Source organism: Ahaetulla prasina, chromosome 8, assembly GCF_028640845.1.
Source record: "Ahaetulla prasina isolate Xishuangbanna chromosome 8, ASM2864084v1, whole genome shotgun sequence".
Classification (NCBI taxonomy): domain Eukaryota; kingdom Metazoa; phylum Chordata; class Lepidosauria; order Squamata; family Colubridae; genus Ahaetulla; species Ahaetulla prasina.
Genome location: NC_080546.1, coordinates 37,876,714 through 37,948,802, shown reverse-complemented (window position 1 = coordinate 37,948,802; position 72,089 = coordinate 37,876,714). Strand labels below are relative to the sequence as shown.

Here is a 72,089-nt window from a genome sequence, read left to right as displayed (position 1 = left end):
AAATAAAATAATTATCATTCTATTTGGCGCTTTGGCATTTTTTTAAAAAAATAAATACAATTATTTACCATTTTAAAAATCCCTGAAGTCCTGGGACTGAATGTTCCTCTCTACTCATCTATGTTTCGTTCATAACTCTATTATCTTTCTCATTCTTGAGAGAAGCATGTGTTAGAACTGTTTTGTTATTTGTTCTTTTTTAAAGAATAAATAGGCCCATTAGAAGCCTCACAAACTCTTGGAAATATAAGCAAATGTTCTGATGCAATCCAAGACAATTAACCAGAGAGAAAGACAATAGACACAACAGTCCAATAGGAGATGAGCAGATCTCATCCCGGCCATATCAACAACCATAACTTTGATGAGGCCTGCTAGAGTTTAACTATGTTTTTAAAAAAATGGTAGAAAATGGAAAACATTGTGTTAAAATGGAACTGATGGCAAATATTTTAGCTGCCACAATGATCATCTTTGGATAAAATAAAGAAAACATAATAAAGGTGTGACCAAAAAAAAGACCAATTACTGGCAATTTTCATAACACACATGATGATGCGCTCTTAGTTCCTCATAGTATTCATCTTCTTCATTTGGGACTGGACTCCTCAGATTTAACTTCAACAAGATCTGTGCCAGAAATGCTTTAATACTTTTTTCCCACTAAGTATTAATTATTATTATTAAGTAAATTTAAATATCAGTAAAACTCTAATCTTAACATTTGAAGGGTTTTATTATTTATTGTTAATGTTAATGAATTTTGCTTTAAACTTTGCTGGATGAGACTTCTTAGAAATCTAAATAAATCAAGGAAGAAATCATGTTAAGGTTTTTAAACTAATTTTAAAAAGGAAGTAATGTCTGGGAAGAGTTTTCATATAAGCTTACTACTCCAGGCAATATGAAAATGCCATCAGCATATAGCCATGTGACTGGCAAATGAATGACCAAACACAGAGTGAGGGCATAATTTTAACCAACAAACCTTCAAAGAATATGAATGTACTGTAAATGCCTGTTGGTGCTTTGCTTCCAGGAATTTAAGGATTTGGATTACAATATAATTGTCCCAACATGCTTTACTGACCTACTTTACAGCTTTCCTTAAGCAAGCCTTAGGAGATTGGTGATCTCTTTTGTATGTTTTAACATTAATTCAGCTTGGCAAGCCCAGAATAAGAAAGAAAGTATGAAAGTCACACCATGGACATATTTTTAAAACTACATTTGTTTTTAGGATAGGAAAACAGAAAGCTTCACTACAGTAATAAAATCAAACTTGAAAGGGAAGGTTTTCTTATTTGTCTACTCTGTAAAGTTTGGAAAATGCTAGTTTTTATATATAAGTGTTTCTAAAAACCTGGTAAACAAATGGTTTTGGCAATAGAATTTGGTGTGACCACTTTTACATTTTTAATATGGTAACCTAGAAAACTATGTTTATATTTACAAACCATTGGTACCTTGAAATATGAGTGGCAAATAAATAAATAGCTACTTGCCAAATTCCATATGCATGCATCAGTGGTGAAATTCAAATTTTTACTATGGGTTCTCTGGGCATGGCTTGGTGGGCGTGTGCCTTGGTGGACATGGCTTGGTGGGCGTGGCAGGGGAAGGATACTGCAAAATCTCTATTCCCATCCCACTCCAAGGGAAGGATATTGCAAAATCCCCATTCCCTCCTCACTCCTGGGGGAAGGATAGTGCAAAATCTCAATTCTCACCCCACTCTGGGGCCAGCCAGAGGTGGTATTTGCCGGTTCTCTGAACTACAAAATTTCTGCTACTGGTTCTCCGAACTACTCAAAATTTCCACTACTGGTTCTCCAGAACCTGCTGGATTTCACTCCTGGCATGCATCCTATTAGCCATAATTGTAATTAACCCAGAATTTAGAAAGTGCTGGATAATGCACATCCCAGAAATGTAGATTTATCAAAGAGAAGTAGCTTAATCAGAATTTTCCAGAATTAGCAATGAACTGTCTATTGGGCCTAAGCAAGTGTTAACTACTGGTTATAGAAAAACACATGACAACATAATAAGCATTTTCTATTTGCTATGTAACATGGGGAAAAAAATGTAGGAAAACCAATGTTATTTTTAATTATTTCCCATTATATGAAACATATAGCTCCAGTTATTCTATTGTTCAGATTAAACTCATGCCACTTGTTCAATTTTAATTACTATTTTTCATATACTCAATCTTTTTTTTTGGTGGCCTAAAGGGAATTTTTATTAGGAATATCAATATCTGCTTCTTTGATTTCTTGCAAGCCCCTGTTTATGTCTTCAGTGACAATATCTAGGCACCTTGATTTCAGTTGGCCTCTTTTTCAATTACCTTCAGTTTTTCCAGAAAATCTAAATCACACTCAGTGATGTTTACATTCATATTATGTGACCCAAATGTTTAAATTTTAGCTTCATTATTACTGTTTTCAGTGAACAGTCTGGTTTTACTTCATCTAATATTGAATTATTTATTATTTTGTGATCCAAGATATTATCAACAATTTTCTTCATTCTATAATATAAAATGTACGTGATCTTAGAGACCCAGTTTGATGTAATGATTAAAGTGCTGGCTTAGAAACCAGGAGACTATGAGTTCCTTAGGCACGAAAACCAATCGCTTGAACTTGAACACATTACTCTCTGTCTCAACTCAAATCACCCCAAAGGATCACAGTTATGAGCAAAATAGAAGGACAAAGAAATGTTATAAATGTTTTCTGCCATGGATCACTTATAAAGCAGTGAAGGCAATAAAATAAATAAATAAATACATACAATAGCACTTACAGTTATATACTACTCCATGGTGCTTTACAGTAGTTTCTGAGTGGTTTACAGTGTCAGCCTATTGCCCCCAGCAATCTGGGTCTTGATTTTACGATCTCAAAAGAATGGAAGACTGAGTCAACCTTTAGGATCGAACATGGGAAGGATCGAACTCTTATCTACATCCTCTCCTCCCTCCACCCTACACCTTCCTTCTCCCTCTTCTACCCCTCTTCCTTCCTCTTCTCCTCTTTCCTACCTCCTACTCTCTCTTTTCTCCCTCCCCACCGTTCTAAAATGGTAACTGGGCAGACCCGACCCTACATTAATTATATTTATACATCTTCAATAATCCCTGTACATTCACCATCACTCCATCTCTAGCCTCAACCCCCCAATTCCCCTCCCCCATACCCCCCGCCCCCCACCCCGACTTCCCAGAACAAAATGCAGGGTATCAAAACTAACAATCATAATCTAAAATAATTCCTAAATTATAATCTCTAGTCTCTCCACACTTAATCACACTCTCAATTCCCCTCTCCTTCAGAAATATATCTAATACAAAATATTTCCTAAATTTACTCATATGCTATTCGATATTGTTTTATCTGATACTTATTTTGAATATAATCAATCCACATTTTCCATTCTAAAATATATTTTTCTTGTGTATAGTCTTTCAAATAAGCAGAGATTTTTGCCATTTCTGCCAGATTTGATACTTTAAGTGTCCATTCTTCAATTGTAGGTAATTCTTCTTTCTTCCAATATTGAGCAATCAAAAGTCTTGCGGCTGTTATTAAGTTCAAAATCAATTTAGTCTCTATAACTGTACAGTCCATAATTATTCCTAGTAAAAAGAACTGCGGAGTAAACTTAATCTTCTTTTCCAAAATATTCTGCATGATCCACCATACTTTAATCCAAAATGCTTTAACTTTTTACAACAAACAAACAAAAAAATACATTATTACACCCTTGTGCTATACATAAAAGGAAGATTTGGGTCTTGGATATATCCTCATGATTGCCAAAATCCACGTTCTCGAGGTACAGGTACTGAAGCGTCCAATGTTCCAAGCGCAAAGTCCACAAATGGTTTCCAAGTCTTCCAGAAAATATCTTCTTTATACACACCACTTCTAATTTTAATATCACATGTCATTTTATCATTTAAAGCTAATTTCCACATTTCAGAATTCCACTCTTCTATTCTAAAAATCACATCTAGTTTCCAATATCTAGCTATTATAATTCTACCTATTATAATCATAATTCTAATCAATTCTTTTCATATTTTGTTAATTCTATTTCCTTAATTACCAACAATAATATAGTTTCCACTCTCAATGTTATTACTTTCCCCATCATTTCAAAATATCATTTTCTCCAATTGTTGCCAAAACTTTTAACCTTATCACAATTATACCACATATGTTCATAAGTCCCCAATTCCATCTCACATCTCCAACATTTTTACTAGTTTTTTATCCATTTGTGACAATCTTACTGGAGTCAAATACCATTTCCAAACAACTTTATAATTGTGCTCTTTAATCCTTATAGATAAAGTTCTCATAATTCTACTCTTCCAATTCACATTCCAATCTGATTCTGGTATTTCAATATTAAGATCTTTTTCCCAATTTGTCCTCATCACTCTTTGTAATTTTTCATCAGAATTTATAATCTTATAAACCCTACTAACGAGTCCCTTTAGCCCAATTTCATCTTTCATAATCCGAGATACTAAATATTCAAATTCAGTTTCACATCTATTTATTGAATAATTTTCCTTTAGTTTTTTTGTCCATTTTCTATCTGTATTTTTCAAACCAACTTAACCCTAATTTTTCAATAATTTCTTTATTCCTCCTTTCATTTCCCATAACTTTTATCCAATCTCTAATAATTTCTATATTTTCCTCTTTAATCACTTCATTACGTTTTATATTATTTTTAATTGGCCAAATTCAGTTGTCTCCCCAAAAGATTATATCCGAATTAAAATTTTAACAAATTTGTTCCATTTTACTTAATCCCTTTAACCAATAACTTCTACTTACACATTTTAAATTTGCTTTATCTAAAACCACCTTGATCCAAATTTCTATATCCCTTAACTCTAAATCTCTCCAATAATTATCTTCACCTTTAAGTATTTTTACCACTATCCGGATACCATACGCACAGTAATAATTAAGTAATTTGGGGATTCCTAATCCACCTTCCTTTTGATTTTGATACCACATTTTCTTCACTAATCTGGGTCTTTTGCCACCATTGCAAAATTTATCCAGTTTTTTCTGATATCCTTCAATATCTTTCTCTGTCAAATTTAGTGGTAGCATCTCGAATAAAAAGTTGAACTTGGGCAGCAACATCATCTTACACATTGCAATTCTACCAAACCAAGACAACTTTAAAATTTTATATTTATCTATCTTCTTCTCAATTTCGTTAATCACCACATCATAATTAAGTTTTTTCAATTCTTTAACCTTAAGTGAAAGCACTATACCCAAATATTTCAATGTGTTTTTAATCCTTATCCCAAATTGCTCTTGCATATTCTCAGACTCATTACCATTACTATCCATCAATAATTCTGACTTTGACCAATTTACTTTCAATCCTGTCATTTCTTCAAATTCTATCAAATGCTTATATATCTTTTTCAAATCTTTCTCTACATTTTTCAAAATAATTAAAGTATCATCCGCATACAAATTTATCTTATACCCCTTATATCCTTCTAATTCTTCATCTTTTTCTATCATTTTTGTCAATATTTCCATAGCCAATAAAAATAATGTTGGGGACAGGGGACATCCTTGTCTCGTACCAGCTTCTAATTTTATCTCTTCAGTTAATATTCCATTCACCTTCACTCTTGCACTGCTCTTTTGGTATAATTTTGAAATAACATGTATAAACTTATTACCAAAGCCTAAAGCCTCCACAATTACTTTAATTGTTTCCCATTGTACAGAATCAAAAGCTTTAAAAATATCCAATGATACTATACCAATTTTATCACCATTATATTCAGCTACATCTATAATATTTAATACTCTTCTAACAATATCACTCATGTATCTACCCTTCACAAAGCCTACTTGATTATAACTTATATATCTATCTATAAATCTATTTAATCTATTACTTATAATAGCAGTAAATATCTTTGCATCCTGATTAATTAAAGAAATGGGCCGATAGGACTCAATCCTTTCTAAATCTTTATCTGGTTTAGGAATTAGGATATCACCGTACTATTCCATGACGAAGGTACTTCCCCACCATGTAATATTCCATTAAATAATTTTTGCAATCTTGGTATTATTAATTCTTTAAATTCTTTATAAAACTCAATAGGTAATCCATCCTCACCTGGAGCTTTCCCTAATTTTAATTTTGTATTATTCCATTAATCTCATCTTGTGTTATATCTTCTTCCATCAATTCCTTATATGTTTGATCAATTTTCACCACATACTTTTCTAAATAGCTTTGCAATTTTCCCGATTAATTGGTTTCTTTGAATATAGATTCTGAAAAAATTTCTAACCACTTCACATTTCTCTAATTTTATAACATCTCGATCTTCCTTGGTATTAACGAAATAAAGGCTGTCCTCCATGAAGGGGAACATCTCCTCCCATTTGAATTTTATTAAATAACTCTTTAAGTGGTTCAACCATCTCATTTTGTAAATTTTATAATAAACAGCTGTTAAACCATCTGTACCTGGTGCTTTACCGATTTTAAGTTGCTTAATTGCTAACAAAATTTCCTCTGAAGTAATTAATTGATTCAGTTCTTCTCTTTGATTTTCTGTAAGCTCACAAATATTTTGTTGTTGTAAATATCTTTCTATCTCTGTATCATCAATCATATCCCTAGAATATAACTTACTATAATACTCTAAAATGCTTTTTAATCAAGTTCTTTTGATAAACTTCCTTACCCTATATTCTATTTTATCAATCATTCGTGATTTCTGTTTTTTCCTTATTAAATAGGCAAGCCATCTTCCTGGCTTATTGGCATTATTAAATTTATTATGTTTTACATATTGTAAATTAATTGCTACTTGATCTGCCATCAACATATTAAACTGACCTCTTAATCATACAATCCTTAACCAATTCAGTCTCTGAGTCTATTTCTACTAATACATTATACAACCTCTTAATATGCTGTTGGCCTTGATCTCTCATTTGTTTTAACAAATTATCCTCAATTTGCCTAACACCTATTTTTTATCTGATACTTATTTTGAATATAATCAATCCACATTTTCCATTCTAAAATATATTTTTCTTGTGTATAGTCTTTCAAATAAGCAGAGATTTTGCCATTTCTGCCAGATTTGATACTTTAAGTGTCTATTCTTCAATTGTAGGTAATTCTTCTTTCTTCCAATATTGAGCAATCAAAAGTCTTGCGGCTGTTATTAAGTTCAAAATCAATTTAGTCTCTATAACTGTACAGTCCATAATTATTCCTAGTAAAAGAACTGCGGAGTAAACTTAATCTTCTTTTCAAAATATTCTGCATGATCCACCATACTTTAATCCAAAATGCTTTAACTTTTTACAAGTCCACCATAACTTCTGCATGATCCACCATACTTTAATCCAAAATGCTTTAACTTTTTACAAGTCCACCATAACTTCTGCATGATCCACCATACTTTAATCCAAAATGCTTTAACTTTTTACAAGTCCACCATATATGGTAATAAGTGGCATCTTCACAATCGCATCTCCAACATTTAGCCTGTACATTAGGATACATACATGACAATTTTTGGGGTCTAAATGCCATCTATAAAACATCTTATAAAATTTTCTCTCATATTTTGCGCTTGTGTAAATTTAACATTCCTCACCCAAATTCTTTCCCAAGTTTCCAACATTATTGGTTGCTGAAAATTTTGTGCCCACTTAATCATACAATCCTTAACCAATTCAGTCTCTGAGTCTATTTCTACTAATACATTATACAACCTCTTAATATGCTGTTGGCCTTGATCTCTCATTTGTTTTAACAAATTATCCTCAATTTGCCTAACACCTATTTTTGATCTAATTTCCATCTAGCTTGTAATTGTCCATATTGGAACCATGTATAATTTTCCCCTTCTTCCCCCATCTTTTCTCTAGATTTTAATTGTAATTCCCCCTTTTCCATACAAAGAAGTTCTTTATAGGTAACTACCTCCATCTTTTGATATATATTTATATTTATACATCTTCAATAATCCCTGTACATTAGGATACATACATGACAATTTTTGGGTCTATATGCCATCTATAAAACATCTTATAAAATTTTCTCTCATATTTTGCGCTTGTGTAAATTTAACATTCCTCACCCAAATTCTTTCCCAAGTTTCCAACATTATTGGTTGCTGAAAATTTTGTGCCCACTTAATCATACAATCCTTAACCAATTCAGTCTCTGAGTCTATTTCTACTAGTACATTATACAATCTCTTAATATGCTGTTGGCCTTGATCTCTCATTTGTTTTAACAAATTATCCTCAATTTGCCTAACACCTATTTTTGATCTAATTTCCATCTAGCTTGTAATTGTCCATATTGGAACCATGTATAATTTTCCTTCTTCCCCATCTTTTCTCTAGATTTTAATTGTAATTCCCCTTTTCCATACAAAGAAGTTCTTTATAGGTAACTACCTCCATCTTTTGATATATATTTATATTTATACATCTTCAATAATCCCTGTACATTAGGATACATACATGACAATTTTTTGGGGTCTAAATGCCATCTATAAAACATCTTATAAAAATTTTCTCTCATATTTTGCGCTTGTGTAAATTTAACATTCCTCACCCAAATTCTTTCCCAAGTTTCCAACATTATTGGTTTCTGAAAATTTTGTGCCCACTTCATCATACAATCCTTAACGAATTCAGTCTCTGAGTCTATTTCTACTAATACATTATACAACCTCTTAATATGTTGTTGGCCTTGATCTCTCATTTGTTTTAACAAATTATCCTCAATTTGCCTAACACCTATTTTTTGATCTAATTTCCATCTAGCTTGTAATTGTCCATATTGGAACCATGTATAATTTTTCCCTTCTTCCCCCATCTTTTCTCTAGATTTTAATTGTAATTCCCCCTTTTCCATACAAAGAAGTTCTTTATAGGTAACTACCTCCATCTTTTGATATATATTTATATTTATACATCTTCAATAATCCCTGTACATTAGGATACATACATGACAATTTTTTTGGGTCTATATGCCATCTATAAAACATCTTATAAAAATTTTCTCTCATATTTTGCGCTTGTGTAAATTTAACATTCCTCACCCAAATTCTTTCCCAAGTTTCCAACATTATTGGTTGCTGAAAATTTTGTGCCCACTTAATCATACAATCCTTAACCAATTCAGTCTCTGAGTCTATTTCTACTAATACATTATACAACCTCTTAATATGCTGTTGGTCTTGATCTCTCATTTATTTTAACAAATTATCCTCAATTTGCCTAACACCTGTTTTTTTGATCTAATTTCCATCTAGCTTGTAATTGTCCATATTGGAATCTTTCCATCTAATTTATATTGATATTTCCTCCAAACCCTCAATAATGCATTTCTAATTATATTATTTTTAAATATTTTATCTGATACTTATTCTGAATATAATCAATCCACATTTTCCATTCTAAAATATATTTTTCTTGTGTATAGTCTTTCAAATAAGCAGAGATTTTGCCATTTCTGCCAGATTTGATACTTTAAGTGTCCATTCTTCAATTGTAGGTAATTCTTCTTTCTTCCAATATTGAGCAATCAAAAGTCTTGCGGCTGTTATTAAGTTCAAAATCAATTTAGTCTCTATAACTGTACAGTCCATAATTATTCCTAGTAAAAGAACTGCGGAGTAAACTTAATCTTCTTTTCAAAATATTCTGCATAATCCACCATACTTTAATCCAAAATGCTTTAACTTTTTTACAAGTCCACCATATATGGTAATAAGTGGCATCTTCACAATCGCATCTCCAACATTTAGCCTGTACATTAGGATACATACATGACAATTTTTTTGGGTCTATATGCCATCTATAAAACATCTTATAAAAATTTTCTCTCATATTTTGCGCTTGTGTAAATTTAACATTCCTCACCCAAATTCTTTCCCAAGTTTCCAACATTATTGGTTGCTGAAAATTTTGTGCCCACTTAATCATACAATCCTTAACCAATTCAGTCTCTGAGTCTATTTCTACTAATACATTATACAACCTCTTAATATGCTGTTGGCCTTGATCTCTCATTTGTTTTAACAAATTATCCTCAATTTGCCTAACACCTATTTTTTGATCTAATTTCCATCTAGCTTGTAATTGTCCATATTGGAACCATGTATAATTTTTCCCTTCTTCCCCCATCTTTTCTCTAGATTTTAATTGTAATTCCCCCTTTTCCATACAAAGAAGTTCTTTATAGGTAACTACCTCCATCTTTTGATATATATTTATATTTTCTATCATGTGTCTCGGGATTGCCCATATTGGAATCTTTCCATCTAATTTATATTGATATTTCCTCCAAACCCTCAATAATGCATTTCTAATTATATTATTTTTAAATATTTTATCTACTTTCTTATCATATAATAAATAGGCATGCCACCCATATAACAAACCATAACCTTCTATATTCAAAACTCTTTCCTCAGTTAAATTAATCCAATCAGTAATTAATGATAAGACAACTGCTTCATAATACAATTTTAAGTTAGGCATTTTAAGACCCCCCCTTTCCCTTGTATCCTGCATTATTTTTAATTTTATTCTTGGTTTTTTGCCCATCCATACAAATTTATTAATCCCCTTTTGCCATTCCTGTAATTTAATATCATTCTTAAGCACCGGTATCATTTGAAACAAAAATAAAAACCTGGGCAAAACATTCATTTTTATAGCCGCTATTCTTCCCAGCAAAGATAGTTGTAACTTCTTCCAACTCTCCATTTCTTTCCATACCTTCTGCCATAATACCTCATAATTATTTTTATATAATTTAACATTTGAAGTTGTAATATATATTCCTAAATATTTAACCTTTTTAACAATTTCAAAACCTGTAGTTCTTTCTAACTCTTCTTTTTGTTGTATATTCATATTTTTAGTTATCATCTTTGTCTTTTGTTGATTCACCTTAAATCCAGATACTTTGCCATACTGACCAATTATATCTTTTAAACCAGTAACTGAGTATATTGGTTGAGATACAGTAACAACCAGGTCATCTGCAAAAGCTCTTAATCTGTAATCTTGATGTTTAACTCTAATTCCCTTTATTCGATCGGAACCACGTATTTTATTCAGAAGAATTTCTAAAATTAAAATAAAGTAATGGGGACAAGGGACATCCCTGTCTCGTCCCTTTCCCAATTTTAAAAGTTTCTGTTAACCCACCATTTACTATTATTTGTGCTGTTTGCTTCTGATATATTGCTTTAATTGCATGGATAAAATAATCCCCAAATTGCATTTTTTCTATTACTTTAAACAAAAACTGCCAATCCAATCTATCAAAAGCTTTTCAGCATCCAAAAAGAGTAATGCCGCTGAGACTTGGTTGTTTCGTTCCAAATATTCAAGTAAATTTACAATTTGCCTCACATTATATCTCATCTGCCTACCCTTAATAAATCCTGACTGATCATTATGAATTATTTGATTCATCACTGGCATTAATCTATTAGCAAGTATCTTGGTAAATATCTTGTAATCAGTATTTAAAAGTGATATAGGCCTATAATTCTCTGCTTTAATACCATCTCGATCTTCCTTCGGTATTAACGAAATAAAGGCTGTCCTCCATGAAGGGGGAACATCTCCTCCCATTTGAATTTTATTAAATAACTCTTTAAGTGGTTCAGCCATCTCATTTTGTAAATTTTATAATAAACAGCTGTTAAACCATCTGTACCTGGTGCTTTACCGATTTTAAGTTGCTTAATTGCTAACAAAATTTCCTCTGAAGTAATTAATTGATTCAGTTCTTCTCTTTGATTTTCTGTAAGCTCACAAATATTTTGTTGTTGTAAATATCTTTCTATCTCTGTATCATCAATCATGTCCCTAGAATATAACTTGCTATAATACTCTAAAAATGCTTTTTTAATCAAGTTCTTTTGATAAACTTCCTTACCCCTATATTCTATTTTATAAATCATTCGTGATTTCTGTTTTTTCCTTATTAAATAGGCCATCTTCCTGGCTTATTGGCATTATTAAACGTATTATGTTTTACATATTGTAAATTAATTGCTACTTGATCTGCCATCAACATGTTAAACTGACCTCTTAATATATTTATTGATTCTTTTATTTTACTATTTCCTGGGCTATTTATCAATAACTGTTCTTTCTTTTTAATTTCCTCTTCCAATTCCTTTTCTTTTCTGCAATTTATTTTTGTATTTAATATTCATTTGTATAAGATTTCCTCTCATATAGGCCTTGCTAGCATCCCAAATCATCTCTATAGATGTTTCTTTTTTCATATTCATAATAAAAAATTCTTTCATTTGCTTTTTACATTCATTTACATTTTGTTCATATTTAAACAAATTCTCATTCAACCTCCATGATCTCCTAGCCTCCTTTTCCCGATCAAATTCAATCCAACCGGACTATGATCAGATAGAGTTCTTGAACAAATCTTAGTCTTCTTCACTCTAGAATACAAATCATTAGTAATCAAAATAAAATCAATCCTCGAAAATGATTGATGCCTGTCAGAAAAGAAGGTAAAATCCCTCTCTTCTGTATTATGTTCTCTCCAAATATCTCTTAATTCCAAGTCCTCCATCATTTCAAAAAAAGCCTTTGGTAATTTCGCCCGGCTTGATATCTTCCTTAAACTTTTTTTGTCTTTTTGAGTATCCAACACACCATTCCAATCACCCATTAATATATATGATTTATAATCCCAAAATACTATTCTTTTATGTAAAAACTTGAAAAAATTTTCTTGTTGTTGATTCAGAGCATAAACTCCTATTAATAATGTCTTCTTTCCCTCCAACAAAAGTTCAATAGCAATGTATCTTCCTTGCTTATCCACCTCAATTAATTTTGCTGATATATCCTTCTTTATATATATAACTAAACCATTTTTTTTCCAAAGAGGAGGCAACAAAATGTACTCCCAGTTTTGAATTTATCAAATATTTCTGGTCTAAAGATCTAATATGTGTTTCTTGTAAACAGGTAATGTCATTTTTAAATTGTTTCAAATAGTGAAATACTTTCCTTCTCTTCTGCGGTGAATTCAAACCATTAACATTCCAAGATAATAGTTTAATTGCCATTATCGGCCAAAGGAAACTTTTGGAACACTAGCCGGAGATCACATTTTGCTTTAGGCCTTGCTCCTCCCACTGTTTCCGTTGTAGTAGTTGCCAGTTGTTGTTGTGCCTTCATCTCTTGTTCCTTGCGTTTAGCAGCAGCTCTTGTCAGCCTTTGTTCTTTTGAATCTGAACCCGTCGTAGGTATTTCCAACACTTGTAATAAATCTTCTTCCATCACAATCTGTTCTTGTACCTGCTTCACTTCTCTTTCCTTCACTTCAGTCTCCTTCTTCTAGCTTCCAATGGAGAAGACTTCCAACTTTAATACCTCAACATAAAATTCTCTTGCTTTTCCAACTGTATTGAGACGATGTACTTTCCTGCATAATATACTATTATACCAGTTGGAATATCCCATCTATATTCAATCTGACGTTTTTAAGTTCATTCACCAGGAAGGCAAATTCCTTCCTAGCCCTTAACATTTTGGTGGAATTTCCTTTAATATTAAAATATCTTGACCAGCAATCTGAATCTTCTCCCCTTATATGAGGCTTGCAAAATCTGATTTCTCACTGTTCTATTTGTAAAATAAATAACAACATCCCTTGGCAACTTTTTGCCTTGCTATCCAAGAATTCACACGATATATTTTATCAATTTGATAAGCCACATCTGCTGGACGAGCTGCTAATATCTCAGCAAATACTTCAGAAAAATTTCCTTAAATTCTCTTCTTTATTCTCTTTCAAACCACGGATTCTTAGAGCAAATTCCATATTTCTATATTGTATCAAAACTATTTCATCATCTGTTTTTTCCATTTTACTTTGAAATTCAGCCATTTTATTTTCTAATTTTGAATTATGTTGCTTAATTTCTTCAACTTCCTCTTCTAATAAAATCACATTTGTTGCCAAACTTTGTACTGCAATTACAAATCCTTCCTTAACTTCTTTATTTCCCACTTGAATTTCTGATATCTGCTCTTTCATTTCAGACATCTCATCAGTTATTACTTTAAATTTTTCTTGCATAAAGTCTTTTAAATTCTCTTGTACCGCCTCTAAGTTCAATGTTCTAGTCTCTGCTGTATGAGCTGGAGAGGCACCAGCTGATGAAATTCCAGAGCCCTTTGTTACAGTAGACTTTAATTGTTTGGCTGCCATCTTCTATAAAATTATTTATTTATTTCCAACTTAATATTCACTTTAAATCTTCTTAACCTCTGAGAAACACAGTCTTTTAAAGCAATATTTAAAAAGAAAATCTCCCCTAGATTCTAGGCAGCAAAGAGTTAAAGAGTTGAAGTAGCAAATAACATGCAATTTACCAGCAGCAGACGGCAAACGCTAAAAGTATCACTTTCGCTTTCCACTCGTTAACTTGTTAACAATTCGCCTCCATTTTCTTGCTGTTTTCAAGCTTGTTACAAAATAACGGGGAATTGGCTTGGCTACTTGCATAAAGTTCTCCCACTTTCGTTCTGTCCGGTATAATCCTTTATTGTCCAAAATAAATCTCGGTGTTTGGTCGTGGTGATTGGTTCCGCCAAAGCAGAAAAATCCTCGGATCTGGAGCACTTCGGGTTACTGGAGGGAACTTAACCCTTCAAACCCCTTTTTTCTCAGGGGCTTTAGGGAAATTCAACCTCTGCCCTCAGCTCACCATCTCTTCTTCTCCCAAAGAGAGGGTTTTTCGAACCGCTGGGCAGCAGATTTAAGCTGTCCTAGCGATTCCACATAATCCAGAGGTTGGTGATCGTAAAGATCACCGCCATCACCTAAGGTGCCAAACAGGAAGTCCGGAAGGATCGAACTCTTGACTGTGGGCAGAGTTTGCCTGCAATACTGCATTTTAACCACCACAGCTCCTACAAAATTAAAGCATCACAATACAAAATATACACAGGCACAACCGCCGCCTTAAAAGTAAAATGCCACTCTTACATGCTGCCTTATCTTTCTTGGTGAAAAATGATAATAAACTATATATTTTAATAAAAGTTCAGTGGGGAAAAAGAGATATTTCAGGAAAAGAAAATAGCTATTAAAAACAATATTTTGGACAGTATTGAATAATACACTATGTGAGCTTTCAATATGCTATTAAGAAATCGTAGCCACTCTGTTTCTTCAGCATTGCTGGTAAAGGAAGATGCAGAAGTGATTAAAGTGCATAGTAAGCAATGACTCCTTTGAAGGGTGTTCTTTCTTCTACAAAATATTCAGTGAGCTGTTGGTGTTAATCTGCAGTCCGTCTCACCAGAAAATATTCAATTGTACTTCAAAAATGGAGCAGAAGAGCTCACCTGGAAGTCACTTTCATAGAGAGCAGAAGATTAATAGAGGCCAACAACAATCATTTCTTTCTGCCTTCTAGAAATGGTGCTTGCTGCTCCTAGTAATGAGGCAATTGGGCAGTGTGGATAAGGCCTAAATGTAGATCTATATTTAGATTTCTTTCTCCCTGAAACATGTGGATGGAGAAAGATCAATTTCACAGGTGTAAAAAGTTCATTAGTTGTTCTCCAATCACAGTGTACTGCCTACAGTTAATATAATGTACTTCCCATCCTTATTCTGTTCTCCATGTTACCAGCATTTTCCAATTGTTTCTCTTTACAGTGATAAATTAAAGATGCATATTTCCAAAACCAAATGCCACTCTGTAATTTGTCAGATTTCTTAACAATAGAGAAATCTACAATATCAGCTATTTCATAGTCATTTTACACTAAAAAAATAGAGTAAATATTATCCATTTGTTTAGATTTATTAAGCTCTCAACCCCAATGGAGTTGAAGGGCTATATTTTTACCAAAAGTCTGTAAGGATGCCTTTGCATTCCTGTCAGTGAGGAAGCCTAGATAGCATATGTGTGTTATGCCTAAGAACAAGGCTGTCAAACTTATTTATTTATTTATTTATTTATTTTGTCACAACAATATATGTAGGTATCATACAAAAAGATTATATAATATATAAACACATATATGAGTAAATATAAGGAGGTATAAGCATATATGTATACAGGAAGAAGAAAAGAAAAACAATAGGACAGGAACGGTAGGCACGTTTGTGCCCTTATGCACGCCCCTTATAGTCCTTTTAGGAATGGGGTGAGGTCAATAGTAGAGAGTTTTTGGTCCGCGGGCAGGATCAGACCCATGGGGAGCTTAGATCTGGCCCATGGGGCCACCCTGAAAACAATGAAGGATTGGCCCTCAGTTTCACCTCTACCATGAAAATGGAGCTGGGGGGGCGTACACAGTTCTCCTGGGCTCCATTTTTGGCCACAACAGCCTCCTGCAACCCACTGCCAGCAAAAAAGGGCTCTGTTTTTGTTGGCAGAGGACTTGCAAAACAAACTAAAAGCAAAACAAAACAGCATCCAAGGTGGGACAGGAAAGAAGAAAGGGGGTAAAAAAAGACAAAGAAAAAGAAGGAAAGGTGGGAAGAGAGCAAGGAAGGAAAAAGAAGAAAAGAGGGGAAGGAAGAAGGAAGGACAATGAAGAGGGAAGGAAAAAGAATAAAAGGGAGGGAGGGAGGGAGAGAGGGAGGGAGGAAAGGAGGGAGGGAGGGAGGGAGGGAGGGAGGGAAGGAAGGAAGGAAGGAAGGAAGGAAGGAAGGAAGGAAGGAAGGAAGGAAGGAAGGAAGGAAGGAAGGCTTCCCCCACCCTCACCCGGGCCACCACAGCTGTCACTGACATGAGTGACGTCAAGCTGGTCACACCCACCCCAGCCATGCCCACTCCGCCCCGACCCAAGGTCAAACACAACCCTAATGCAGCCCTCAATGAAATTGAGTTTGACACCCCTGCCTCGGAAGGTAATCACATCCAATAGAAATGACTTTTATAATATTGTGACCTGGTTAATGCATGGAAAAAGCTGTGATCCAAACTTAAAATATGCTCAACATTATTCTGAAAATAAGGGTTTAGGAGTCTAGGTCCATTTGTAACACTGATTCATTTGTACTTCCTTTCATCCATAATGAAACATAATATTCAACATTTATGACTTTGGGGAAAGGGGAGCTGATAGCACAACTTCTTGAGGATGGGATATTTTCAGATCCAGACATGTGGAAAAGTGTGAGTATAGTGTCACATTTGGTTGAAGGATTACTTGAACTAAGACATAAGTATCTATCACATTTTTTTTCCCAGCTAAGAAAAACTCATGAAAGATTTCAGAGTAGACTCAGGGGAAGCATTGAGAAAAACAAGTCAATCAGAATTCTGAGGTTATTATTCTGATGCGGTTTCCAAGCAAATCACTAAAAGAAAAAAAAATCCTTAACAATAATCAGGCTTTTTAAAATACATTAATGACAAAAATGCTATGAAGCACATACATAGCAGTTGTCAAATCAGAACTGTTTCCTGAAAAAAAAAAAGTTAATATGGTTCTCTTTTATTTATAAGTATCTCCTAAGCGCACATGCCTACACACATTTTATAAATGCTCCCTGTACTACTGGATTTTCCTTATTTGAAATTCTAGTTTAAGCCAAAGTTCCAACTCTGCTCAATAACTCAGGGATCTGCCTCTAGGCATAATTATTCCAACTTTGTGCAGTCCATACTTTGCCAAGTGACAGTAGCTGTAAATTATCAGGAGGGGGGAAATAATCAACAACATTTTTAAGGTTCACTGAAACAGATTATAAGTTTATCCATTGACATTTTCCTTCTGGAGAACCAGAGCAAGAGGTCAAAATCATGACTGACTAACAAGGCAAAGCTCAGGGAATAAAGGTTACGCAGAGGGTAACATCGTGTCAACGCTAACACCAGCTGTTAATAATGCAACAGAAAAAATATAGTCAGGTACAATATATGAATAGAAACTAGGCCAAGAAAAATGAAGTTGAACAAGGGTTATTTACAGAGTAACTACAGACATATATTTTCATGTTAAAGATTTGACTAAACCAACCCCAAATCAATTTTTGCATTGTCCTGTATGTTCTTCTAATGTTTACATCATATGCAAATAAGTTTGTTTAACTTGTTATACCATCAACTCTCAAAATTGGGAGTTTATGAGATGGTGAACTGTGGCTATTTATGTACGTCATCTATGTCAGTTTCTTTTTGTATTAGAATTCAGAAGTCCTCTAAGAGAATGTCCACTCCATATAAAACAATTAGAACCACAAATAATTAATTATTGGTTGGTTTATAGCATCATGATTTATTTTTTGGTCACAAAGACTATTTCTGCTACTTGATGGCAGGGTAGTATATCTTTTATTTAAAATTTGATCTCTTGTATCTCAGTTAATACATCATGAGTGAACAATTAATGTAGAGGTTACACAACAAAATTTGTAGGAAATTAAGCTCATAAAACTGGATCTGTGTTCCAATTGTAATATATATATATATATATATATATATATATATATATATATATATATATATATATATATATATATACACACACACACACACACACACACACACACACACAGAAAAACATTTTGTGAATCTATCAAACATCAAAGAAAGCAATATGCCTTATCTAAATATATTTCACAAATTATCATTGGGCATAAATAGCAATCTTAGAATTTTATTCTATTTATATTATAGAATTCAAGTTTACAATCACTTGACAAGATGTAAGCTATTCTTTCACATTTATAGATCCCAATAATGCAACAAAATGCTTCTACTGCATGACACACAAATCAGAATCAGAATAAGGAAGAATTATCAGAAAATCATTAAACAGTTAAAGCCAGTGGTGGGATTCAGCCAGTTCGCACCTGTTCAGGAGAACCGTTTGTTAATTTTCTAAGCAGTTTGGAGAACCGGTTGTTGGAAGAAATCTTATTTTGTTTTTTTCCATTTTACAGAACTAATCCTGTAAGGAAGGCAGAAAGGAAATATTCTGGTGTTGTTTGTAGCCTAATCTTTATTGCCCTGCTTACAGAAACTGCCTCTCTGGTTAACCCTTATTACATTGTAACAGCTTAAGCAAAGCACCCATCGACGTGAGTGACGTTGAGTTGGCCATGCCCACACAGTCACATGATCACTGAGCCACGCATACCCAGCTGGTCATTAGGGCAGAGAACCGGTTGTTAAATTATTTAAATCCCACCACTGGTTAAACCATTTTCACTGTTGAGCTAATTTTAGCAATTGTTCACCAAAAACACTGCAATATTGCAGATGCCAGACTTTATTCTTCACAGCTTGGATATTTTGTGAAAGGTATTCACCATTGTTAGCCAGTATGATGAATATTTTAAAATGCTGCAAATCAAATATTGATGTCAACGTCAACTGCAAACATGCATCTAAGTAGAAAAGTGCTAATAAATGTCCTATATCCTTTCTGCCTTCAGTGTTGCCTTTCATTCTAGTAGATGCCCCTCTCTCCACTAAAAACACTGTTTTGCAAAACTGGAGTCTTTAAACTACATGAAGCAAACGTGACAGGACACAAAGGAGCCACATCTTGTTTGCTTTGCAAACAGACATCTGTGTAAACTAATTTGACTCATTGTTCCTGGGACGGAAATGCAAGGAGCGGGAAGGAGGGAGAATAATAGGAGAGAAGACTGGTTCTCCTGGCAGGATTTCATACAGCTCCACAGGAAGTGAAGGCCAGGTCATAAATAGCTTTGGTTCTCATTCAAATGCTGCTGACGATTAGCATCAGTCTTCCATCTGGACTACACTAAAACGAAATCTGCACCAGCCATTGCTAAATTTGTAACATTGGTACAGGAGTGACTGAAGGCAATCTGACAAAGATAAGTGATAGCTTTGGAGTCAGGGAACCCTGCTACATGCTCCATCAGTCGGAAACTGGAATCATTCAAGTGAAAATTAACTTCCTCTCATCTGGCCTGTAAGGAAGGCAGAAAGGAAATATTCTGGTGTTGTTTGTAGCCTAATCTTTATTGCCCTGCTTACAGAAACTGCCTCTCTGGTTAACCCTTATTACATTGTAACAGCTTAAGCAAAGCACCCATCGACGTGAGTGACGTTGAGTTGGCCATGCCCACACAGTCACATGATCACTGAGCCACGCATACCCAGCTGGTCATTAGGGCAGAGAACCGGTTGTTAAATTATTTAAATCCCACCACTGGTTAAACCATTTTCACTGTTGAGCTAATTTTAGCAATTGTTCACCAAAAACACTGCAATATTGCAGATGCCAGACTTTATTCTTCACAGCTTGGATATTTTGTGAAAGGTATTCACCATTGTTAGCCAGTATGATGAATATTTTAAAATGCTGCAAATCAAATATTGATGTCAACGTCAACTGCAAACATGCATCTAAGTAGAAAAGTGCTAATAAATGTCCTATATCCTTTCTGCCTTCAGTGTTGCCTTTCATTCTAGTAGATGTCCCTCTCTCCACTAAAAACACTGTTTTGCAAAACTGGAGTCTTTAAACTACATGAAGCAAACGTGACAGGACACAAAGGAGCCACATCTTGTTTGCTTTGCAAACAGACATCTGTGTAAACTAATTTGACTCATTGTTCCTGGGACGGAAATGCAAGGAGCGGGAAGGAGGGAGAATAATAGGAGAGAAGACTGGTTCTCCTGGCAGGATTTCATACAGCTCCACAGGAAGTGAAGGCCAGGTCATAAATAGCTTTGGTTCTCATTCAAATGCTGCTGACAATTAGCATCAGTCTTCCATCTGGACTACACTAAAACGAAATCTGCACCAGCCATTGCTAAATTTGTAACATTGGTACAGGAGTGACTGAAGGCAATCTGACAAAGATAAGTGATAGCTTTGGAGTCAGGGAACCCTGCTACATGCTCCATCAGTCGGAAACTGGAATCATTCAAGTGAAAATTAACTTCCTCTCATCTGGCCTGTAAGGAACAGAAAAGGCTGGCTAAGAAATGATTGTGCTATTAATCAAATCATCTTCAAATGGGATAGAACTTGTGGGGATAGTTCAATCGAACTGTTTATTAGAAGAAGTGGTGATTCACTCTTTGTTACATGATATAGTTAAATCTGTAAGACAGAAAAGTGCCAGGCAAGAAGGATGCAAAAGAGAACAGAGTTTGCTGGTGCTTTTCTCAGCCCTGGAAGCATCAAAAGATTGCTTAGCATTTACCTAGTAATTGTGTGTATTCTCCACTGGTGGCAAGAAACAGGCCTCGAGCAAGTTTTGTATCAAGCAGCTGACAGGTTGTCTCTGCAAGAGAAACAAATAATGGCCTTATCAAGGATACCCAGGCATTGAACAGATTCAATCTGTCCTAGTACTTCTTTACAAACATTACTTCTACCTACATTCCTGTTCCTTGACTGTATCGAGAAGGGAATAAAAACAAAAACAAAACAAAACAAAGTCAATGGGGTCTTTCCTCCCAAGAATCAGATTTTCAAAACTGATTGGACTTAGGCAAAAACAAACTTATAATAAAGCAACACATGCTACAGGAAGACGAAGGGCTGTATCTTTTTAAAAATTAGTTAATGTGATTCAAACTTCTGTAGATAAAAATCCACTGTCAGAATGAGAATTCATGAAGTGGTATCCCTCTCACATAACCATGATTGACATACACACAGAGGGACTTGAACTAGGACTGGATCCAGTAAAAAGATAACCTCCTCTGAGGGTTCAAATGTCAGACATTACGGGATGCCCTTAGATGTACTTCCAAACTCAGCTGGGGAAACAGCTAAGCATATTTCTGATAATTAAAAACAGCACAATTCTTTTGATAATTTTCAAAATCTTCCTTGATGCTATTAAAAGAGCTCACCTTAACATTTTCCTCAAAGTGTCATCTTTAATGATCACCTAAAGCAAGATAAGGCCATGCCTAAGCACAGAGTAGCCACATCTACTGCTGGTCAGTTAAGCAATAATGGTGGTTGCAGCAGTGAAATCAAACACTTCCCCATTTTATACATGCTTTCCAGTGGTAGGTTGCTACCGGTTTGGACTGGTTCGCAAGAACCTTTGGCAAAAATCTGGCCAAGTTTGCAGAACCGGTAACGATGCCCAGCTGGCCACACCCCTGAACCGGTTCCCCAGTCGCCTGCCTTTTCCCAAGCCAGCAGCATGCCTTGCAAGGGAAGAGCTCAGGGATCGTGTCAAAAGAGCTCTTTCCAGGGGTGAAATGCTCCCGGTGTCCAGTAGCGATGGTGGCTGGTGGTTCGGAGAACCGGTAGCAAAAATCCCTGACCCTGCCCCCTGCCCCTACAGAGCCATGCCATCATCAGAGGTTTGGGTTTTTTTACTTTTAAAAGCATTTTTTCTTCAGCCAAAAAAATGCTTTTAAAAGTTAAAAAAAAAACCTTTGATGACTGTGCGGCTCAGCTGGGATCATCAGAACCCTTTAAAAAAATTTTTTAACAACTTCTTGGCTGAAGAGGTTGTAAAAAAAGGGTTTTAAAAGGCAAGTCAGCCTGATCACCAGAATCTTTAAAAAACATGTTTTCTACAAGCTCTTCAGCCGAGGTTGTTAAAACAATCCTTTTAAGAGGTTCTGGGCTGCGATCAGGCAACTTCAGCTGGGATCGTCAGAGAAGCCTTTTAAAATCTTTTTTTCCTCTGGTGATCCCAGCTGAAGTTGCCTCTTCTCTTAAAATCATTTTTTTACAACCTCTTACAACATCCCCCACCCATGCCCACCCAATCGCCCCATCCTCACTTACCTAATTGCTGCTTATTTTGGGCTTGCCTTGCTTCAGCTGCTGCAATCAGTTGCATCAGCTAGCAACTGAATCTGCTTGCCTGCCTACAATCCATCTCCTCGGTGAACAACTCAATCTGCCGGCCTCCAGTTGGGTAAGTAAATGGGTGGGGGGAGCTTTAAAAAATAGTTAATTGGAGGTTTTTTAAGGATTTTTTTTTTTAGACAGCAATTTAAAGTTAAGGAAGTTTTAAATTTAGCTGCTTTTATCTAAAACAGGGATCTCCAACCTTAGTAACTTTAAGGCTTATGGACTTAAACTCCCAGAGTTTCTCAGCCAGCTTTCCTGGCTGAGGAGCTCTGGGAGTTGAAGTCCACAAACCTTAAAGTTACTAAGGTTGGAGACCTCTGATCTAAAAAATATAAATTAAATAAAATAATAAAATAAAATATTTGTGCAGCTTTCTGAGATTTGGTGTGTTTCTGTAGTGTTTCACTCTAACTACACAAAACACACAAAATCTCACAAAGCTGTATGTGGCATTTTGTGTGTGTGTGTGTGTGTGTGTGTGTGTGTGAGAGTGAGTGAGTCAATTGTGTTGTGTTGTGGGGTGTGTGTGGAAAGTGTGAAAGTTGGTTTTTGAACTTTTTGTGGCTGTGTGAGGTTCCTGCTTGTTGCACGGGCCATTTTGGGTGAAGTGCAGCTGCTTTCACATTGTGTGTGAGTCAGTTGTGTTATGTTGTATGTGTGTAAAATGTGAAAGTTGGTTTTTGGTACCTCTTATTGTTTTGTATACTTTGTTTATTATTTATTATATACTTTGTTTATTATTTATTGTTATTGGCCACGCCCACCTAATCTTCGGACCACCAAGCCACTCTCACCCAGTCACATGACCGCCAAGCCATGCCCACAAAATAAGCCATGCCCACAGAACCGGTAGTAAAAAAAATTAGAACCCACCCCTGATGCTTTCCTTTTATTTGCAATAATTTTATTGAAAATTATATTATAAAGCTAAAATATTATTTAATAATTTTTTATTAAATTATTATTATTAAATTATGAACTCCTGTATTATTCAACCCCATCCCATTAATTTTTTTTACAAATCTCATAATTAAAACTTCTTTTTTAAAAGGACTGAAAAAAACTTATCCAATAAATTAAATAAAGCTTGCCACTCTGATGGTTTCCAGTCTTTAAAAAGCTGTTTTTAAAAGTATTGTATCCAAACTGCTTAAGAAGTGAACCTCAAGTCCACAAAGGCTCCATTAACAGCTATAAGTTCAATGGCATCTTGTCATTCCCAACCAATTGCAATTCAGCTGCAAAAAGTCTGTTTTGCTCACCAAAAAAAAGTTGTCCAGAGTTCATGTGGGTAATCTTGAAATCTCTCCATTTTATAGAGAGACCTTGGTGGTTTGGATTTAACATCCAGATGCTGTTTTTAATCCTAATGTTGTCCTAATATTTAGGAATGTCAATTTGCTTCCAGTGAGTTGTAGAGCTCACTGTAAGTGTGCCCCCATTATGTGCATTCATCAACACTACATATATACATAACGAGCAGGTCTTCCATCACAGTGCTATGATTGCTAACTTGACGTTTTTTTATTTCCCTCCATCTCCCATTAGTATCGCTAGTGAAGGCCAAGGTTTGCTACTGTATGTTCCATAGGTAGAAATAATTTTAACTTGAAAATATTCTGATTTTATTTGTTGATCAGTAATTCCACCAAATGCATGTAAATATGTGAAACTTAAGGTACTAAAAAGCATTTTATCAACAGTTACTTCAACACTTCCTTGAATAAAAACAATGTCATGATTAATGCTTCTTCAAGGTTACGAAATGTTTATCAATAGTTATAAATCAGATTTATAGAAAGGAACACACATAGGATGCCAAGTTGTTTCTACAAAGCTTCTTTATTGATTTCAGGAAGAAGGATTCAACTTATGTTTATTTTACTTCTTATGTAAAGGTAACATTACATCAGAGCTTTAGCAGGAATAACAAAGCTAGCACAAAAAAGAGGATTTCCTTGATAGTTGTGTTAAGGTGATATCCCTCAGTCCTTCAGTTAGCAGAAAGAAAATCAGTGTAAACTGCTCCAATAGCCAAAAAAAAATTTTTCTGACAGCAAAATAGTGCTGTCCTTATGGGTTTACTGCAAGACCAGTTAAGGAAATAAATAGATTGTTTTGTCCTCCATTGAGTGACATCTGCTGGCATTAAAAGCATGTACCAATCAGTCTCCTTAAGGTATGGGGGAGGAGAGAGGGTGTTGGATTGCACAAGTATAAGTAGGTGCCCAGGATAGAGGATTTAGTTCCTTTTTAAGTTGGTCAAATGACAGCTTAGTGGCACAAAGGGCTATTTTGAAAAGTGTTAGACCATGTTCAGAAACAGGCTAGCACAGTAACCTTTTTGCCATCTCATACCAGGAGGAGGTGGGGGGCACATGTATGCATGCTCACACTCATAAATCTATGCACCTGCTCCCGCGCATGCACGTGCGACACCACCTCCCACTCCCCCCGCTCTTCGGTAGGCCCGTTGGCTCGGTAGGCCCGTTTTTCTCTCACACCTGATTCCACAGCCTTTCTATGAGTCTGGAGGGACAACCAGCCAATCAGGAGCGTCGTGTCATTTGTCATTAGGGAAACATGCCGACTCAACAGAAACGGCCTTCCCCACCAACATCAGAGGTCCTCCAGAAGCTGAAAAGGGCCCATTTGCCAATTTCAAGTGGGAACAGAAGGCCCGTTTTTTGCTATCCCCAGCCTCCAGGGCCTCTCTAGGAGTCTGGGGAAGGTGAAAATGGCCTTCCCCACACCACCGGAGGTCCTCCGGATGCCAGAAATGGCCCATTGGCCAACTTCCGGTGGGACCGGAAATTTTGGCCTCTTCTCACCACCATCAAAGTTGTTGTGTCCCACTCCTCCGCTGACGGCCGGGTCAGGGAAATCTGAATCAGGTGTGCCTCCGCAGCTCTGCCAAAGTCCTAGCAAAGTCCTCAGGGCAGGCAGGAGACCAGAAAGTGACTTCAGCAAGATATGTTTAGACTTTGCCTGACTCAGAGAATGCCAGAAAGCAGATCCTTTATATAGGCCATGGGGTGTGGCTCCATGACTCAGCACTTATCCAGGCCTGCCCCTCCCTTCCTTCTGTTGCCTCCGCCTATCAAGTCTTCTGATGCGGGGGTCACTCCAGTTGGCAGCTGTTGGTATTTGACCTCCCTCAGGCTCACATGCTGTGGAGGAGGGGGAGGGGTCTAGTTGCTCCGTTTGCCTGGGCATGGAGCCAGAGCTGGGGGCTAGAGGTATTTCTTCTTCTTCAGCCTGTCTGGGCATGGAGCCAGGGCTGGGGCCGGGAGGCATACTAGAACATTTCTCCGTGTTCGGAAGCAGATAAGAAGACCCCGGCTGAGGTGAGATTGGACGAGACACAACAAAAGTATTAAAAAAAACAATCACCGGTACAGCCATTATTTTGTATAAACTCAACATAAATTATCAAATGAGAACACTATTTGTAAAACCATTCACTGGTCGCGTTGTCAATAAGACATATCTGGCAAAACCTAGCACTCTTTCTAGATCTGTGATGGCGAACCTATGGCACGCATGCCTGAGATGGCACGCAGAGCCATCATTCCAGGCATGTAAGCTGTCACCCAACTCATCTGCAGCTGTGCATGTACATGCACCCCAGCTGGCGTTCGGCCTCCGGTGCGCATGCACACAATTCAGAGGACCCAGGTGGTCTTTGAAGCTCTCCTGCACATCTGTGCGCATTTGTGTATATGTGCATGGCCTATACATGCATAGGTGGCATTTGCGCACATGCATTGCACATGCTAAAGTCATGTGCATGCACAGATGGTGAGATTGCACATGCAGTGCACAGGGGGAGCCGTGCAAAACCTGTGTGCATGCACAGATGGTGTGATTGCGGGTGCAGCACACGGGGGAGCTGCACAAAAGCCATGTGCATACACAGATGGTGTGGTTGTGCACACAGCACAAGGGGGAGAAGCCACATGTTAGCATGGATAGGACAGATGTGCATGTGAAGCTCATGAAGCAAGTACCTGTTCTGCTCCCAGTTCAGACCGGATTGGGCGATCTGGTAGTGATGGGGGCAGGTAGTTCAGAGAACCAGTAGCAAAAATCACTGCCCCCCACCCCCGCTCATGCCCACCCAATTGCCCAGTCCCTACTTGCCTACTTGGCTGCTTGCTGTTTCTTTCAGGCTCACTCGCTATTCCTGCCTTGCTTTGGCTGCTGCAAGCAATTGCATCAGCTAGCAACTCAAACTGCCTGCCTGCAATCCATCTTGTCGGTGAGCAACTCAATCTGCCTGTCTTGTCCCTTCATTGGGTAAGTAACCGGGGGGGGGGAGCTTTAAAAAAATAGTTAATTGTGGGGGTTTTTAGGAGTTTTATTTTTTTTAGGCACAGCAATTTAAAGTTAAGAAAGTTTTAAATTTAGCTGCTTTTATCTAAAAATATAAATATAAATAAAATAAAATAATAAAATATTTGTGCAGCTTTCTGAAATTTGGTGTGTTTCTGTACTGTTTCACTCTAACTACACAAACACACAAAATGTCACAAAGATGTGTGTGGCATTTTGTATGTGTGTGTGAGTCTCTTGTGTTGTGTTGTATGTGTGTAAAGTGTGAAAATTGGTTTTTGAGCTTTTTTGGCTGTGTGAGGTTCCTGCTTGTTGCAGGGGCCATTTTGGATGAAGTGCAGCTGCTTTTACATTGTGTGTCAGTCAGTTGTATTGTGTTGTGTTGTGTGTGTATAAAGTGTGAAAGTTGGTTTTTGAGCTTTTTGTGTCTGTATGAAGTTCCTGCTTGTTGCAAGGGCCATTTTGGGTAAAGTGCACCTGCTTTTACATTGTGTGTGTGTCAGTTGTGTTTTGCTGTGGTGTGTGTGTAAAGTGTGAAACTTGGTTTTTGGTACCTCTTATTGTTTTGTGCACTTTTATTATTTTTATTATTTATTGTTATTGGCCATGGTCCCCAGTCACTTGACCACCAAGCCATGCCCACCAATTAAGCAACACTCACAGAACTGGTAGGGAAAAATGTTAGATTTCACCCCTGATATATATAATCATCCAGTGCCAGTCAATATTTGTGGGTAGACTTGTGGGTAGGTAAATATTCTAAATCAAGTCCTCAGCAAAAAAAACTTCTTTGGAAAGAAAAAGCATACTTTAAAATTTTAAAGTAGATAAATGACTTATATTCATTATCTTCTTCCAACCTTGAAATCTACCATTTTTTTCTCCATATTTTCCCATCACTAAAAAATATAAGTCATTATCAATCTGGTTGTTGTCATTTTGTTGGGTTTTTATAATTAAACTTCCTATAAACTTCCAGGTGTATTAGATCAATGCATGGTAGGGTGCCAGACTGGGGCAGCTGGTAGGATCACACATCATATCATATATCAAATAATTTCATACAGTAAATTAAATAAAAATTAAATAAAAATTATTGCAGTAAATATAACTTCTCACTCATTTTGTATAAGCTCAACATAAATTATCAAACAAAAACAATATACAAAAATCCAAAGCATCCTGGACTAATTTAATGACAGTGAAAAAATGCCTTATTCTTCCGTTAATGTTTTCTTACTTTTCTTTGTGCTATAATCAATCTGCTAGTAGTAGACAGAAGTACTTTGCTCAGACGCTGAAACACGATGGTTCAGTTGTTTACCATTTTCATTAACGGACAAGGTATTATTTAGGGATTTGTTGCAGAAAGGACAAAACTATGATACTGAATTCTTCACTCTAGCGTTTTGCTCAATATCAGTCTCAATTGCAGTGCAGTCTCAATTACAGTGCAAATCACTTTATCCATACCAGTTTCTCCAGCTTTTTGGCACACTGGACTAGAGCGGGGGGGGGTCAAACTCAAGACCCAGAGGGCAGATCCAGCTCACAGGGTATTTAGATCTAGCCCACGAGGCTGGCCTCGAAACAGCAAAGGACTGGCCCACAGTGCTTCTGCCAGCGAAAACAGGCTCCCAAGGTCCATTTTCGGCTGCCACAGCCTCCTGCAACCCTCTGCTAGTGAAAATGGAGCTCAGGAGGACCACAGGTGCCCCTGACATGAGTGATGTCAAGCTGGCTACCCTCACCCTGGCCACCCCCACCCTCCCACCACTCCCGAGGTCAAACACAACCCTGATCCAGCCCTCAATGAAATCGAGTTTGACACCCCTGGACTAGAGTCTAGGCTATCCTGAGCTAGCATGTCCATAACTTGGCTCTACAGTTTAACCTATTTGAAGGTCACTTGGTTGAGATAAATTGGCCATACTATACATTTATTTCAGCAAAATAATGATAATATAGTATTATTAAATGACACCTTAATTCCAGGGGTGAAATCTACTTACCTTCCTTACCGGCTTGGAAGTGCATGTGTGCATCACATTACTTCCTGGTTAAAACCAGGAAGTAATGACACCCAGCTGGGGGAGGCTACCAGATCACTGAACTACCGGCCACGATCGCTACTGGATCATGCGATCTGGTCCAATCTGGTAGCATTTCACCCCTGCTTAACCCATTTCTGCTTTTCCCAAATATCTATTCCATAAATAAGGGATAGCAATAGCAATAGTATCTAGATTTATATACTCTCTAAGTGGTTTACAGAGTCAGCATATTGCACCCACCATATGGGTCCTCATTTTAGAGATTTCAGAAAGATGAAAGATGATCAAACTCCTGGCTGTGTGCAGGATCGGCCTGCAGTACTGAATTCTAACCATTATGCCATAAGTGTTCTGTGTTCTATTTGTCCTATGTCAATCATTTCTAAGTAGTCTTTCATTGACTTAACACAACTGGTTTAAAGCAAGATATACAAGAGCAAGAATAGAAAGAACTGGGGGAAATCACAAAATATAAAGACCCATATTATAGCGCATCATTTTAGCATCATCCTGGTTTGTTATTGGCTGCCCTTTCCCCTTGCCTTCAAAAAGCTCAAAGCAGAACATCTGGTTTGCTTCAGGGTTGTGTGGGAAACTAAACGTGGATCTTCTTGATTCTATTTCACCACTAAAGGAGTTTTTCATTTTATAATATAAAAACAAGAATCAGTAATTGTGGAAAGACTCCAGACAGATAGGAATCCTCAGCAGGCAGCCTTCCCATAAGCTGCAAATAAGCTAATTTACTATGTATGTGTGTCTTACAAAACAAATTGATTCAATGCCAAGTGTGTATTTTTCATCCTCACAGCTGCACAAACTACACAGCATTTTCATCCTGTTCCAATGCTGTTGCTCACTTCCCATTCATCACAGCAAGCTGATCCATTTCTACCTATCTATTGTAACTTTTGGAAGTGCTTTATGGTGTCTCAAGCTGAGTTACACACATCCCAGTGTTTTTGTTTGGAAGAATCAAATCGGTTTTCCTCCTGAGCACCAGAGTGAACTGCTTTGCCTTAGATAAATATTTGACAACAGAAAAGTATTAGAACAACACCAGATTGTAATGGGACTTCTGACTTGCAATAGGGCCCAAACAAACAAGTTTGCAAGATTTGCACATATACTGGGAGGATGGAATTGTTCTTTACTTGATACATTTATACATAGATTTATTTATATGTATTTGTATATTAAATAAGTGCATATGATTCCCACAACCTGCAAGACTTCCCACAATCTGCAGGGCTTCATTCCACATTGCCCTCTAATTAACAGTAACTCTCCTAAGTAGAGACCAAGCACCTCCAGGCTATTTTATATGATGACAGCATGGTTATTAGTCCATGCAATTGCAGATGAAACATCAGAAAAGTAGAAAATTTTAAATACATTGGGATGAAGCAGTGGGGGAAAGAAAGCCAGGGCAAGATAGGAGCTTACGCAGATGAAAATTCATGTGGGACAGGTATTAGTAATTTGTAAATTAATATGTGTAACCAATTAAAAACCCACTGTGATTGTTCAGACATTTTGAAATAGCCAGAACCCAAGACACATAGATTCCGGCTATTTCAAGTTCAGTTGGGCTGGCATAGTCTCTTTATTCAAAAACTGGGGTGTGTAATGAAATGTCTTGGCAGATTAAAATGTTCTGCTATTACTTTTTTCTTGTTATGATTTTTGATGTCAAATTTGTGTCTGTTAATTGTTTTTCACAAGGTTTAGCCAGGTTGTCCTGCATAGAATCCAGATGATGGGCAAATGATGGCATATGTTACATTAAAGGAAAAGCAGGTGAAGGCCCTACTAGGTTTTGTGTGAAGTTGCTGAGGTCCATGATAGTGCTGCTGATGCAAACATGGGATTAAGTGGACAGTTGAGTTTGTTGCAATATGGATCTGATACCTAGTATCTGAAAATATGCATTGTCGTTGTCTAATAAGAGTTGTAGCTATTAATAAATTGTTTTAAACGCTTATCCTGTTGTTCAGTTTTTGTAATGCAAAATCCTTTTTCAATTTCCTTAACGTAATCAACTTTATTCATAGTAATTGCACTCCCTTTTCAGATTGTTTGGTTATTGTATCATTTTTATTCTTAATGCACTGGATGGCATTCAGGATTTTTAAAATGTAATTTTTTACTAATGCAGTTCTTAAACATATCTCCCTTAATATTCATTAATATAATATTCATTATTTAAAAATGCAGTATATTTATCCTGCTTCAAACACAGCTTTCATATATAACAAATTTTGTGGAATTTTTACCAGAGAAAGAAAGTCTTCATTTAATACTATTTTTTATGTTGTAACAGAGTCAATCTTGGTGGCTCTTATACATTCATTCATACTGAGGTCCACATTAGATTGTTTGCTTATTGATCAATTTATTATTTTTACATTCCTAACATGAATAGTCTTGCCTGCCCATTCATGAGATGGACCATGTACATGAATTATACGGTTACAGTGGGAATATTTATGTGAATTGTATCATTTATGCAGTTTAGCTCATCATATACATGGTTGCGGCAACAGGCATATTCCTATTCTTCCATACTATGAACATTGCTGTTGACTAGTTTACTGTCTTAAATAAGTCTAAAACTGAACCATTCGCCAGATTAATTTTCTTTCTCGTTTGCCTGATATAAAGCTGTGGATAATGCTTTTTGCTTAAGAGAGAAAGAATACTGCTGTGCAATTCAGCATTTCTAGCAAGGAGAGATAACAAGATAGGCCCGCAAAGCTTGCCAAATGGCAGAAACCCCAGTTTTGAAGGAGGCAGCTGTAAATGAAAAGGTCAAACAGCTACATTGTTGAGGTCAATTCAAATCTCATAAAGATGCTAACTGTAATGTATGTGAACTCAGCATGCTGAATGTAGAATAATTGCTTTCATATAGATGGGACACAATAGTTTTAAATGATATCAGACAAAGCACTGCTTGCCATTAGAGCTATTGGTGAAAGTAAATTTAGCATTTTTTTTAAGCTCAAAGGAGATTTTTTTTACCTTTTTAATAGACATGGACATACATTCTAACTGATTGTAACAGATGCATTAAATCCGTGATCGGCTTTAATCAGATATTTGTTGGGGGGGGGGAATATTTAAATGTAGAATTGCCACAGCACAATTTAGCCAGTGTGGAAATACTTGGGAATATTGATTTGATATGATTTTGGCTATTTTTTTAAGCTCAAAGGAGATTTTTTTTACCTTTTTAATAGACATGGACATACATTCTAACTGATTGTAACAGATGCATTAAATCCGTGATCGGCTTTAATCAGATATTTGTTGGGGGGGGGGAATATTTAAATGTAGAATTGCCACAGCACAATTTAGCCAGTGTGGAAATACTTGGGAATATTGATTTGATATGATTTTGGCTATTTTTTTGTTAAGACCATTGTCAATCTTACCAACTTTCTCAACTTTTCTCAACAAACTACTTGTCTTTTTCAACAGCCACGTAATGTTCCAACGAAAGTTCATTTGGAATTTGAGCCTGCTTCTCTTTTGATCAACTGGCACAAAGGATGCCATAGACAAGAAACTGAAGAACTGTATATAAGCTAACAAATGGAAAATTGATTGAGAGAAGTTGGATATACTCTTCAATAAAAGAATCAAACCAGAACTGAGGATATACAATAGTCTGTTCTGAATTAAGATCCATTAGTCTTAAAAATAGCTTTATATTTGTGATCTACTTCTGAGTTTTTCATTGCTATTGGAAGGTCAGGGTCTAAGCTGGCCTCAACTGATAAACTAGTTCTGACCCTTTCTTTAAAAAGTACTTAAAAAGATATGTATTTTGCTTTCTGATATGTGTTTTGTTACAATATCTGTGCATCAGCTGGATTGGCAGAATATAGTCCAAGAAGTTGGTTCTTATCTATAGAATTCTCGTTGAATTATTATTTGGATAGACCATTTCCTCCTCTACAAAACTGCCTGTACTGTAAGATCTACCTCAGAGACTACTGTATGTTCCATCACCAACAGGCCAAGAGAGTACAAATGCAGAACAGGATTTTCTCTATATTTGGGACAATCTGAAATCTGTTTCTAATTACAATACATAAGAAATGTTGGATGTAAATGGCAAATTGATTTAAGGTAGTATGTGTAGGTCAGATTCAACAACAGCTTTGATTTTTTTTCCCATCATTACTGGAGAATAACTCTATGGGACAAATGAATTTGCTTCTAATAAGAGTTAATCTATCTCTGTTTCCATTGACTAAGACCACATTCACAATTCATACATTGACTAGTGAGCTGCCTACTATCAGAGCTGTGTTGGGGAATGGAAAATTAAAAACTTGCTGGAGAAAAGAGCTTTGTGCCATATGACCAGTCTAGGGCTTTCTAAACAAGCAGGTTGCCATCAGATGAAGTAATGGATACCAATACTTTCCAAATTTTATTCAGATCAACTTTTATATGTGAAACATGAGAAAATGCAATTACATTTTTATCTTATTCAGGAAAAATCTAGCAGTTTTCACTAAAGGTATGGGTAAAGTTTTCTCCTGTCCAGTGTGGTCTAATTCTAGACAGTGATGCTCGTTTCCATTTCTTACCCAGAGGAGCTAGCATTGTCCAAAGACCTTTCCATGGTCATGTGGCCAGCATGAATATACACCATGGTGCACAGACACTGTTACCTTCCCACCAAAGTGGTATCTATTTATTTAGTTGCATTTTCATACTTTTGAGTATTTAAAAAAACCTCTAGGTTTTAAGAAACAGATTAGAGCTGATATCTATAAAAAAGGAGCTTCTGAAAGTATACTGGGATTTAGTAATAATAACCATTTTAAATGGAGCAGATAATCAATTATAACAGCTGACATGAATAACCGAAAACAGTTTTGGCAAACTGACCCATTAATAAGGAAGAAAGTAAAGAAATTGACATGGCTTAAAACATTTCTTACATATCTTCTTTTATATATATATATATATATATATATATATATATATATATATATATATATGTAGGTCTTCGGTTGTTCGGGTTTTCTCCTGTGTAAAATTGGAAATGTCTTGGTGACATTTTGATGAAGTCTCATTCGTCATCTTCAGGCTTCAGCTTCGTGCTTCTGGGAGCAATGTGTGATCGCAGCTATTTCTTCCTTTTAACTGCTAGTGGGGGTTTGAACTGATTGGGTGGGAGCTTGGCTGTGTCTGATTGGATGGGGGGTTTGAGCTCTGATTGGATGGGGGTGTGTCCTGTTTGGGTAGGGGCTTGGTTGTGCTCAGATTAGTCTGAGTTGCAGGGGGATTTGAGCTGGTGAGCTGCATTGCTGTTGTTTGGCTTTGTGTTCGTAGTCATGCTACATCTTTGTCCCGCCCCCCTCGCCGCAGCCAGGCCCCTCCCATCTCCTGCTATCTCAGCCAGAGACTGATAATGAAGACGAATGGCCTGGCATACCTCCAGCCCCCAGTCCTGGCACCATGCCCGGACAGACTGAGCAAATAAACCTCCTCCCCACAGCGTGTGAGCATGAAACCAATCATGAGCTAGAATTGCTGGCAGCTGGAGGGTGGACAGATCCCCGCTTCCGAAGAATGGAGAGGCGACGTCAGCAAAAGGAAGGGAGGGGCAGGCCTGGATAAGTGCTGAGTCATGGAGCCACACCCCATGGCCTATATAAAGGATCTGCTTTCTGGCATTCCTTGAGTCAGGCAAAGTCTAATCTGATTGCTGAAGTCACACCTTGGATTCCTGCCTGCCCTGAGAACTCTGACAGGACTTTGGCAAAGCTGCAAAGGCTTCGTGGCCACACTTGAGACAGACTTTCCAGACCCGGCCGTCAGAGGAGGAGTGGGACACGACAATCTTCATAGTGGTGTCAGTCTGCTGCATGTATGGATTGGAGGGATTTGAAATGGCTAATGTTGCAGCTGCGGTCTGGCTTCTGGTCTTTGGTCGTGCTTCATGATCAGTGTGGGTTTGGGTCTGCTTTCTGGGTGGATGTGCGGTGGTGACATCCTGTGTGGACCTCGTGAGTGTGGGTGTCATTCCTCGTGTTAGGGACCGCAGACCGCAGCTGCAACATTAGCCATTTCAAACCCCTCCAATCCATACATAAAATACATACATCCATAAAAAGGGCTCTGTGGCTCAGACTGGTAAGACAGTCTGTTATTAACACAGCTGCCTGCAATTACTGCAGGTTCTAGTCCCACCAGGCCCAAGGTTGACTCAGCCTCCCATCCTTTATAAGGTAGGTAAAATGAGGACCCAGATTGTTGGGGGCAATAAGTTGACTTTGTATATAAATATACAAATAGGATGAAGACTATGGCTAACATAGTGTAAGCCACCCTGAGTCTTCAGAGAAGGGCGATATAAATGCAAATAAAAAAAATACATGCAGCAAACTGACACCCACTATGAAGATGTAGCAAGACCATGAACAAAAAGCCAAACAACAGCAATGCAGCTCACCAGCTCAAATCCCCCTGCAACTCAGACTAATCTGAGCACAACCAAGCCCCCACCCAAACAGGACACACCCCCATCCAATCAGAGCACAAAAAAAACCCCAGCCAATCAGAGCACAGCCAAGCTCCCACCCAATCAGTTCAAACCCCCACTAGCAGTTAAAAGGAAGAAACAGCTGCAATCACACATTGCTCCCAGAAGCACGAAGCTGAAGCCTGAAGATGACGAATGAGACTTCGTCGAAACGTCGCCATGACACTTCCAATTTTACACGGGAGAAAACCCGAACAACCAAAGACCTACATACAAACACCCATGAAAACCTCAGAAAACATATACATACATACACACACACACACACACACACACATATATATATATTATTGATTTTAAAAACAAACAAAAAACAATAGACATTGCTCTACGTCTCTGGTTTCTAACATTTACATCAAGTTCAAGTTACTATATCATATATTCCTCAGTCTATATACAAATTTACATATCTCCTAATTCCTTATATATCAAGTATGTACTATATTACTACTACCCCTACAACTATATACATATTTAATAAATCTATTATACCCTCACAAGTACAATATACATTGATATATATGTTTCCAGACATTCATTATCTCTTGTTTTTGGCATTCTTCCTCCTATTAAGCCAGTCATAGAATTTACTCCAGACCTCATAGTATCTTGATTCGCTTTTATCTTTGAGTTCTAAAGTAAGTCTGTCCATCTCTGCACAGTTGTATATTTTGCTTATTACATCTTCTTCTGAGGATATTTCTTTACACTTCCATTTTTGAGCAAAAGCTAGTCTTGCCGTGGTTAATACTCACATATCTTCTTTAATACCATGAATCATTGTGGTTTAAAAATGAAGCACACTAACAACTAGACATTATCTCAAACTTAGCATGACCTCTAGTTACAATATGACCTCAGATTTATAAGTGGTATCTGATTCAAGTATGAACATGCTTAGAATATTGAAACAGCAAAGGTGAACTAAGTGTACTGTTTGGGAGCTGGAGGTGAAATTTTCCTACCACAAGGGACTTGAAAAATCATGAAAGCATGAAACTGCACCAGTTAACCTGTTTAAAAACAGCAAAGTAGCTCAAAGAAAGCAACTTTCAAACATTTCTGCTGAGTTTTAAATTGGCACGCTCTGCATGTCAAGTAGGTGGTAAAATCACTACACCACCGAGAAAGACCAGTACTGGAAGTTGCAGCAGACCTTCTTGAGAAAAACCTTGGAAAATGAGATACTGCTGTCACTGGGTTTTGCCTAGAACAAAGTAGGCAGCAGACAAACTAGACAATAAAACCTGAACTGATACAAGTCAGAAAAACACTCTTTTAAACTTGAAGCAAAAAAAGCATTGATGGGGTTCACATTTGCAGATGGCTGGAGGTGAGTAGAAGATATCATCTATTCCTGACCTCCAAAATCTTTGGTGGTCCATACTCTATTCAAGCAACCTGGAAGTGTGAATATATCTTTGTCTCTTGCACCTTATATAGCCATTAATTCTCAAGGAGAAATAAATGGGGATAGGCCATTTAAAATGCAATTGAATATATGTGTTTTTAAAATGCAATTGAATATGTGCATTTTCTACCCTTATTTTACCTCTAAACTGCTGATCAACAACCCTATTCAAGTAGACTCAGATCCTCTTTGGCAGGATGAGATGGATATATCCCTGGAGGGCCATTGTGAGAATTATGTTAGGTATCTGTCAGGTATAATCACTGAGATTTGTTCCAATTTCTATAGAGTTGTTAGAGGAAGGTGGTTCAGAAGGTGGCTTTGCTAAAGTTTCAAAGATACCCAGGGGAAGCGACTTATCTCGATCACTTCTGGGCAGGTTTTAGACTAAGATATGGAGCTAGGATAGTATTGATCACATTTATGGATGATCTCTGGCAGGAAGAGGATGGGGGTTATGCATATCTCCTTGCTCCCCTTCCTCTTTCAGTAGGTTTTGATATCACCAATCTGGACTAGCTTAGAGGCTAGGATTGGGGAACACAGTACTGCAGAGGTTCTTATCCTTCATCTATGGTCACTTCCATTCACCATATAGCCAAAAGAACCCTGTCCATTTCCTAGGAACTAATAGGTTGGTGTTGATAAGATGTAAGAAATCTAGTCCAAGATTCATTCTATGTGGGATCCTTAGGGCTCAGTTTTTACCATAATATCCACCATCCACCTGATGAGATGAGCATAAATCTACAAAAGGAAATAAATAAAATTCCATCAAAATTCGAACCTGATCAAGAAACATTTTATAAGAGAAACATACCATACAATAGAAACAATTATAAGAGAAACATTCATGAAGATGGACATCTGTTTTAAGACTGGAGGTATTGACTTAAACACACATTAGTAGCCCTCCAAAACTTAATTCTGATTGGACAATTTGCATTCAGATTGCTTATTTTAGTCTACGGAGAACAGAATTCTTTGGAGTTAATCAAAGGTGTCACAGAATGCTAAATGACATCTGAATACTGCAAATAAATAAATTAGGTGTGTCAAAGAATCTTCAGAAGGCAACAACAAAAGAAATCAACAACAACAGAAACCTCAAATAAACAGAACCTTGGAGAGCTCTTGCTAAAATATTCTGTTTAGAATGATAGAACAGATTGTCTCACCGATATCTAAAGCCAACTGAAAACAATATAAGTAGATGTGGCCTGTGTTGTTGATGGTGGTGGTTGTTGATGCATTATTTTGCACTCTCAGACTTTTGGAAGGCTCGGGATATAGCTTTTTAGATGGAATTCATTCTCTTACTCAGATTCAACTGTATTTTGTTATACTGTTTTGTTAGCTACTGTTGAGAAACATAAGACAAAAGTTGGCTTGACCAGTCAGTTCTAACTGCGGTGCACTTTAGATCTTGGCAGATTTGTGATCCTAACCCAGGATCAATGTGTAGCGTTGTACAGGGACAAATGCCGAGAAAAAGGACACCTGTGTCTTTCCTCTGAACTTTGTGTTATTAGACACTTCTGTCCAGAAATGAAAACCTGGTCATTTAATATAGAGGTGGAGAGGCCTCTGGGGAAAGAAAAGAGCAAGTTCTTTGGCTTGAAAAGAATTTGGCTGAACAAGCACACCAACAAGTCCAGTCACAGTGAAGGAACTGCCATCCAGATGGAATAAGCAAAAACACAGACACATTTTATCTCCTGGACACAGCAAAACAAAGACACCATTTGCTAATACCTTTAGGACAACCAGTGACAAGACAAAATGGTAGAGAAGCAGGCAGACCGACAGAAGATAGTAAGCCTGAACGATGTTTGACAAAGGAATGATCCTTCCTCCAGTATGCCATAAGCCATAGCATTAACAGCACAGCAGAAAGAGAAAAGCTGAAATAGAGGGCTCACAGCAGCCAAGATGAATCAGGCAATGGCAATGGCATCCAGGGATACCCAAAAATACCAACTGAGCTTCTTTGTCAGGACCGGGACTGTGCCATCCCCCACTTGTGCTGCTTGCATCTGTTGCAATTCAAATCAAGTATATTCAGCACAGATTTTAATATTAAACTATTAAACGCATGGTTACATTATTGAAACTAAAAAATAAAATCTAAAGTACGTAAAATTTCATTATATTGGAAAAAATTGATCTGTGCTCCCTGGGAGGATTTTCAAGTGGCAGCAAAATAGATTGAATCATTTTCCCTCACAAGAAAGGTCCAATATCAAAGGAGCGGGGGAGGGGGGGAATAGATACTGTCTTTCACAAAAACCCTGCAGTCCTTTTCCTTAAAACATTAGATAAAGGGAAAGAATCACTAAATAGGCTCTGACTGTGGAGAAAAGGCATTTTGGTCCCACAACTTGTAGGCAGCTAACTCCAAGAATCCCAGCCAGCATGGTCTTTGGCAACAGCGGCTGAATGTTTTGGAAGCTAAAGTCTAGTACTTCTGAAAGGCACCAGATTGAGGAAGACTGTTCCAAATGATCAGCAAAACTATTTTCCAGAGACTGTGTATAATATCTAACACTGGCATTTAATTCTAGGATATGAAAAGGTTATTTCTAATGTTCTGTACTATGAAATAACCTTTCCAATATGAGAGGGTACTTTACAATTTTTTTAAAAAAAAAATCCATTGAGAGTCAGCCCAAAAAAAAAACCAGATCAAATATGGAGAAGTCAGCAAGCCTGCATAGAATGGGTAACAAAAGGTTTAACATCTTTCTGAGGCTGAGCAATTTGTTCTCTCCAGGATATTTCTCAGTAGAAGTCCAGTTCATATTACAAGTGACAGAATACCTGCAGAGCAAGTAATAAGTACACCTAAAATCAATCAAAACTGATTATTTTATTGTGTTTTCTATTGTATTTTCAAAAGAGGACAACATTTTATTGTATTAGGTATGCGGCTGCTCTAAAGTTGCTTTATAGAACATGCTGATCTCATATACTGTACAATCACATCACATTATCATTATTTTCTCCATCCTCCTTATTGCTTTGCTATGAAGGGTCCTATGCCTCTTAGATTTGTAGCAAGATTGACTATTGGAGTTTATTGATCCTTGAGGAAAGTCTGCATTATATGAGACTCTGCAACAATGAGGCAGCACACAAACTGACCAACAGAATACAAACACACACACATACACATATATATGTATGTGTATGTGTGCGTGAAAGAATACACACACATGCTTAATGACAATAATATGCTGAGACAGAAAATTAAGAATTAATTAAAGTTATAAAATCTAACAGAATTCTTTCCTTAAGTTCTTAGAGAAATAGAGATACAGAGGTTACATTATGTTGTTCCCCCAAATATGAAGTTTTACATGAATCCCAACTCCTGTTTTGATTGGGGATAAGATATTTATTTTTACAGAGCTCTATTTGGGTCAATTATATCAACCATAAGGTGTCTGTACTTATTGTAACCAATTCCCTGCTTGTTAGGAATCTTCAGATCTACATAGCTGGTCTTATTTTGAAATGGACTCCCACAGGATGCAGAGGATGAGCTAGCAAGGGTTTATGTGAGCTTTCAAGTCTTAAATTTTATTCTATTTACCCGTTTTTTTGGAGCATAAATTCTAAAGCAATTACTTATGATACTTTATCTTGGACTGCTCTGAGAGAGGGAAGAGTAAAAGAAATAAAAAAAACCTTGTAAATTATTTTAAATCTCTAGAAATCAACCTAGTTATAGTACCGTATTGGTGTGTCTGAAGGTTCTACTAAAATGTGTAGGGTTTAATGCTCCAGTTGAAGATTACAACTCGACATAAAAAAATTGAAACATTGCATAATTTGCTATATACACTAGGCAGTGTTGTGGGAATAGTACGAAGAAACAATTTTCAATTTCCAACTATGCTTTTAAAGTAATACGGTATTTCCCTCTTTGTAGAACTTCTACAAGAACTTACTGAAAGCTGTTTACAAACTGAACTGATAAAGGAAAGGCTCAGATACTAAAACGATAGTCCTCACCAGAGATGGCTATGAAAAAGGGGGTTATACCAGTAGTAGTTTTCACTTACCTTCACTACCGGTTCAGAACTGTGAGTGTGTGCTGTGCTTCTATGCATGCGAGTGTCCGTGATGATGTCCAGGCAGATGGGCGAAGCCTCCCGTCCCACCACTACTGCTTTGCCTGAACTGGGCGAACTGGTAGAAACTCACCACTGGGTGATACCAGGCGTGAAATGTAAAATTTGTTACTACTGGTTCTGTGGGCATGGCTTGGTGGTGGTGGGGGTAATGTGACTGGGTGGGCGTGGCCATTTTTTTTTACTTTTAAAAGCATTTTTTCTATAACCTCTTCGGCTGAAAAAATACTTTTAAAAACCTCTGATGATCAGGCAACTCATCTGGGATCGCCAGAGAAGCCTTTTAAAAGCTTTTAAAGGGTTCTGACGATCCCAGATGAGTTGCCTGATCACCAGAACCTTTTAAAAGCATTTTTTACAGCCTCTTCGGCCGAAGAGGTTGAAAAAAATGCTTTTAAAAAGGTTCAGACGATCCCAGCTGAGCCGTGCGATCATCAGAGGCTTTTTTTTTTTACTTTTAAAAGCATTTTTTCAGCCGAAGAAAAAATGTTTTTAAAAGTTAAAAAAAAGCTTCTGATGATTGCGCGGCTCAGCTGGGCATGCGGGGAGGGGGCAGGGATTTTTGCTACTGGTTCTCCAAACCACCTCCTGCCATCGCTACCGGATCAGGCAATCTGGTCCGAACTGGGAGCATTTCACCCCTGGGTTATACCCATAACTAAAGATGTTGATATATACATTAAATCTCAAAAGCAGTCAAGAATTGATTACTTTTTTCCAAGGTATAATCCTAATAAACTCTGGTGACTAAGGCAAGACACAAAAGAAAATGGAAAGGAAAATGACATGACATGTGAATTACTTTTTGGGCTTTATCACTCTTGGGGATATATTACTAACATCGTAGATAAGAAACCTCTGATATTCCAAATATTTTATTCCAAAGAGCCATGTAAAAATATGTAGACAAAAGCATATTCACAGTACAACTGTGTACAAAAGAATTCAGTATGTATCAACAAGCCCCTAATCAAGGAAACTTCAACCCTTTCCAGCCACATGGCTTGGAAATCCTTATTAACAAATGAGACAAATTATTTGAGGGGAAGCATGGGATTCCAGTTTCTAAAATGCTATAGAAGCGCTTGAAAAACAACATGAAGCTTTTAAAATATTTGCCTTGAAGTGTTATCTGATGTATTACTATTGAAAGAATGTGTCTCTTATTTCAAATGATCTACTGATGACTCTTATCAAATTAGTCTTAAATTAGACTGAACCACAGAAAATACTGTATTTGATAATGATTCACTAATACACAACCAGTCCCAAATATGAATGAGATGCAGACTCATTTTAATTAATTTTAATTTTTAAATTTTAATTTTATAAATTAATGCATTTATAAAATGAGCCAGGAAAAGCTCCAGGCCCAGACAAGATAACGCCTTCTTGCTTAAAAGTCTGTGCTGACCAATTGGCCCCCATCTTCACCCATATCTTCAATAAATCACTAGAGATGTGCTATGTTCCTTCTTGCTTCAAACGCTCTACCATCATCCCAGTGCCGAAGAAGCCCACCATCAAGGAACTGAATGACTACAGACCAGTTGCTCTAACATCTGTAGTCATGAAAACCTTTGAAAGGCTAGTGCTGTCCCACTTGAAAACCATCACGGATCCACTGTTAGACCCCTTGCAATTTGCATACCGAGCAAACAGATCAACAGATGATGCTGTTAATATGGCTCTGCACTACATCTTACAACATCTTGAATCTCCAAAGACCTATGTAAGGGTCCTCTTTGTAGACTTTAGTTCAGCATTCAATACCATCATTCCAGACACTCTTCTAACTAAGCTAAACCAGCTACAAGTACCTGAACAGACCTGTAAGTGGATCACAAGCTTCCTAACAAACAGGAACCAACAGGTAAAGCTAAGCGGAATTAATTAATTAATGCATTAATTAATTAATGCAGACTCATTTTATAAATAAGAGAAAAAACAAAATAAAGTCTCAAATGAAAACTAAGTAAAGAAAAAATAAGGCACAAGTAGAAAACCTAATAAGGAAAAGTAAGAACTAGAAAAGCACTGCTGTTCATAAACAGGTTTCATTAAGAGTCACCTAGTGACTACCCATTAAGAGTCATAACGGGTAGCAAACAAATTTGATAACTAAAAAAATAAAAATAAAACTTAAGAATAATAATCTATTCAAACTTTTGGAAACAGTTGATGAAAGAAATAACAGACCAACCTAAAGCCACCTAGAAAGAAGTTGGAAGCAAAGTTCCAAATGAAGCAAATCAGGTATCTAATAAGGTTGGAGAAACCAATGCATGTTTAATCCAGCAATATCCAATAACTGTTGAAAACTTTATTACTGAACAAAATCATCCTGCAAATAACTCAACAATTTTTTTCTACAGAGGAGAATGTTTCCATATCGAAGGTGATATTTGCAACTAATGAATGTTATGCTTCTATTTGTCAACTTCCCGAAACCTAGGGGCTTCCTCTTACAGATAGAACTAAGACTGCATTTTGTGCAATCTTTCAACTTTCATCCCACTTAAACTTGTTTCAGATGATATTTTAAAGATGGAGTATTACAATTGTGTGACAGCAAGAGCACTGGTAACATTTGACTGTGTTGCTTGGCACAGATGATTTATCAATTTGAATATTTCCTCAGGCAAGAAGGCTTGAAGTAAATGTTTTTAAAATATCTTTGTAATCCCTTTAGATAAACCTAATTTACACAACTCAATAATAGACAAAAAAAATTACCTGAATAAATAGAACTTATAAATACTTGATTTACGCCCTATGGCACAAAATTGTATCATGGTTAAATTGTCTTGGTTGAAGAATTGATTAATAAACAGGTACAGTCGCCATCTATAACTTCACCCCTTTAATCATAAAGCAGTCAGCATGAGCTTAAATGGACTCCGGGGGATGGTAGAGGACAGGAAAGCCTGGAGAAATGTTGTCTATGGGGTCACAATGCTTCAGACACGACTTCGCGACTAACAACAGCAATCATAAAAGCTGTGAAAAAGAGAGATGAATCCATGAGATAATGGCAAATGTAAAAGAAGGGAAAAGAACAAATGTAAGTCCTGCAACATGGACCAATGCAGCCAAAAACATAATGAACAGTCTCTTCACAAAGATACAAATCTTACAATGTCTGTACAATAATGTTAAATGTATATATTCCTCCAAGATGTGCTAAATCTAAAAATCAGGACCACTATACTTGGGCCATACTTACATTCATACAAAATATAAATATGCTCCAGAGAACAATTTCCCACTAGACACTATTGATTGAAATATTTTATTTGGCCAAGTGTGATTAGACTATCATAGTGGGTGATTTTAATGCAACAGAAAAAGGGTCCTAAGTACAAAACAGCAAAACACTTGACACCTTACCTTCAGTGGTGAAATCCAAATTTTTTTACTACTGGTTCTGTGGGTGTGGCTTGGTGGGCATGGTGTGGCTTGGTGGGTGTGGCTTGGTAGGTGTGGCAGGGGAAGGATACTGCAAAATCTCCATTCCCATCCCACTCTGGTGCCAGCCAGTGATTGTATTTGCCAGTTCTCCAAACTACTCAAAATTTCTGCTACCGGTTCTCTGAACTTCTCAAAATTTCCGTTACCGGTTCTCGAGAACCTGTGACAACCTGCTGGATTTCACCACTGCTTACTTTCCTTTATACTTTGAAGGCCTCTAAACTTGACAGTACTTAAACTTCTAAATTTATTTTGTAGACAGAATTTTCCAATTCTGAATGGCTTTTGTCCCAGAAATTGTTGTGGTCGTTTTCCATACTTATCAACTAAGAGATATTTATAAAATTTCTCCAGATACTATTTTCCAACAATTTTTTGTAATAACAATAGCATTAATATTGAAAATGCCCAGTGGGATAAATTCTTTCATAATCCTTTCCTTCATATTTAATTGAACTATGAAAAGACAGGAAGGCTGAAGACCACTTGGGAGATCAATGAAAAACAAACTATTTACACACAAGTCTTGAACACTGTATAACTATTTGTACAAACTTTTAACAATTTCCTTGGAATATTTCTGCAAAAAAAAAAATCTAAAGCAAATTTCTTTCCATCAAATTGACTAACAATTGATTAGAAAAATGCAGGGAAATTTCCATGTTGGGAATTAACATAACACTGCTTCTGCATACATTAAAAGATCTCTGTGAAATAAACTGAATAGGAACATATTCCTTGTAGCTGGCAATTCTGTCACCAATGATAGGTACGGCAATGGTCCTGCTCTATTTAATTCTAGGTATTAAACACAAATGTCTGGAGGAGATTGCCTATATGTAGAATGGCTCATAAATAATTGGGAAGGTTTCTAATTTGATTTTCTAGTAGCAATTACCTTTTATTATGGAAGTGTCCTTAAAGGCTTTGAATGTACATTTGCAAAATGCTATTTGTATGGGGGACACTTCCATCAGGACCCCTGGGTGAAATTTATGTGCTTTAAAAAAACTATGTTCATGCAATTAACATCACATCCAGTTTGAGTCTCCCTTCCTCCTTGGTCATAGGCCCCTGTAGTATTACTCTTCCATGCCTGGCAGCTGTAGGTCTGTATCTGTACTGCATACAAATGGGAGGAACATGACTAAGTGAAGGTGCATACTCAAACTGAGTAATCTGATGTTCTTTGGATATTACTGACCTTATACCTCGAGCTGAGACCTGGGAGCTGTAATTCAACATTTCTGGAAGGCCATGGGGTACTTGCTGTAATGCCTTATGGAGAATCTTAACACTGCCAGTATCATTATGAAACTAAATGTTCTACAGGCAAACATTATTATACCAATAAACAGTCTACACAAGAGAGTAGACTGGTCTCAAGAGAAAACTTCCAGAGTCTAATCCTTAATTCCTTCCCTCCATCTTTCCTTCCTTCTTTCCTTCCCTCCCTCCCTCCCTCCCTCCCTCCCTTTCTTCCTTCCTTCCTTCCCTGTCACATCAGGTATGAAGTGAAGGCTTATTTCTCTTTATTTCTGTAGTTACTATTGGAAAAGGTAGATACTATACAGTGTGTAAAAGGAAACACAAAACACATTTTCTATTTTTTCCAGTTCAAATATGATGCATCTGGTTATTTCCCTAACACAATATCTGGGCTGCAATAACATTCTTGGCCATCAATGTTGGTTTCCAAAAATTGATACCTTGAGGCATACAAGTTTATCCCACAAAAGTCCACCTATATTCAGAAAGTTTTACTCCTAAAATACGTAGAGTTCCTAAACTAAAGCCAAGCAGTTCAAAGATGAATAACCAAAATGGCTAGAGTCCAGTCAACTTAATTATTTATGACCAGTTTCTGTTTAGCTTACTTCTGGTTTGGAGGGATTTGGATGTAGTGTAACTAATTTCCCCCTGGCCTCACTTTTTTCTATCCACTCTTTTAGCTCTTTTGCTGGCATAGCTTGATTAGCAGGGCAGTTCTGCTGGCATAGCTCTATGCAAGCATTTATCTGCAAGAACAGGAATTTCTGCCAAAAGAGAGTTCTTTCTTATTCTATCTCCCACCAGCCAAGACACTTTTGAGTTAGAATTGTACTATTAGTGTAAATTTTGGATTAAGAGTCAACAGTACAACATTTTCCATTAAGTTTTTGCGTATACTGCCTGCAAAACCTTACTGCTCTGGCAATTTTATGTACCTCAACCCTCTAATCACTCACACAGATGCTTTCTCTCTCGTTAAAGCTTTTTTTAACTTACCACATAGAACTATCCTTGGCTTTATTCATATTGTGAAACTTTTGGCATTGATCATTAGTCACTGATTGCACTCACTACCAGCTGTTTTTCTGCCTATTGGGCCTGTTTTCATAAACTTCAAAGACACTTTTGAATTTAAAACATCTGTTTTAAAAGTGTTAAGCAATTTTTTTCGCCTTGATTCACACTAGGGGTCATGAGATGTTGCTTTGAGGCAAGTTGAACGTTCTATATTTTATGGAGGGTTATGGACTAAAGACAGAAGGGAAGTTTGGAATGTTCTCATTTTAGAAATATTATAATATTAAAATCAATTTCACCAGGTGCTAGTGACAGTTTTAGAAGAATTAAATGCTATTTATTTAATTTAAGGTGCTATTCCACCTGCAGAAGATCACAATACAAAAATAAGCACCTGCTTCTTCTCTATCTTGACTCATCTCAAATTGTATGACGATTTCTTCTTCCAACTTTTTTTGCCCTCTCATTCTTTATATTCTATTCCCTTTCTCAAACAACTCCATGCTTCAAATTGCTTTTTCACTTTGTTTTTCACCACCTTAGAGGCATTTTTTAAATAGCTTTACCTAAAATATCCTTTCCTCATCAGCTAATTGCTCAATTTGTTCAATAAGTAGGGATCACATTATTGTTTGTCAATTGAAGCAAAAATAAATAAATAAACTCCTACAAAGTCTAATTACCACAAAATGTAGTGCTGGCTACTAGCTTGTCTGATTTCTCAAACAATTGGATCAGTGCATAGAAATCCTTGGGAGTGAGCTTTGGTATCAGTGTGACTGCTTCTGAAGACCTTCTGCTGGAAAATTAGATTGTCAATCAGCTGTGCCGCGCAATCGTCGGAACCTTTTTTTACTTTTTTAAAGCATTTTTTTACTACCAGCTCCGGTGAATAGGTAGTGAAAAAATGCTTTAAAAAGGGTTCCGACGATCACAGCTGTGCTGCGTGATTGTCAGAACTTCTTTTTTTTTACTTTTTTAAAGCATTTTTTACTACTGGAGGTTCCAATGATTACAGCTATGCTACACGATCGTCAGAACCTTCAGAAGCTAAAATTGTCATGCCCACCAAGCCACACCCACAGAACATGCAACAAATTTTACATTTCACCAGTGCTCTACATGGGCTATCCTTGAAGAGTATTCAGAAGCTAAAATAATGTAGCAACATGGATAGGGACACGGTGGCTCAGGGGCTAGGACGTTGAGCTTGTTGATTGAAAGGTCGGCAACTCAGCGGTTCGACTCCCTAGTGCTGCTGTGTAATGGGGTGAGCTCCCGTTACTTGTCCCAGCTTTTGCCAACCTAGCAGTTTTGAAAGCACGTAAAAATGCAAATAGAAAAAATAGGGACCACCTTTGGTGGGAAAGTAACAGCGTTCTGTGCGCCTTTGGCATTGAGTCATGCCGGCCACATGACCACGGAGACGTCTTCGGACAGCGCTGGCTCTTCGGCTTTGAAACGGAGATGAGCACTGCCCTCTAGAGTCGGCAACAACTAGCACGTATGTGCGAGGAGAACCTTTACCTTACCTTTACCTAGCAACATGGACAGTTATGGATGCCCCTAGGACAGGGATGTCAAACTTGCAGCCTGCGGATCAGATGCATCAGGCGCTGGTCATTCCCACCTCCAGTTTAGCGAAGGAGAAAAAAGTTGTGATACATCATGTGATGAAGTGCCATCACGAGTTTGATACCCTGCCCTAGGGTAGCCCTGATGTGACATTAGGATTATCCTAGGGGCCTCCAAAACTGTCCACATTGTAACTTCAGGGTTATGGGAGAGCATCACTGGTTGATAATCTGCTTCTGGATCCAATTCAAAATGTTGGTTATCATCTTAAAGCCTTCTATGGCATTCATACAGGAATATTAGTCTTCAACTAATGGGATCAGTCCACCCCACTTGTTCTAGCAGAAGAGACCTACTGAGGATCCAACAAGCCAAGGAATTTTGGCTGAAGTCTGGAGAAGAGCCTTTTTTGCCTCTGTTGCCACACTTTGGAACAATTTGCCATCAGAGATGAGATTTGCCCACTCTCTTCTAAGCTTCAGGAAAAATCTTAAAACCTAGCTATACCAGCTGGCATCGGTATTTGGTTGAGCAATTCAATCTCTGGTCTAATTGCCATTGTAACACATAGCACCAGCAGTTACAAGTTAAAGAAGGGATTCAAATTTCCACTACTCTCCCTTTTCACGAAGCAGTTAATAAGACAATTTTCCACAAACATAGTTAGATTGTACATGTTTACGTGATTTCTCTGATAGGTAATCTTTAAATTTGTAGATTCTTTTTTCTTTTGTCGTCTTAGTTCTCATGAATTTGTTTAAATTTGTGGAAAGGACAAACTGCATAGAGTGAAGATCCCAAACATGTTTTCTCTAATTGCTACCAGGGAGATTTATAAGGGATGCATTTGTGTAGATTTGAACATATTGCAGCTCTCCCTACAAGCCAAGCCTCTAACTCAACTTTGGACCATGCAGAAAGCTATACTGGTATTGTTTTCAGTATGTGAAGGTCAACTAAAGAAAATAGAACATTGAGTCTCTCACACTTTTAGCATATACTAAAAGAAAGTTGTCTCTGAGATAGCTGACAAAGTTAGCAGGAAGAAGGTAACTATTTTATACCAGGAAGCTACATTTAGTATTTCAATAAAACAATAACCTAAGTTACATTTTCTTCATAATAAATTGGTTCTCTTTGTCAACATTCCAAGCCCCAAATAAAAAAAAAATGACAAGCATTTTTGTTAATATGATTTAAAATTGCGGCTAACATAAATTCTAGAGTATGATAAAAATTATTTAAGCACTATTCTAGCTTCTATTTGAGATAATGTATTTCCACACTGGGAATATTGGAGTGATTAGAAATAAGAAAAATAACTGAAGACGTTCTGATGCCTTATTTTAATGGTGTAAAAGTAACCCTTCATTATTGGGGAGAGGATGAATATCCTACAAAAGGAACTATCAGGCTGCATCAACTTACTATTAGTACCAATATAGGTAGTCTTCAACTTATGACCATAACTGAGCCCAAAATTTATGTTGCTGAGACATTTGTTAAATGAGTTTTACCCCATTTTGATGACCTTTCTTGCCACACTTGTTAAGTAAATCATTGTGTCAACCCTGAAGTGAATATGGCTGAGGCTATCTTGGAGGCTTCAGGGTTGCCACAAAGCAGAAGAAGGAGCAAGGATGGGGGAAATAACTAGATGGGGATTTGTAGTCAAAACAAGAAAGTTTTCCTGTGGGAACCAAGGACATTCTGACAGGTGACTGGCCAGGGGAGGAGTGAAGTAACCAAGCAACTGGCCAGCACCTTGATTGGAGAGCATGACCAATGACTTGGAGGAAAGGGGAAACTTTTACTTTTTAATTAGGTGAAAGCTGTGGGAACTTTCAGAGTCGACTTTCACCAGTTATACCAATATGATGTAGCCAATAAATTGTTCTTTGAAAAATTTGCCTGCCTCAAAGTTCTGCTTTCTATGGGTGCAATTCTTGGAACTCTGACACATAGCAATTGTTAAGTTAATAACATGGTTGTTAAGTGAATCTGGTTTCCCCATTCACTTTGCTTGTCAGAAGGTCATAAAAGGTGATCACATGACCCTGGGACACTGTAACAGTCACGAGTCAATTTGCCAAGTGTCTGAATTCTGATCATAGGACCATGGGGATGCTGCAACAATCGTAAGTGTGAAAAATTGTCATAAGTCACTTTTTTTCAGTGCCACTGTAACTATAAATGATGACTAAATGAACTGTTGTAAGTCAAGGACTACCTGTAGCAAAAAAATCCTTAGGAGACTCCTATAAGGTTCATAAACATTGGAAATAAAAGCATGTTGCAATTTGCATGACACAATATCTTCTCGTTTTCTTAATTTTAATCAAAATCTTTTTTTTTCTTTTATTCTGATGGAAAAAGGAGTTTAACTGGTACTAGAGTTTCCACAGACACATGAAACATGAGAACACTATATTAGGAAAATAATTTGCATAAGATCAGTGAGTTTTTAGTGCTAAACATACTGTAAAGTGGAAAGAAGGTTAAATTACACAAATACTGTTGATTCCCTTTTTGTATGAGGAGAAAACCTCCATAATTTTGAAAAGGGATGATCAACCATGTGGGATGGCCAATTGTAGGAGACCTTTTAGTGATAGTATGACATTTCTAGAAGGTATGTATATACCTTCTAGAAAGTATGACAATTTTATTAAGTCCTAAACAAATCTAAATAAGAAGCATGTTTGGCTTTCCTTTGTCTCCACCTCCTAGAATACCCATATGACAAAAACATTGGAAAGGGGCATAGAACATATTCAGAAAATAAAGTATTTTATGGCTACATTCTTAAGCAATATATAAGAAAGGGAAAACAGGTTGATACCATCAACATGTAGAAGCCAGGTGTAGATTGTAGATAGCAGCAAATGAAGGTTTTCTGCAGGAATGAGAATCCTGATTTTCCAGTATTTTCAATCCATGTTCTTCACTTGAGTCACCTATCCAGAGGGAGAACAAAAGAGTTGGGGAGAAAACATTGCCCATACACTTTAAAATCACTGGTGTAAGGTTTACTTTATGGTTTTTTTCATCAATATATAAAATTCAGAGGTAGAGAAAATGTACCTAAAATGATCAATTCATAGTTTGTCTACCTCAGGTTAAACTGCTGTATCAAGGAAGACATTCTATAATCAGATTTTTGTTAGATTTCTTTTCAATAGTGCTAAGCCTTGTCAGCAAAAAGAAAAACAGTTGAGAAAATGCTAACATAAACCATTTTGTAGTCAATTTGGATACTCTTATTTGATTTAGATTTTGCTATGTCCAGACCTTGCACTTCTTGTAAGATATGAGCCAAGCAAGAGTAAGACAACCTTGAAAGTGTAATTTTAAGAGTTTTAAAAGAAAGTCTTTTCTCAAAAATATCACTGAAAATGTATACTAGAATGTGAACAAATTCGATTCTAAATCTGTTCAAAGTGTTGAAGTATAATCTCCAATAGAAGAGAATATATGTAGCTGAAGGTTAAACTGTGCAGTCCTTGCTACTATCTGAGCTCGGTTATTTACTTACATTACTCAACTAGGTAACATCATCTATGTAAGTGTGGGTTTGTTCCCTTTTTACGTGCAATAATTTGCCCTATCAATTTTGGTGGCAATATGGTTTTCTTCTTGGTAGTTCCTTGATTAGGATATTGTTTTCTGCTTGATTGTTTGTCTGGTGATTAAACTGGAAAGCTTTAAGCCCTAGACCAGAGGTCTTCATCCTTGGAAACTTTATGACTTGTAGACTTCAACTCCCAGAATTCCTCAACCAGCATGGCTGGCTTAGGAATTCTGGAAGTTGAAGTGCAAAAGTCATAAAATTGCTGAAGTTGGAGACCCCAACCCTAAACCAAGCTAAATTGAAACATGGTAAGGAAATCCCTGGAAGTTTGACATTCAGACAAATCAGCCATCAATAGACACATAATAATAAATAAAGTTATACAACATTCAAAAGATACAACAAAAAGGTAAGAAGGAAAAAAAGACCAGAACACATCTTCTCTAGCAGCCAAATCCAGATAATCAGGGATTAACACCAAGAGCTTGAGCTGTTTCCTCAGGAAAGGGCAAATAATGAAGGCAACATTACATCATTGTAATTCAAGTTCTCTTCCTTTTGTCTGTGTGCTGTGATATCAGATGGGGCAGAGTTTCTGTCAAGCTTCTGTGATGCTGCTTTCATTAGTTTGATGAAATCATTGGATCTTTCAGATTCTTCTCCTCATATTGCTCTATGAAGAAATGTAATATACCCAAAGATGGACTACCATCAACTAAGATAACAGTAAAATGTGAAAAATGAATAGGTCATAATTTTAAAATATATCGGAACAACAACAACAACTCACCTTAAACCCCTTTCCAATTTGTGACATGCTGCATGAATTGTCATGAAATGTTGTTTTGAAAAGTTCATTAATGGCCTTTTTAGCCATTCTTGCAGAACCTATTAACAAGACTACTATCCTGAGTTAGTCATATGTGGCTGTTCTTTGATATTTCACATGTTTGTCATACTGTCCATTTTCACAGATCGAAATCTACGGAACAGCAAATATCTGAACTGACAGTTTCAAATTGTCTCTTGTAAACATGCAGTAAAGGAACATCTATAATCAGATTTTATTTTTCTCCAAAGTAGTGAAAGATTCTGAAGTATAAATAATGCATAGCCCTTCAAGCTCTGAGAATAAATGTTTTTTTCTTCTGCTTCAGTTTCCTCCAAGATACAACAATTTAGAAAAGAGAGTTAGGAGGAAAATATTCTCTGCTTCCACAGATATAAACAAACTTAGCATCTCAAGCCCCTCCGGAAGATTTCTTAAATTCAGCTGACAGAAACTCAAAACCATTCCCCAATGACAGGTGCTACACTATCTCTTTCAAAGATGTAATTGCAGAAAGATTCACACACACAAAAAGAAAAAGTGTTAAATTTATTCTAAGCAGCCCAAATTAACACAGGGAAAAAACCATAAACATTTCTAACATGAACTTAATTGAACCTGATCTAATCACTGGGTGTGTAAAGAACAACTATTTATGTTTCTCTTCTTTTCGCAGAAGTTGGATTACAGTCCCAAAGAAGAAGAAAATGGAATTGATGACCTTTATAATGGCAATCTTTTAGAAGAAGTGAATCCTTTGCAAAGAAAAATATACTGAAAATTTGGTCACAATTTGTGACAAAGTACCTTTGTTATCATTGGTAACATAGATAGGCTGTTGTTTATGTTAACACTATACTCTTAAATTTGGTATATGTGATAAATAGCCTATTGGGCTGTACGTGTTTTTCATTGTGTTAACCAAAGCAACAACAACAAAAGGATATATTGGAATGTATTGCCCAATCAATAAAACATCATTTCTTAAACTGTAACTGGACTTGTCCACATTGCATTCCTCCACTGTAATGTAAACTGGAAATGCCAAAAGCAAAATCTTGAAAAACTTCACTATTCATACATAATTTGGGAACTCAGATATTTACCAAAATAATGGATGTGCAGTGGTAGGCAACCTATTGCTAACTGAATGTAGCCCCTAAGATAAAATCCTCCCTGCAAAATCCAGGAAAGAAAAACCAAAAAAATGTCCTCATTGGAGAAAGCTAAAATTAGCAATGAAATGCAAATCACAGAAATTATAGCATTTTTCAGGTGCCCTACTAAGTTGAAAAGACGATTCTAACTTGGAAAGAGAAATCTATAAAGATCATATCTAAATCCTATATTAAGGATGACGATTTGAAGGGCGTCTCCGTGTGGCACCAGCTTTTTCTCTCTCCTCTTCCCATAGCTAAAGCCACCTAACTTTAGGTGGAAATAGTATTTTCCCATCTAGCTCAAAAAATGCCTTCCCCACCATTCTCTCTCCTTTGTGATCATTGTTGATTTCCTTCCATGGGTCTTTAGTTTATCCTACTGGATTTTCACAACATAGAAGAGGAACATCAACACCAACTTCACTACATGCACAGAAATGTCTAGGCAGGTGGGTGGAGCCTCCTGCTGCCACTGCCGCTAGCAGTTCGCCCGATCCAGGGAGAACCGGTAGCAACCCATCACTGCAGTGTTGGTGCTATTATTATTATTATTAGAAGAGTGAAACACTGCTAGAAAAAGAGTCTACCATGACTTCTCTAAGCACTTCCAGGGTTCTTGTTTGCCTCCTATCTAGTTGGTAGAAATTGGTAGAGAAAACCAGTCTTGCCTACTGTTTTCTCTAGCAATATCCAGATCCATACAACTCTCAATGCTCACAAATGTCTTGGTCAGTCGGTGCCAGGAATATCACACCAAGATTCCTAGGGGAGAAAAAAGCCTCTCTAAAGTGAATTGTTAAGGTTCTGACAGGTAACAAAAACTACCTAACTAGCTATCTGTTAGAACATATCTCTTCCTCAAGCCTTGGCTCACATTAGGGATAACAGTTGGCAGATACTTTCTTTGCTTACTGACAAATCTACCAGTCACTGCATCTCACCTTGTTCTGCAATAAACTGTTAAGGAAAGCACGCTTGCTGGCCTCATTGAAGCAAAGTAGAAACTGGCAAGATAAAAAGAGAAAATTTAGGCAGGCATACTTGAGTGGACTATAGGCTGCAACAAACCACATTAAGTTGGTTGTCTAGATTTCCTGTTAGAAATACCCCCTCAACTACAGCAAAAACATCTACAATTGTTTCTTTCTGACTTTATGAAAGGAAAACAGGGAATAGCAGAACGGGAACATAGAATGATCAGGGGATGCATTAGGATCACATTATCAAGTGGTCCCTTATTCTGGAATCAAATGCTCAAGGGGAACAGGGCACTGGTGAAATCCAATTTTTTTTTACTACTGCTTACAAAGTCAGCATATTGCCCCCATTAATCTGGATCCTCATTTTACTGACCTTTGAAAGATGGAAGGCTGAGTCAACCTTGAGCCAATCAAGATCGAACTTCCGGCAATGGGCAGAGTTGGACTGCAATATTGCATTCTAATGACTGTCCTACAATGACTCCTAATACATATGAAAGCATTCTACCTTAACTGCTGAAGCAACAATTAAGATGCATTTATCTTAAAATTCAAAAAGGCTGTCTTTAAAACAACCTAGTTTATTTTCTCATCTTTATTCTCCACCAAATTTTATGGTCCAGAGAAGGATGCAACTTCCCTAAACTGATTTTATTCCCAAAGCAAATCAAGGTAATCAAGTCAGCTGTGTGAGATATTTTTGGGAGAAACAGAGGTCTTGATACTTGGTACTTGATCTCTTTCTCTTGACCTGTATTTTGATGTTGATCCTTTATTTAAATTGTCAGTTTTATGCTTTCAATATTTCTCAGCTTCACTTCTGTATCTCAGAATGTATACATATTTTTATTCATGTACTCAACTTCAGCAAATCCATGTTTTTTGTCATGGCCAGATTTAGTATGTGTGTGTGTATATACACACACACAAATACACGCAGACACGTGCACACACTTGTGCAGGCACACACACACACACACACACACACACATATATAAAATGCAAATAAGAATATACTTTGTTCTAAATTCCTTCTTTACAGATTTAAAAAGAAGCTGTTCCTAAACCATGTGTCCTTTATTATTTTTAATTTTACAAAAGCTTTTTACAGGATTATTTTACAGGATTATTTTTTAAGATTCTGATTTTATAATTTTGTTAGATTTAATTTTTAAAGAAATGACATCTTTAATTTCATCTTTCTTCTCAGGTCTGAACTAGTCTTTTAAATATTGCTTGTTGGTCCTGTAATATTTCTATTATTTATCACTTCAAGGAACACCAATTAAAAACAAAGGGACGTAACTCATAATTTCCACTTACAAAATGTAAGGAAAGAGATTCAGAAGCAATTTTTAAATCTGAACAAAACAAAAAAATTATATATCGAAGGGAAAAAAATATCATTGGCCCAGGAAGCACAAATACTATAAAATGAATAAAAATTATTTGCTATTGATTTGACAAAGTTCTTTAACAATTATATATTATGTTGGATATTGCAGTGTATAAAAAATGCTAAGCCTACTTTCAAAATGAATACATTGAGTGTCATCCTTTTCAGAGGCACTTTTTTTTAAAAAACCAATAAAAGATATCAGTTTATTATAGATATGTAATTGTTTGCTATCTATTCTTGTCTCATTTTTCTTACGAAGCATTTTGCACATGAGTATGTTGCTAGTCAGGCATCCAACCTTTAATAAGGGTATTTAATAAGGGAATAATGATTAAGAGTAGGGTATTAGTTGCCATAGAATCCTGAAATTTACATGGATAATAAAGATAAAGGGAAAGTTTTTGGTCATTTAAATTTAAGATAAATCTAAGATAAATCTAAGATAAATTTAATGTCAGATATTATTGAGTCAAATGATAAAATGGTATTCTGGAGATAATTTAAATCAAAATTGATTTAAATTTAAAGCCAGATATATAAAAATGACTTTCTTGACTCAGCAAGTCTCCAATAAATTACCAGTTATTTTCACTATTATTTTATTCAAACCAAATTATAATCTTCATTCTGTAATTTCTCTTGCATCACTTTGTTTACCCAAATTTTGCATCAACACCCAAATTCTGCTTAGCTCATTAATTTGTAATTTCAATCAAAAGTGGTGTCCTATTTAGTTAGCAATAGCAATAGCACTTAGACTTATATACTGCTTTACAGTGCTTTACAGCCAGTGGTGGGTTTCAAAAAAATTTACTACTGGTTCTGTGGGTGTGGCTTGGTGGGTGTGGCATGGCTTGGTGGGTGTGGCTTGGTGGGCATGGCAGGGCAAGGATACTGTAAAATCTTCATTCCCACCCCACTCCAGGGGAAGGTTACTGCAAATCCCCATTTCCTCCCAATCAGCTGGGACTTTGGAGGCAGAGAATAGATGGGGGTGGGGCCAGTCAGAATTTTTACTATTGGTTCTCTGAACTACTCAAAATTTCCGCTACCGGTTCTCAGAACTGGTCAAAACCTGCTGAAATGCACCTCTGTTTACAGCCCTCTCTAAGCGGTTGACAGAGTCAGCATATTGCCCCCAACAATCTGGGTCCTCATTTTACCCACCTCGGAAGGATGGAAAGCTGAATCAACCTTGAGCCTGGTGAGATTTGAACTGCCAAACTGAAGGCAGCTGGCAGTCAGCAGAAGTAGCCTGCAATACTGCACTCTAACCAATGCTGCACCACTGTGGCTAAAGAGTCTAATCTAAAAAATGCCAATGTCATCATATTAGTAAACTTCCCAGCCTTGGGAACATCCCTCTTATTCCAATTTAGCCAAGATTAAATGCTACTGCAAGCAATGTATGTAAGTGAATAAAGTAGTAGTGGAGAACTGAACTCACAGCCACAGAGAAGTATAGCATTTATTCTGTAAAAGACAAGCTAATGTTTCATCACCTGTTTGTATGAAAATTCAGAAATGATAAAATCAAGTATGTTCTAATATAATTCATAATTAAATTACTGTGTTTTCCCAAAAATAAGACCCTGTCTTATATTTTTTTGAACCCTGAAATAAGTGCTTGGCCTTATTGCCATGCGCTCAAAAGCCCAATTGGTCTTATTATCAGGGGATGTCTTATTTTGGGAGAAACAGGATAGTAATATGCATTATAAGAGGCCCAATCCACAGAATGAAATGAATATAAATAATAACAGTTACACTTAGAAGTACACATCTTTAAGTCACATAACGTCCATAATCACGAAAAGAAATACAGCCAGATTATTTCAGCCATTTCATTTTAGTTTACTAATTATGTTCTTAGTTTGATAACCACTGACAGAAATTTAGCTGCTGCAAGAGGCACATTGTAATTTCTATCAAAGGCTGTTGGATCTGCCTGGCATCCAGTTAAGTCTCAACATGCTTTCACATGGAAATTACAAACAGATGAACATGTTTCAGTGACTTAGTCCTTATTATTACAAAGACATGGTCTTGGTGCAAAATGTGCCTTTAATCATGCATGAAAGAAGAATTTTTTATTTAACTTTGATAAAGGCAATCTAGTCTTTAATCTACTGTCAATTGAAGCAAACAAGGAGACAACTGAAAGGAACAGTTATAATTGAGGTCTTAATTCCATTGTGAGCAAAACAATTTAGCCTTACCTATAGGTGCTTGCCCAGAGAATTGCATACAGGTAATCTCTATCTACTTAGAAGCACATCAGGAATATGGACACTTTGGAATAAATAATCCAATTCAGAACATTTTTTTAATAATCTAGACCTATTAAAACTATTGCTTAGATGTTTGAATAATAACTATTGGTATTTTAAAGCCATAGATTATACAAGACAGCTTTACTGTTGGCTGACCATACTTTGATTTCACGGGACATTGTCCAAACTTAAACAGAACAGCAGCAAAAAAAAAATAAGCTTCCATTTTTTAAAAAAGAACACTTAAATTTTTGCCTGTAAACAGTCTGCATGTTTGAAAGCTGACTTAATCCAGATTTTGACCACCATACAAAAGTTCCCAGTGGAAAACTTTTTTAACCTCTCTCTCTCTCTCTCTCTCTCTCTCTCTCTCTCTCTCTCTCTCTCTGTGTGTGTGTGTGTGTGTGTGTGTGTGTGTGTGTGTGTGTGTGTGTGTGTGTATCACACAGGATGGCTTCAGCATTTTGCATTACAAAACTTGCAAGAGAAGATACTTAACCAAGATACCATGATAATGAAAATAGAATAAATCTCCAGCATAAGTAAAATTTCTTACCTGTTCTATAAGCTAATTATAAACATCCCATCTTCATTTTATACTTCTTTTCTCAATTTATTTTCTTAGGTTTACTTGGAAAACATTCCTTGCAATAATCTGCAAGGTGTTGAAAAGTCCAGCTCTACTTTCTGGGGAAGAAAGAGAAAATTAAAGATGATTCCATGGAAAATGAGTAGATGATTGCAGCAAGATGAAAAGCCGATGAGTAGACAACAAAAGAAACTTGCATTGCCCATACATGCTCTAGGCAGTTACTCCTCACAAGGAGACTGCAAAACAGCAGTCTCCAACAAGTTAGAGCCCTGAGAGATGAGGGAATAACCATCTTACTCAAGATGCACTTGGTGGCTTTGAAAGGTCACTAAATTTGTAAAATTACTTATCTAATCACTTTTGGAAATTACTTGTTAGCTGTTTTTCAGCTTTTAGGAGCTGTTGCATTGACAAGTGTTATAGAAACAGGTGAATTTTCTTCAATCCTTAGTGCAAATACTATTAACTACAAATTAATTGTAGTTAAAGGTTGAAAATATTTTTAGAATAAATAGCAAAAGGGTGACTAAAACTTTAAGTTTAGAAAGTTACAAATGGACTAAGGATCCAGATAAATTTGAAATAAGATTTTTTAATTAATTAAGATTAATTAATTAATTAATCTTTAATTCTTACGGGAAAATGCTTTTGCTTTCAAATTAAAAAAAAACATAGTAAGACAAGAGTTTAAAAATTCACTGGAGGGAACTAGGCAAAACTATAAATTATAATTAAAGGAAAAGTACATTTAAGTTTGACTTACTAATGCAGAATGAAACTTCATCTTAACATTTGACATTTAACATATTGAAGGAAAAATTTTAACAATAGATCTACAAGTTTATTTTAATAGTATCTGCCTCTATAGATTTTGTGTTTAAAAGACATTATGAAAGATAGATGAATTTTACCTGACAAGATTGAGACTGATTTGAAAGTAGATTTTAAAATGACAGGCTACAAGAATCTCATGGAAAAATATGTTACACTGGATATATAAAAGATATTGGCTGTAATGGTATGTGAAAATGATCTCTTTTTTTATAAAAAAAAAATTATTTCCATTTTCCAACATCATATTTATGTACAAACTATTATCCATCATTAATCATTAATTTTTATTTATTGCTGATTCGGACCTACCCAACTGCCACTTCCTTTCTTCACAACCTCCCTCTACCCTCTACTACTTTCCCATCCTTCATCTCCTTCACTTTACTACTTCCTCTCATCCTTCTCCACTCCTCCCTTCTTCCACCCTATCTAACCTTCTTATTCCCCTCCTCCTTCTCAACTTTTCCTACCTACTGGTTTGTGAAAATGATCTTGAGATATGAAGGGAAGGGATACTGCCTAGAAAATGATTAGACAAGGGAGAAGGGATCCCACAATTGCTTAAGACTCAAAGAAAGAAACTTGGGAAAGATCTCACCCTATCAGATCAGTCAGTTAAATTATGGCAGGAGATTTGTACTTTTAGACTTGCAAGAGTCTGTTAATGTAGCAATACATTGTAAATACTTTGCAATAAAGTACAATTAGCTCAAGCTGATATTCTCTGTCTGGTTTACTTGAAAAGGCTGGCCCAACTGATATCTCATAATTAAAAGGAAAATACAAATAACAAACCAAGAAATAATTTTTCAATATTAGATTTACAAAAGATGTTTGTTAAGAATTTTAAGAATTTTGTGAAAAAGAACAAAGAAAAAAACGCTATTTGGAAAAAGAAATCTACAAAGTTATTTGAAAAGTTTATAGATCAAAATTGTTAGAACTAAAATAATATAAAATGAAAAATTAAGTTCAATAAAGTAATTTGAAAAGTTTATAGATCAAAATGTCTGGAAGTAAAAGAATATAAAATGGATTTATTTGATCAAGATTTAAATAAATATGTTTTTATTTATGGGAAGTCTTAATGAACTTTTGCTGACCAGGACTGAATGACAAGATTAGAAAGATCTATTTTATATATATAGGATGAAGAGAAATTTGTTCTATTTTAAGAGAAGGTGATAAGGTGTTACAACTATTTATATTAATTGTGGCAAAGGGAAGAAGACATTTCTTTTTAAACTTTCCTTTTCTTTGCCTTATTTTTTACTTTTCTTTTAATTTTTTTATATATATATTTTCTGAACTGTCTATTTTTTCTCTTTATTCTTTTATTTTTTATGCATTAGTTTTTTCTGTGTAGCTGACAGCAGGGGGTGAAATGGGACAACTTGCCCCAGCAAATTCACCATGGTCAACCCACCACAGCCAATGTGGCAAGCTGGCCATGTTGCCATAGACCCGCAAAGGGCAGCATCCGTGTTGTCAGAGTTAGGGTAAGGGTTAGGGTTGGCGGGATGGGTGGCGTGTTCTCCATAGCAATCTTAGTTTCTCATGTGGCCCATTGGGAAAACTAATTGCCTACCCCACTATAATGCTTAATACAATTATTATTTTAAAAAAAACAATCTGTCATTTTCTCTGATGAAAAATTATTTGATTGGCTTCAAGTTATACTTATGTAAATTATTTCTTTAAAATTAACATTTAAATAAATCCTGTTTTATTATAACAGAAATAATGATATTAAGCAAATGTATATGACGATGATGATAGCAGTTGAAATAGTGAAGAATTGATTTTATTGATTTTAGAATGTATTTATTCAGTGCTATTTCTATAGTTTTAAAAACTTAGTGTAAACAGAAATAGATTGAAGAGGATTTTGCAATGAATTAATTAGAAGAAGACAAATATATTTTGTTCCTACATGCTATGTGTCGTGACTACCATAGCATTTTCAATTTCCAACTGGCTAAAATCTTTGTTATAATCCAATTTACAGCAGTCAGTGAATTAATGCACTATTTCCATTTTACAGAAGAATAAATAATAGATCGGCCATTTCAATTTTAATAACACCGATGATAAGAGAAACTTACATGCCCAAAAGCCATTCTACAGGTTCATGACACAGGTGGGAATAATTAGCTGTTCAGTTTTATGAACTATTCTTAAAACATGTCAAATCCTGCCTGGATATTGACTCAGAGCTGCACTATTGAGATATCATTTCGTCTCCGTTTTATTCCTGTTTTGTTACCTTGGAGGCCAGTGAACACACATTCCAGCATGATTCATTGTGAGATATAAAGCTTCTTTTTTATTGTAGCTAATAAACCAAATAGAGAGCATTCATTTATTTCATAAAATGCAGCTGTTTCTCTACTTGTGCTTGTCCTCAGAGTTCAGTTGCATTCTGATTGGATCCTCGTATCTTTCCCTCATGAGTGAGAAAAAAATATTCCAGTTGAGACAGAGGAATTTTACCTTAAAAGCTGCATAAGGTAAGGAGGGTTAGCCTATAATCTCCAACTCTTTCTCTACTCACATCTTTAGCTTGATAAGATTATTCTTGGATTAAAAAAAAAAAGAGCAAAAGAAGGAAATACAGAATGTCTAAACTGGGCCCCAAGTTGAACATTTCATGTTCCTGATTTACCCATTCATTTTTTGTGTCCTTCCTGCTGGCTAAAAATTGCTATGAAGCTTCAATACACCATTTTTATTTTCAGTAATATTCCAGGGAGTAAATCAAATTATCAGTAAAACATCTCGTAAATGAAAATTAAACACGCGGTAGACTTTAAATATGTTCTTCTACCTTTTACTAGTCCTCTTACAGTCATATAGCTGAATTCAAACTCTGCTCTGCACAGTTGCTTTCAACGTAGATCACCCATGAGAAAAGGTTATCCAGCCTTCGCTCCAACACATCCAAAGAAAAGGAATTCACCATCTTCCTTGGTGACAGATTTCACCGTCAACCAGAATATGCCCAATGAAACATTGAACTTATTTTGGAATGATAGTTGAACTTGACATAATCTAGGGCATCCTTACAGCTATTTAAGAATGCTGTCTTATCACTCTATATATACAACTTAACATACCAAGTTTCTTCTACTCTACTAATAGTACATACTTTCTAATCCCCCACTCACCCTTGTTAACCTTCTTTGCATAAATTGCATTTTGTATGGATCCTTCAAATTTGCTGCTCCAAACTGAACGCTTGGATATAGAATAGAGTGGAATATAATTTCCTGTAATTTGGAAGCAGTGCCAACATTGTGTGATCTTTCCTTATAACCATGTCACATTATCTCGGCACCCTCTATATATATAAATCTGTTCTGCCAACTCCATTGCCTTCCATCAAATTCTCATACTTCGTAATGATGACTGGTGATTATATGCTTAAAAATGGAGAAGTATAAATAGCAATAAAATGGACTAAATGAATTCATCTATTTTGCTAGAATATTCACTAAATAAGGGGAAATGGATGAAGAAATATTTAAAACATTTGAAAGCCAGTAGAATGAGTAATTCTACTAATACCCTGTAATATTTCCAACAGAAAAGAATGTATGTAGTTCAGAGAGCACCAAGGGCTCCATAAATGAATGTTTGTTCAAAAAGTTTAAATATGTGTGTATAACAAGCAGGCTTCTGCTCAGTTTGTTATATGGAAATGAAAATTGTATAAATCAGGAAAACATAAAAGTAAATTGTGAATGCAGTAGAAACTGTCTGTTAAGGCTCATGTGTAAAAAGACAAAAATATACGGGTTAAAAATGCATGAGTGTTGAATGAGAATTTTATTTTTTTTATTAGCTCTTGCTTTTACTTATTTGCTTACTATTTCTACTCTTATTTCTACAGAAAAATAATAGCTTAATGGCTATGTGCAGTATCTGTCTATCTCAGTGGTAGAAATACTAATGAGATACTAAAATGTGATATTATATAAAAATATTTCACTGTGACCGGCTTGGTTGAACATCAATAAGAAGAAAACATATTGACTCAAGAATGGAGCTAAAGCTGCCTTTATAAATATCCTGCCAGACAACTAATGGTTCTCAATGGATTTTGAGGAATGCACAGTTTAAAAGAATTGCTATATTGCCAAGAGGCTCAAAGAAAACTGCCATCACAGTACAGTGAGTTGAATAATAGGATTTCAGTTTATCTTTCCCACCCTCAAAATTCACAAAAGACTCAGCGGCCTATATTGAATGAAGTTTGATCAGATTCACTGAAATGCTAAAAATCTCTAGGTAGAATGTTGCAGGTAAATAAATCGTGGAAAGTTTGAAAGCAATATTTCAATACAAAAGTAGAGCAAAGAGAAATATTTTCCAGCCATAACCTTACTAATAATTAAAAAAACATTTCCTTTGAACCATATAAGACAATTACAGGGCCGTGGTGGCTCAGGCTGTAAGATAGCTTGTTATTAAAACACAGCAGCCTGCAATTACTGCAGGCTCGAGTCCCACCAGGCCCAAGGTTGACTCAGCCTTCCATCCTTTATAAGGTAGGTAAAATGAGGACCCAGATTGTTGGGGGGGGCAATAAGTTTGACTTTGTAAATATACAAATAGAATGAGACTATTGCCTTACACACTGTAAGCCGCCCTGAGTCTTCGGAGAAGGGCGGGATATAAAGGTAAATTTAAAAAAAAATTGTAATGGCATGTTTCCCATTTTTTTTCCTTCCACATCTTCCCTGCTGCATCTTCCCATCCTTCTGTTCCAGGAAGCAATTACCAGACAATTTCTTTGCTATGGGTGAATCTTCTTATATGAACATTTTTATATGTATATAAAAGCATATACCCATACAAAGGGCATACACACACATATTTAAAGCATCAAAATTCATATGTATGCAGGAACAATAATTTGCCTTTTTTAAAAAAATCATTTCTTATTGTTTTTGCAGGCTTTTTCAAATTTCTTTTAGGGTAGTATATCACTTCATAATCTTTTGAGACACCCAAGGTAGAAACAGCTCTTAAATACCCCAAAATAATCTATGGGCCTTCAAAGGGAGAAGGGAATAAAATCCTTTTATTCAGATGACTTGAAAACTATGAAACAATACACCACTGGATTTCTAATGAAGCTAAAGAAAAGTAGTAACATAAACAAGTATGTATTTTGCTGGATTTTAAAACAGCTGCATTCTTTTTACAATGCAAGAGAATAACCATTACGAAACTTCACCAATTATGATAACAGTATATCTAAAATATATTAAAAAGTTTGCTAAGCATTTATTATTTGAAGGAAGATTGTCTTTCAGGGAAATAGCCAGTGGACTGTTGGGATTGGCCTCTAACAAATTGCTGGGATTAGCCTCAACAAACTAACAAACTAGTATCTTGTCCAAATAGGCAGGTGACATAACATGGAAATATGTTTTTCAACCTGGAGTTTGAAGGCTTTATGTGTCATTGGTTTCCTTATGTTCAGTTAATGGAAAGATTTAAGCTGAATGAGAAAAGGTATGAATTTGAAACTGGTAAGACTGAATTTGATGGGGAGCTGTATACAAATGTTGGTCATATTATTGCTAAATGGGACCAGAGGGTGAACAAGTTAAAGATTATATGGTAAAATAGGCAAAAAGAATATATATATAATATATAGTTAGACCAATGGGAGAATACACAGGAGAAAGGGTTGAAATGTACATTGAATTATAATCTTAAAGAGAATTAAGGCATTAAGGAACAGGAAGAGTATATGAGTGAAGGGAGCAGTTCCTGGAATGATTTCTTTACCTCTATTAGTCTTGAACAATCCATATCAGGAAGTACATTAAGTAAAAAGATTCATAAAGTAGAAATGTGACCTCAATGGCACTGATTTCAGCAATTCATAGTCTAGCATCACAAAACGTAGTATAGTTAGAGAGTTAAGGATTTATGCTCCTTCTTTGTCTATCACTTTCCTGCTTTTTTCTTCAGGTTGCTAATTTCAGGGCTCTTCCCACTCTTCCCTGGCACACAACCCAGTGTTTGTTTTCATACTTTCATCTTGGTAGACATCAGGGTGTGCAGGAGGGCAGACTGACAAGGGAAACATTATGGCATTGTGATGTAATCATTTCTTTTGTAACTTGCAGCAAAAACAACAACATTGGTTTTGACAGTCTAAGAAAAGCAGAGAGACCTATAGACACCACTTGCTGACATGATGTAGTTTCTGCAATGTTTTGCCTAACTCTATAATGTATTTTTTTTTAAAAAAAATCTTCGATCTATAACAGTTAGGAAACATGATTCAAAAGTCATTGTTGAGGTCAGGTTTCTGCTCTGAAGTATGCTCAAACACGCACAAACACTTCCACCTTCAACAAAATAAGATCAATGAAAATATTCTTTCAGTGCAATCTCTCAGTATGGTCCAATTAACAGTATTTCGAGACTGGGAGGACAAACAGTATTCTTCTGATTAGCTGAGATTATCCATGCAAACTATACAGAAAAAAATGTCCTTTCTTGAACTCACACTTATTGTTGCTATGTTTCTGCATGATCTTTGACCTGGTAGACTCACTCAAGGAAGAAATTGTGGAACCGGATGAAGCAACAGCAGTTCTGAATAATAACAGCTGTGAACAACTATAAACATTGATTTACATATATATACAAATTTAAAGAGATGAACTTGGCTGTAAACCGCCCTGAGTCTTCGGAGAAGGGAGGTATAGAAATGTAAATAATAAATAAATAAAATAAAAAAGTATTTCTTAGGAAATGTTCACTTCTGACCAATGGTCTATGGAGATTCTCAGTCATCCAGGTCATGGTTGTCCCAAAGGTTCCTTTTTTAAGAGGCAACTGGACTTTCTGGTTTTTCTTTGAAAACATTTCACTTTTCATCCAAGTAGCTTCTTCAGTTCTGACTGGACAGTGGGGAATGTTCTGGGAGTTCTGACCAATGGGTTCTGCTGCTTGTTTAAGAAAGATTCAGTGTTCAAGATTCAGTTTGATAGGTTTTAAATGATGTCAGGTCTGTTTATGGTAATGTACGGTAGATTTTAAGTTCTCATCATTAACATTCAGACTGATTCCAGTTAATCAGTTTTCCAGAACTCATAGTAAAGTATGTGAAATCACAGTATGTGATTTCTTTCCAAAACAAATCATAACTCTCCTTCTCTGAGACCAATTTTATCATAGCCTGACTTTCTACATTTCATACAGATCTCACTTACCCTCTGTCCTTGATTCCTCAGGGGGAAAAGATTACATATTCATTGATCATGTATTACACCTATTGAAACATTTAGCTGAATGCTTTAATAGTTGTCCTTTAACAATTTTAAATATATACTGTCTCAGGGTATCTATTTAGACAATACGGGGATTGTATAGCCAAACAGTGCCATTGAGAAGAGACCTTGTAGATTCATTTTGACCAACCACCATAATAATAGATAAACATGCACTGAAACCAAGAAAATCTCAACATTCTGGCAGTTTAGGTGTAAATTTCTTTCTTTTAAAAAAAATTTATTAAACACTTTTGTCTTTAAAAACAACATAAAAAACAACCACAAATGCATAAACATGTACAACAGAGCATAGCAAACAATACATAACATATAATAATAATAATAATAATAATAATAATAATAATAATAATAATAATAATAATAATAATAATAATAATAATAATATTTTAATTTGTATACCGCCCTTCTCCCGAAGGACTCAGGGCGGTGAACAGGCAAATAAAATACAAACAGAAACATACACAATAATTAAAACAACCCTTAAAAAACTAATTCAAATTTGCCAGAAAATTTAAAATAACATTAAGGCAGTGGTTCTCAACCTTTATAGTGCTGTGACCCCTTTAATACAATTCCCCATGATGTGGCGCAAAATTATTATTTTTTAGGCAGCGATCTCAGCGCGCCTCAGCTTGAATTTATCGCGCCTGAAGCTGTATTGGCTAGCGATCTGAACTGCTTGCAATTGCCTTGAGGACAGAGGCATTAAAGCGCAGACTCCTCCCCTATTAAATTTATGGCACCTGAAGCCAGATTAGGCTAGTGATTAGGAGTGATTGCAGCTGGCTTGAGAGGGAGACATCAGAGCAAAGATTTCTCTCTTTTTTAATTCATCACGCCTGAAGCCGAATTCACGATTCTTCGACTCGCAAGTATACTTCCCATATTTCCAATGGTCTTAAACGACCCCTGGCAAATCATCATTCGACCCCCAACGGGGTTGCAACCCACAGGTTGAGAACCACTGGTATAAGGTCATTTTACAGCTTTCTGTATCGGTATACGTATTTTGCTTTTGTAGTTCTCTATTCTATTATATCTATTTACTTCTCGATAGTAGTATAATAACATTACATCAACATATATATTAACACACATAGCAGTATTCATTGTTCTTATCTACCAATTTATATTCATTTATATTTACATACCTTTGTTTAATGTTGTTCAATTACTCCAATTATGTTTCATCAGTACTAAGTTAAATATTTCCTGTTTTGGTTTCTATTTTTGAGCCAACTGTACATTTTATTCCAAACTTCATAATAGTGCAAATCATCTCTTTCTTTTAACTCCATAGTCATTTTATCCATTTCCGCACATTCAAGAATTTCCCTAATTACTATTTCATCTGAGGGTATATTATTTTGTTTCCAGTTTTGTGCGGATATGATTTTTGCTGCAGTGAGTATGTATTGTGTAATGTATTGGAGTTCTTTATTCATTTTCGAGTCCAGTATTCCTAATAAAAACTGTTCCGTTTTCAAATCTGTTTTTTGCTCTGTAATTTCTTCCAGCCATTTTTGAATTTTGCACCAATATTTCCTTGTGATGGGGTAGGTCCACCACATGTGATAGAATGTTCCAGATTTATGGTTGCATCTCCAGCCTTTTGGGGATAAGTCTGGGTACATTTTGGCCAATCTCGCTAGGGGCAAATGTCATCTATAAAACATTTTACAGAGGTTTTCTTTGTAGGCGACTGCTGCTGTAAGTTTATAGTTCCTTGTCCATAGTTTGTCCCACTGTTCTAATTCTATGTTATGCCGAAAGTTCTTAGCCCAGCTAATCATCATTTCTCCTACTACTTCTTCCTCCATTTTATATCTTAGTAAAAAACTGTATAATTTTGTAATCATTCCCCCCTCCCCATTCCTAATAAAATTTTATCCAGCTCCAATTGTTTCTTGCGTATGCTGAATTGTTCTTGGTCTTTTTTTAGTCTTGTTTTAATTTGTAAGTAGGGCCACCATTCTATATTTATTCCTTGCTTTTTTAGTGTTTGCACTGATTTTAATTCTCCTTTTTTATCTAAAATTTCTGAATACCTTACCATTTTACTGAGATCTATTGTATTTGGGTGTGTCATTGCCTTCATTGTCGATAACCAGTTTGGGATTTTCATGTAGTACTTTTTTTTTAATCTTTATCCAGACTTTAAACAGGGAGTTCCTTACTATAAGTCTCTGGAAATATGAATGTGTTTTATTTTTCCCTTCCCAGAGAAAGCCGTGCCAGCCTATTTGGAGGTTGTGTCCTTCTAACGCTAATATTCTTTTGTTTTTAAGTTGAATCCAATCCCTCAGCCATGTCAAGGCAGTTGCCTGGTAGTAAAGCTCCCAGTCCGGGAGGTTGAAAACCCCATGGTTCCTGCTGTCTTGTAAAAGTTTAGATTTAATGCGGGGGTTTTCCCCTGCCCATATAAATTTGGATGTTATTTTATTTATTTGTTCAAAAAAATTCTTCTCTAATTTTACCGGTATTTTTTGGAAAAGATACAGCAATTTGGGTAATATATTCATTTGGATTGTTGAAATTCTGCCAATTAGTGATATCTGTAATTTATTCCAATTTTCCAAATCTTTTTGCATTTGTTTTAGCAGCGCATTATAATTATCCTCTTTTATCATGCTATATTTTGCCCATAGCCATACTCCCAGTTATTTAATTTTCTTAGCTCTTGAAATTCCCATTTTCTCCTCTAGTTCTTCATTTTGTCTTTTAGTTACGTTTTTGGTTAATATTTTAGTTTTCTCTTTATTTATTTTAAGCCCTGCCACTTTGCCAAGTTGATTTATATCTTGTAGTAGTATTAATCCCGTCTCTAAAGGCTCTTCTATAATAAATGCCAAGTCTTCTGCAAAGGCCTGTACTTTGTATTCTTGTACTCTAATTTTTAATCCTTTGATATCCTGATTCTGTCTAATTTGTTGCATCAATGTCTTTATTGAGAGAATAAATAACAGAGAGGATAGGGGAAAATCCCTGTCTGACTCCTTTTGTCTACTGCTGTTTTTCCATTTAATATTATTTTTGCTTTCTAGTTTGAATATATTGGTCTAATTGTTCTAATAAATTTCTCGCCAAAATTCATTGCTACTAGTTGGTTAATTTAAAAATCCCAATTTAGGTTGTCGAATGTTTTTTGTGCGTCAAGGAATATCAATGCTGTTTGTTTTTCTGAGTGTATTTCATAATATTCTAACGTATTCATTATCGTTCTTATATTATTTTTTATGTGTCTGTTGGGTAAGAATCCATTTTGGTCTGGTTGTATGCTTTCATTTAATATATGGTTCATGCTTTCTGCCATTATTGTCATAAATATCTTATAGTCAACATTCAGCAGCGAGACTGGCTTATAATTTTGGATATATTTTTTGTTTCCGCATTATCTTTGGGAATTAAGGTTATCGGTGCCTCCATCCAGGATGATGGTATCGTAGCTCGTTCTAATACTTTGTTGTATGTTTCTAATAATTTTTCTTTTTTAAATTTGTAGGCCAATCATCTCCCCGGTTTATTGGCATTTTCAAAGTAGTTTTGTCAGGTTGATCTATTTTGGGAGGCTATTTCTTCTTGTGTGATTAGATTTAATTTCTAGGTGTATATTTCTAATCCCCAGAATTTGGAAAAAATAATTAATTCAGAGTAACTAAAGATTTTGTATAAAATATATAGATGTTATGCCCATACCTATTATAACATGCTATGCCCATACCTATTATGGTATATGATTTTTAGTGGCCTGGCATGGCTGCCATTATGCTGACATAAATCAGGAAACAGAGAGAGTAAAGAGGAGAAGAAATTTAGTTCTGGCCTTGAAATGCAGCCAGACTATCAGGAGGGCTAGCAAGCTAGACATAGCTGGTAGCCCGGGCTATTGTAGGCAGAGGTAAAGAGCTTTTCCATTCATGCAGCATGTACATATGTGTCTAGATTAAAGTCCTGGAGGAGAGACTCACCTCCTCAGTTGCTTGGGGGAGGGGGGGAATATGTTGTTAATCTAATCCAAAATCGGAGACATGGAGGAAAAAGAGAGGGAAGGAGAGGAAAAGAAAGAGAAAAATAAACAAAAAGAGAAAAAGACCATGTAAAACAGAGTGGCTGGAGAGAAAAATTGGACAATGAAGTTGTGTGAGTTGTCAGTCCCAGTTGGGGAGGAAGAAGAAAATCTACAGGAAAGCTTCCCTGGAGGAAGATAAGTAAAATTCCAGAGAGATGACATTTTTCAGCCAAGACTCAAGACAGAAAGTAGGGAGTTGATTGGCTACAGATGGCATTTTCATGCAAGACTCAAAACAGAAATAAGTGAAACAGTTATTTTCAGCAAAGCCCTAATCATGTGGTGGCATGGAGAGACCTCTCTGTGGGCACATGCGCTATCAC

The 72,089-nt window shown here is 36.1% G+C and overlaps 1 long non-coding RNA gene across 1 annotated transcript; it reads right to left on the bottom strand.

Annotated features, from left to right (window-relative positions):
- Window positions 1–36,140: 36,140 nt before the first annotated feature.
- Window positions 36,141–59,699, bottom strand: LOC131203222 (uncharacterized). The gene is made up of 4 exons (XR_009156321.1): window positions 59,506–59,699; window positions 51,580–51,694; window positions 44,139–44,402; window positions 36,141–38,013 (listed from the first exon to the last, which is right to left on the bottom strand). It is a non-coding gene; the product is annotated as an uncharacterized LOC131203222 (long non-coding RNA).
- Between the last annotated feature and the right edge of the window lie 12,390 nt (window positions 59,700–72,089).